The 72,089-nt window shown below is 33.8% G+C and overlaps 1 long non-coding RNA gene, 1 other non-coding gene and 1 pseudogene across 2 annotated transcripts; 2 read left to right on the top strand and 1 right to left on the bottom strand.

The window, feature by feature from the left end:
- Positions 1-7,459: 7,459 nt before the first annotated feature.
- LOC128284568 (small nucleolar RNA R71) lies at positions 7,460-7,565 on the top strand. The gene has a single exon (XR_008274992.1). It is a non-coding gene; the product is annotated as a small nucleolar RNA R71 (small nucleolar RNA).
- Positions 7,566-25,989: 18,424 nt separating this feature from the next.
- Positions 25,990-28,146, top strand: LOC128283704 (uncharacterized). The gene is made up of 2 exons (XR_008274113.1): positions 25,990-26,148; positions 27,997-28,146. It is a non-coding gene; the product is annotated as an uncharacterized LOC128283704 (long non-coding RNA).
- An 8,612-nt stretch (positions 28,147-36,758) lies between these two features.
- Positions 36,759-59,099, bottom strand: LOC128283909 (protein argonaute 4B-like; annotated as a pseudogene).
- Between the last annotated feature and the right edge of the window lie 12,990 nt (positions 59,100-72,089).

Below are 72,089 nucleotides of genomic sequence, written 5' to 3'. Positions count from 1 at the left end.
TCATTGATGTTGCATGTATTTTAAAATGGGTCTATGGGCCATACTGTTATCTGAATAAGGGGCTAAGGCCCAATTTATTGTAATCTGAAAAGGGCTTAGGCCCAGTAACCACTGTTATCTGAATGGGCTTAGGCCCAATGGGCTTGAGCTGACTTGGGCTTGGAATGGGTTTTCATTACACACTGAGTTTCCAAACTCACCCCTTCTTTAACCTTGCAGGTGGGCCTTGATGTGGGTGTCTTGGAGCCGGAGGGGATTCAGAGTGGCCTTGGTGAACGCTTTTGGGTTTGAAACAGAGATTGGTTTTCTTAAGTTATTTTTATTTACTATTTAATTTTTGGGTTGTAATAAGGCCATTTTAACTATATTTTCTTCTTTGATTTTCTGGGATTATTTTATTTTTAATAACTGAAAATCGGTGGATAATAATTCAAATGGGCTAGACTTAGGGCGCATTTTCAAATGATACTTGTTTTTAAAATAACACGATATCGTGAATATTCAATTTATCAAAGATAACCACTCAAAGAAATTTCAATACGTTATAACCAAGTGTAGCAATGGTTGTGGGCATGTCTAGGATTGGATCCAATTGAAGAGCTTGGTATTTAAGCAGCCTTCATGGCTCACGTCCTCTGTTACAGATACCTACCTGGTGCCCAGCTTCCATTCACCTGGTTAGCTTAACAAAAGTCGGCTTTTAAAACACTTAAAAGGGAACATGGGTTTTTAACTTCAATGTGGCACGTCGAATTCGGCCATAATGTCTGGGTCGGGTTTGGGGTACTGCATTTAGTGGTATCAGAGCCAGTTTACAACAACTCGGCTGTGGATCGGGTCCAAAAAGGGTTTTTAAAACTTTATGCCAAAAAGAGTATTTTTGGAAAAACCTGACTTTTGAAAATAAATTTTCTGTTTAAAGGAGATAACCTCCGAACTTGTTTTTTTTGAATCAAATGTTTGAAAAATGGATTTCAAAAAGCCTAAATCTTTTGAGTTTATCTGAAAACTGATGAGGTGGCACACTGAATCCCCGGCACCAAGGCTGTAAGTACCTTTCTGTTTTACATACTGAACTCTACTGTAGTTAGTACTAAGCCTTAGCGATAGTACTATAGATGATGTAGCATAAAGGCTACAAAACTGAGACTGTAGGGTAAACTAAGCCCTAGGGAAACTGAGTCAGTAGCTAAATTGCGACTGTGCGAGAACAAACTCTGAAACTTATCTGTACATAAGATATTCTGTAATAAATAGTGGAAACAGTAAACTAACTGCATAAAATTCATAATCAGATAAATTGATATGAGTATGAGAGCTACTCGGGGAAGAGGCCATGGTCGAGGCTGAGGTAGTACTCAAGCTGGATCTTCGTCTTCTGAACACATACCCGCTGGAGTAGCACGACCACCACCGGTGGATGAGAATGGACCGTATGATCGGGCCGCGGGGGATGACGCTCAGTCCCAGGCCATGTTAAGAGTTTTGGAAAGGGTGGCCAGAGCTAATATCGGACCCATGAATAGGGGGTCCATTTCTGAGTGACTTTGGGCCAACAGAGCGGAAGTCTTTAGGGGTATATCTGAAGTAGCCCCAAATGTGGCTGAGTACTGGCTGGAAGCCACGGAGCGGATTATGGATGACCTGGATTGCTCAGTGGAGCAAAAGTTAAAAGGGGCGGTGTCCTTACTGCGGGACGAGGCATATCAGTGGTGGATCACTGTGAAAGAGGGTACTCCAGCTGAGAGGGTAACTTGGGAGTTGTTTAAGCAGTCCTTCAAGGTGAAGTATGTCGGAGCTAGCTATGTAGATGCACGAAGAAAGGAATTCCTGAACCTAACCCAGGGTAGTAAGATCGTTACTGAATATGAGGCAGAGTTTCTGCGATTGAGCCGGTATGCTAGTGGCATTGTCTCTACCGAATACGAGCGAAGTGTTCGCTTTGAGGATGGCCTCAGGGATGAGCTAAGGGTGCTCATAGCTCCGCAGAGAGAGCGCGATTTTGCTGCGCTGGTAGAAAAGGCTAAGATAGCCAAAAAAGTGAAGCAAGCCGAATCGAAACTGGTTCAGAAGAGATGCTAGACCAGCTGGTGCTGCAAACCAGAATGTTAAGAGAGCTAGGATGGAGGAACCAGTTCGAGCGGTTCCGGTGAACACAGTTAGACCACAAGCTTATGGAGATTGTGGTAGAATGCATCTAGGGGAAAGTTGGAAACGTTCTGGGGCTTGTCTTCATTGTGGATCAAAGGAACATAAGATCAGGGATTGTCCTAGGAGGCCAGCTCAGGCTCAAGTGGTTAAACAAAGAGCTGTGCAACCCGTCCAACCAGCGCGAGGTGAACCACCGCCACTGAGAGGTCGTGGCCAAGGTCGCGGTGGCAATGGCCATGGACGTGAGGCACCTGGCAGGGGTACTGTTAACATTGAGGCTCATCAGCCAGCTTTGGTATATCTTTGCTTGCGTCATCACGCAGGAGGGTGACCTTTTGATGTCATAAGCTGATGCGTTTTAATTTCGACGTACCTATCTTTGCTCGATAGATGTAGGGTCAACTCATTCATATGTTACATGTGATATTTCTGGGGCATTGAGTGTTCACTTTGAGGAGACTGTGTGTGGGGTAACTGTGATAAGTCCGTTAGGCCACTTAGTTAAAGTAGAGAAACTCTTTAGGGAGGTGCCTTTAGAGACTCAAGGTAGGATTTTCTATGGAGACTTAATGGAGTTACCGTTCAGAGAATTCGATTTGATCTTAGGGATGGATTGGTTGACCAAGCATAGGGCAACGCTGGATTGTGCAGCTAAGAGGATGGTGTTAAAGACTATTGAGAATGAGGAGGTAATGATTATTAGGGAATGAAGAGATTACTTGTCCAATGTGGTATCGACTTTAAGGGCTGAGAAACTGATGCGTAAGGGATGCGAGGCGTACTTGGCTTTTGTAAATCAAGTTGAAACTGGGGATCTGACTGTGGATACCGTCAGGACTATTAGGAAATTTCGAGATATTTTCCCAGAGGAGCTTCCTAGATTGCCTTCAAATCGGGAAGTAGAGTTTGGAATCGATTTGTTGCCTAGAACAGCTCCAGTATGCATTGCACCCTATAGAATGGCACCGAAGGAGTTAGTGGAATTGAAAGCTCAAATCTAAGAGTTGTTAGATAGAGGCTTCATTAGACCTAGTGTGTCTCCATGGGGAGCACCGGTCCTATTTGTGAAGAAAAAGGATGGGACAATGCGCATGTACATCGATTATCGCCAGTTGAACAAATTGACGATAAAGAACAAATACCCACTACCAAGGATTGATGATTTATTTGACCAACTTAGAGGAGCTTCGGTATTTTCCAAGATTGACCTTCGATCTGGATACCATCAGTTAAGGGTAAAGGAAGTGGATATTCATAAGACAGCATTCAGGACTCGATATGGTCATTACGAGTTCCTGGTTATGCCATTTGGGTTGACAAACGCACCTGCCGCTTTCATGGATATAATGAATCGAGTGTTCCAACCTTACTTGGACCGATTCGTGGTAGTTTTCATCGATGATATTCTGGTATACTAGAAAACCAAGGAGAAACATGAGGAGCATCTACGTATTGTGCTACAAGTGCTGAGAGAGAAGCAACTGTATGCAAAGTTTAGTAAGTGTGAATTTTGGTTGCGAGAAGTGGCTTTTCTAGGTCATGTGGTTTCTGCTGAAGGAATTAGGGTGGATCCTCAGAAAATTGAGGCAGTTCTGGGTTGGAAACCACCAAAGTCGGTATCGAAAATTTAGAGTTTTCTGGGTTTGGCAGGCTATTACCGAAGGTTCGTAGAAGGATTTTCTCTGATTGCTGCACCATTAACGAAACTGTTAAGGAAAGGGGTAGCATTTGTCGGACCGAGAATCAACAAAAGCTTTTGACCACTTGAAAAGGTATTGGTGAAGCGCCAGTGTTGATTCAACCGAGTCAGGAAGGACTTCATCAGATATCTGACGATCGTCGCATGTGGGTTAGGATGTGTCTTGATGCAAGAGGGTAAGGTGGTCGCTATGCTTCATGACGACTTAAGCCTCATGAAGCGAACTACCCTACGCACGATTTAGAGCTAGCAGCAGCGATCTTCGCGTTGAAAATCTGGAGACATTACTTATATGGAGAAAAGTGTATCATATACACGGACCATAAGAGCCTAAAGTATCTGTTAACTCAGAAGGAGTTAAACCTTAGGCAACGAAGATGGGTAGAGTTGCTTAAGGATTACGACTGTTCGATTGAGTACCACCCAGGTAAGGCTAACGTGGTGGCTGACGCGTTAAGTCGAAGGATTGTTTCTGATTTGAGAGCCTTGTCTCACGTTTGAGTCTGTTTGACGATGGAAGTCTGTTAGTAGAATTGCAAGTGAGGCCTACTTGGACTGAGCAGATTAAAGAAAAATAGTTGAAGGATGATTAGTTGGTTCTTCAGTTTCAGCAAGTTGAGAAGGGTGAGAATGTGGATTTTGGATTGAATACTGAAGGAGTTTTATGCTTCCGAGGAAGAATTTGTGTTCCGAAGGACTCTGACTTGAGACAGTCAATATTGAAGGAAGCTCATGGGGGACTTTGTGCCATGCATCCTGGAGGGAATAAGTTGTATCGCGACTTGCGAGAAGCTATCTTGATGGCTCTGGCTTAAGCGAGAAGTAACGGAATTGTGGGGAAATGTCGACATGCCATCAAGTGAAAGTCGAGCATCAATTTCTTCGGATTATCGCAACCGGTGCAAATTCCATTGTGGAAGTGGGAGAGAGTCACTATGGACTTTGTGAGTGGGCTACCTTTGACACCCACCAAGAAGGATTCTGTGTGGGTAGTGGTGGATAGGTTAACAAAATCTGCCCATTTCATACCGGTTCATACTGATTACTCCTTGCAAAAGTTGGCTAGGTTGTATGTGGTAGAGATAGTGCGACTGCATGGAGTGCCAGTTTTGATTATTTTCGACTGAGACCCTAGGTTTACATCTCGGTTCTGGAAGAAGTTGCAGGAAGCATTGGGTACACGTTTGGATTTCAAGATCGCCTTTCACCCACGCACGGATGGACGGTCGGAGAGGGTTATTCAGATTTTGGAGGATACGTTAAGGGGTTGTATCATCGATTTTTGTGGGAGTTGGGAGGACTACTTGCCATTAGCGGAGTTTGTATACAATAACAGCTACCAAACAAGTATTCAGATGGCTCCATATGAGGCACTTTATGGGCAGAGATGTCGTACGCCTACGTGTTGACAGAGTTGGGTGAAAGACAAGTGCTTGGACCGGAGTTGGTGGCAGATACTGAAAGTAAGGTTAAGTTGATAAGAGATCGACTAAATGAGGCATCTGATAGATAGAAGTCGTATGCAGATCTAAAGCGTAAAGAGATAGAGTTCGCTGTTGGGGATATGGTTTTCTTAAAGGTTTCACCTTGGAAGAAGATCTTGAGATTCGACAAGAAAGGCAAATTGAGTCCGCGGTTTATAGGGCCTTATATGGTTCTTAAGCGGGTAAGGCCAGTAGTGTATCAGTTAGAGTTACCACCAGAGTTGGGCAGAATCCATGACGTCTTTCATGTGTCCATGTTAAGACGATATCGAGCGGATCCCTCACATGTGGTGCCAGTGGAGGAGATTGAAGTAAGGACTGATTTGACCTTTGAGGAAGAGCCCATACAAATTTTAGATCGAGAGGTTAAAGTTCTAAGAAGGAAGTCGGTTCCATTGGTAAAAGTACTATGGCGTAATCATGGAAGGGAAGAAGCTACTTGGGAATTAGAAGAGATGATGCGTCAACAATACCCTCAACTATTTGGATCAGGTAAATTTTGAGGCTGAAATTTCTTTAAGGGGGGTAGAGTTGTAACGCCCCAATTTTCGAAAATTCTGTGAATGTTAGAAAATTTTAAATTTTGGTGTTCTGTCTGCTTGGCATAGATTTAATCAGGTTAGTGGGGCCCAAGTTTAAGTTAAAATCTGGTAATTTTAGTTAATGTTAATTCCATAGAAAAAGGGGTTCTGGTTAGCTGGGCTTTAAGGTATTAATTGGGTAAAATAAAACACAAGGAAGCCCGTGGTAAGTTGGCTTGTGGCGTCACTTGGGGCCTTGAGAGGTGGCGTGTGGATGACCAAGGGGAACTAAGGCTCGAGTTGCAAGGTAAGCAAATTAGTGATATTAATTTTTATGTACAGAAAAGGTAAGTAATGGAACCAAAGTGAAAGACTGTCGGGAGGAGTTTAAATCGCTCAAGGGATTGAGTAAGGAGGGGATAAGGGAGAGGATTTAGAAGCTGATTGGGGAGAGTAGTGATGGCTGAATGGTGGACTCTTGAGGAGCAACAGTTGGCCGGCCAACGGTTTCTTTCGCGGGGCAAAATTCGGCTAGGTTAAGTGCCAGTATAATTCGGCATTAGGGGGAAAGTTGTGTCGTTTGCTAACCATTCTCCTCTTCTTTATTTTTCTCCTCTCCTCTTCAACTTTTTCTTTTTCTTCCCAAGTGGGCTTGCATATGTTCATTGATGTTGCATGTATTTTGAAATGGGTCTATGGGCCATACTGTTATCTGAATAAGGGGCTAAGGCCCAGTTTATTGTAATCTGAAAAGGGCTTAGGCCTAGTAACCACTGTTATCTGAATGGGCTTAGGCCCAATAGGCTTGAGCTGACTTGGGCTTGGAATGGGTTTTCATTACACACTGAGTTTCCAAACTCACCCCTTCTTTAACCTTGCAGGTGGGCCTTGATGTGGGTGTCTTGGAGTCGGAGGGGATTCAGAGTGGCCTTGGTAAATGCTTTTGGGTTTGAAACAGAGATTGGTTTTCTTAAGTTATTTTTATTTACTATTTAATTTTTGGGTTGTAATAAGGCCATTTTAACTATATTTTCTTCTTTGATTTTCTCGGATTATTTTATTTTTAATAACTTAAAATCGGTGGATAATAATTCAATTGGGCTAGACTTAGGGCGCATTTTCAAACGATACTTGTTTTTAAAATAACACGATATCGTGAATATTCAATTTATCAAAGATAACCACTCAAAGAAATTTCAATACGTTATAACCAAGTGTAGCAATGGTTGTGGGCATGTCTAAGATTGGATCCAATTGAAGAGCTTGGTATTTAAGCAGCCTTCATGGCTCACCTCCTCTGTTACGGATACCTACCTGGTGCCCAGCTTCCATTCACCTAGTTAGCTTAACAAAAGTCAGCTTTTAAAACACTTAAAAGGGGACATGGGTTTTTAACTTCAATGTGGCACGTCGGATTCGGCCATAACGTCTGGGCCGAGTTTGGGGTGCTACTCTCATAAGCATCTTCAGGTGTTTTACTATTGATGGTTCCACCAGCAGCTGCGTCAACCATCTGTCGAGTTGAAGGATTCAGGCCATTATGAAAGGTTTGAACCTGTAACCAGAGTGGTAACCCATGGTAAGGGCATCGTCTCAAGAGATCCTTGTATGGTAAGGGCATCGACTCAAGAGATCCTTGTATCTCTTCCATGCACCGTAGAGTGTCTCTAAATCCATCTACACAAAAGAAGAGATATCATTACATAATTTAGTCGTTTTAGCCGGAAAAAAATATTTTAATAAAAACTTTTCAGTCATTTGTTCCCAAGTAGTGATTGACCCTCGTAGTAACGAGTTCAACCACTGTTTATCCTTGTTCCTCAATGAAAAGGGAAACAACCAAAGACGTATGGCATCATCAGAAATGCCATTGATTTTAAATGTATCGCAGAATTTCAGGAAATTTGCTAAATGAGCATTTGGATCTTCATCCTGCAAACCATCAAACTGAACAAACTGTTGTATCATTTGAATTGTGTTAGGTTTCAGTTCAAAATTATTTGCAGCTACAACAGGTCTAACTATGCTCGATTTAGTTCCCATTAAATAAGGTTTAGCATAATTATAAATAGTGCGTGTGAGCAGGATTCTGATTTACTAGATTAACAATAATTGCAAGAGGTATTAGGTTTTCCTAATTTTCAGCTATCTCCTCGAAGGTGGTTGAAGTATCGTCCTCCTGCTCGTCCTCTGTGTATCTTAAGCTTCGCCTTATTTCTCTTTGGTTTCTGCGAACTGTGCGTTCAATCTCACTATCAAAAAGTAATGGTCCTGACGGGTTTCTTCTAGTCATAAACTATAAGAACCTGTCAAAAAAAGGGAAGAACAAGAATTAGTAATAAAAATTTAAATTACAGTAAAAGTAAATGGCTAAAGTAATAAAAATCGAGTGTTCATAATATCTTAATTCCCTGAAAACGGCGCCAAAAACTTGATACGTGATATTCGTGACAGGTTTTATATATTTATAATGAATCATTTTTGAAACTAACTATTATCACGATGAAGGCAACTGTACCTATCGAACAGTAGTATAGCTTTAGCAAGACCGGATTATCGAACCCAAAGGAACAAAAAGTACTTGTATTAACTTTCTTTTTATTATCTAGCCTAAAGAATAAAAGGGTTTTGTTTATCTAACTAATTACTTAAACAAAGAAATCATGGAAAAGAAGTTTTGGGATAATACTTTTTGGAAAACTCGATTGATTAAGACAATACCTAAGGAAAAATCCACCTAGACTTCACTCGTTATTTGACTCTGAATCAGATGATTTATTCATTCAACTTATTCCATAGAGATCCCTAAGTTATGTTATCATCTCTCTTGAGACTAATAACGTCTAACTCTAGATTGAATAATTGAAATATCTTTCTAATTAACGCCCTAGGGTTGCATTAACTCGATCTATGGGTCCCCTTATTAGGTTTCACCCTAATCCGACAAAATCTTGTTCCCCTATCTCTAGGCGCGCAACCAACTCGCTTAATTATGACAAATTTACTCTTAGGCAGGGTCTATTCCTCCTCTGAATAAGAGCTTGACTTGAATCAATATCCTGGATATCAAAACAAGAATTAAGAACACGTAATTAAGAACAAGTCAAATATTTATCATACAATTCAGATAATAATAACAAGATCTGTCTTAGGTTTCATTCCCCTTAGGTAGTTAGGGGTTTTAGTTCATACTAATGAAAGAAAACATCTCAGAAGAATAAAAATAACAAAACATAATAAAACCCAAAACTCCTGAGAGAATTTAGACGGAGATCTTTAGTTTTGATGGTGAATCAGGCTTCTGAGATGGATCAATCAGCTTTCCTTGAGCAATTCCTTGCTTCCTCCTGTGCGTCCCCCTATTCTCCTCTTGTAGGGTGTATTTATAGGCTTTGGAATGCCTAAAAGCCCTCAAAAGTGGCATTTTCTGAATAGGACTCTGCTTGGGCTCGACAGTGACACACCCGTGTTCAATTACTTCAGGCCGTGGTCAAGCCTGTTAAATAGGCACGGGCGTATGGTCTACCTGTGTGAGTTGTGCTTCGGTTCTACCAAATTGACACGACCATGTGGTCTGCCCGTGTGAGGAAGTCCAAGCCGTTTTGATTTCGTAAGTTGGCCCATTTTCTCTGTTTTTGGCCCATTTCTCGTTCCTTTCACTCACCTATGCTCCCCTAAGTATAAAGCATGAAATTAAGGCATTAGGAGCATCGAATTCACCAAATCTAAGGAAAAACTATCCATAAACTGTACTAAGCATGGGATAGAAATATATATAAATTACGGTTTATTAGCGGATCATACTTTCCCCATTGCAAATTTTCTATGTTACCTTCAAATATGAACAATTGACTCTATATTATTTTTTGTGTGGTTGTTTAGGACATAGAGACCCTTTCTGTCCACTACGTCTTAACCAAGGGGGAAGGGTTGGAATTGCACTAGGATTTGTCTTTCCATGTGCAACCTAGGAGGATTGCTACGACAAACAACATTTGGCTACGAGATAGAGGGAGTAAGTTGGTTTTGGGAAATACTTTACGAGGAAGATAGAGGATGACATCTTGGCATAATATCAATCTTATTCTCGAGGTCAATTTAAAAGGTTTGTTAGACAAAATTGACCTTTTGAAAAAGGCAACACGAGTAGGGTAGATATGTTCAATATAAAGCATGATGATGAAGCTTCCCTACCTGTAACTCTGGATGGAAAGAAAAGGCCTTATTTTGATACTATAAACTCTATTATTTTTGTGGGTACAGATTTGCTAGAGATCAATGATGAGCTTGTTGAAGCTCCAATTCAAAAAATATTGGTGGCTTCTTCTAGACAAGTTGACCAGAGACCATGAAGATTCTATATTGTAATGTCTTTAGTTTGGGGAACCTACGAGAAATTTGTAGACTTCATCACGTGTTGGGAGTCTATCATCTCCAACTTATCTTCTTTATAGAGGAAAAGCTTTTTGACGAATGGAAATGGTTCGAAGTGATATGGATATAATGGTATTGATGTTACAACGAATGGTTTGCAAAGTGGATTATGTTCAGGATGGAATTATGGTTATTTGGTTCAACTACTAAGGTTCTCACTGAATAGTCCATTTGGATAAATGAGATTCGATAGATACAGGGTTCCCAAATTGGTTGTGGTCCTGCATATGTTGCGGACACACCATAGCTCAAAAGAGCGTCCGTTATTAGCTCTTATAACCATCTCGTTATTAGTCCTCTCGAGCTTCACATTATATGGTTCTTGTGAGCTTCCTCTTAATAGCTCTTCGGAACATCCCGATCGGTTGTGATCTTACATGTGTTGTGGATACATTGCAGACCTTATAAGCATCCGAGATATGGCTCTTCGAAGCTTCTCGATTAAAGGATCTTTGTGAGCTTCCTGATTAATGGCTCTCTAGAGTAACCCGATATGACTCACTTGAACTTCTCGATATATGGCTATCTGGAGCTTCCGTTAATGGCTCTTCGAAGCTACCCGTTATTAGCTTGCATAAGCTTTTCGACTATGGCTCTTATGAGCTTTCTGTTATATAGCCTGGATAAGCTTCCCATTACATGAGTCACACGAGCTTCCTGTTAAATGGCACAAAAGAGGGCATCCTGATTATGTGCTCAAATGAGCACCCCCAAATATGAATTGACGGATTTTGCATGTGTATTACCCTTTTATCCATCGATATATTAAAGGATTCAACGGGTAAAGTTTCGATATGAAATGATATGAATTCAAGATGAATTACTATGAGAAAACTTGAAGTAGAAAGATATGATATGACATGTACATGTTCATGGACACTTGAAGTAATAAATACATGAATGTGGAAATTGAATATTAATAAGCTCATTCATGTTCTCGGTATTTATGTGATTACTTGACTAATATGCTTGATGAGGATATGTGCTAGGCAATTGGCCAAAGTGGTTTGAGCATGTTTATCTACTTACCTTAAATGTAAATTTAATTGGGAAGTTAAATTCCTATTATACGAACTTACTAAGCATTAAATGCTTACTCGATTTAATTCCTCTATTTTATAGTACTTGGAGGCTCGTAATGGTTGGAAGTTGGTCAGAGCTACATCACACTATCTCTCGGACTCTTCGGCATAAATATAGCAAACTAATTTTGGTTATAATGACATGTATAGACTAAATATGACTAATAATGGCAATGTAAATGTTTGGTTATAACTAGCCATTAGAATAACTTGTGGTTGACATATTTTGATGAGTTTATATATAGTCTTAACGTGTTTGATGGGTCTTAAAATGGATAAATGATGGAAATTATATAGATATGTTGATAAATAGGTTATGATGATATGAATGGTGAAATATATATATGTGTTATGTGATCAATTAGGTAAAATAAAAGAATAGACATATTAGGAATATTAACATGAATTGAACTTGAATTTGGCTTGATTTGAATGGTTGGTAATGCTTTTGAATGATAAAGTGTGAATGTAGGTGCAAGACAAATTGGTTGAGGAATAAGGCTTGGAAATGGGAATATTTTGTCCACACGGGTAAAGACACGGGCATGTGTCTCAGTAGTGTATGATACAAGACCTAGCACATGGGCATGTGTTTGGCCAGTGTGTCCCTGCATCTTTAAAATTCAAAATAGAATGTTGAAGATTTTTCACATGGCTTGGCATATGAGTATGTGGCTTGGCTGTGTGACCCCTGCACCTACACACGGCCTAGCACACTAGCGTATGACTTGGCCATGTCACCCATGTCAGAGAGTTACACGGTGTACTGACATGAACTAAGACACGACTGTGTACCCTATTTCAAATGCCCACACAGCCTAAGACACGGGCGTGTCTCTTGGCCATGTGAGCCACACAACTGACGGTATGTGTCCCCTACATCTTGGAAATTTTTGGGATTTTTGAAAATTCTCTAACTACCTAGTTTAGTCTTGACTTGTTTCTAATACATATTTTGGGCCTCAATGACTCATACAAGAAACAATATGGTTTGTTTATGATTGATTTTTGATATGAATGTAAAGTAATATGAAATGTCTGTATTTGATTTGTAAATTTCGGTAATACTCTGTAACCCTATTTCGATGACTGATATGGGTAGGGGTGTTATAGGGATCTTGATCCACTAGAGAAATCTAACACATGAAATTTGTTGAAAACCCTTAGGACTTTGTATCTTTTTCCTTGGTTAGTTTGCGGTGATTTTAATGACAACCTGTATTCCTTCGGAAAGCAATGTAGACTTCCAAAGAATGAGGGGATAATGGAATGTTTCAAAGGGTGTTAGAGGCTTGACAACTTCATGATATTTGATACTTGGGTGTATGGGTCATATGGGAGAGGGAAATATTTCTGAAACATATATTCATGAACATCTTGATCGTAAAGTCACCTTTTTAGATCGGATACTTATTTTCTTGAATTTATCCTTACAATATATGTCTCATTCTTTCTTTGACCATTTTTCTTTTCTCTTACAAACAAATCAGGGGGACATAGAAAGAAAATAGGACAATTCACTTTGAATCCTGGTGGTGCTTGGAAGATTTTTGTGAGTCAAAAATTAAGCACTTGTAGGATTCAAGTACGAGAGACATTTCGAATAAACTTTTTAACCTCAACGAGGGATTGCAACATTGGGTAGGGTTTATTAAATAAAAAGGTCAACAATCGAGAAGAAACTTTAGGGAAGACTCGAGCACTTGAAAGGTCAAGAAAGATCTGATGCAATACTGATGGAATTACTAGATGTTCCCTTGCTCATTAATATGTAGATTGAGAAGGAGGAGAGGTATTGGGAACAACGGTGAGGGCACACTAGTTGAAGTTGGGAGATAGGAATACTTCCTTTTTCTCATAACTTTGCTTCTCAAAGATGATGTACTAACAAAATATGTGGTTTACACTAGAAGAATGGTAGTTTGGCCCCTTGGACTTTAATGAGATGGATCGTATTGTAAAAGAGTATTCTTGGGTCTTTTTTCTACATGGGGAGTAGTTAATGTTGGTCACATTTTGTCTAGAGTGGAGAGATGCATGATTGATGATATGAATAATGTGTTGATGGACGAATATGAGGAAGAGGAATTAGTGACGGCCATGAAAGTGATGGGTCAGACAAAGGCTTTGGGAGCAAATGGTTTCCTAGCATTGTTCTACCAGAAATTCTGGTATATTATTAGCAAGGATGTGGGTGTGTTTTGTCTAGAAATCCTCAACAATGGTAAATCTTTGACTAGGCTTAACAACACTTATATAGAGCTCATTCTGAAGGTGGTGTGCCATACAAATATCACTAACTTTCGACCTTTAAGTCTTTGCAAGGTGTTGTATAAGATAATTGCTAAGACGATTGCAAATCGACTTCGAAATATTCTCGATCTCTGTATTGATAAGGCACAATGTGCATTCATTCTCAGGAGGTTAATCACCAACAATATTCTTTTGTCCTATGAAGTCTTGCATATGTTTAAACAAAAGTGAATAGAGAGCAAATGATATTGGCTTTGAAGTTGGACATGAACAAATCTTACGATTGCGTGGAATGGTATTTATTAGAACAAATAATGTTATAGATAGAGTTTTCGCGAACATGGGTATATCCTGTAAGGTAGTGTATAACATCAATTTTCTATTCCATCATTCTTAATGGTGAAATGGGGACTTGTTTCAACCCATCTAGAGGATTGCAATAGGGGACCCTTTGAGCCTTTATCTATTTTTTTGTGCGGTAAAGGGCTCTTGGCCGTATTAAAGTTGGCTCGATTGAATAGGTCACGGGTGGATGTGAAGGTCTGTCAACATAATCCACAAATATTTCATTTGATGTTCGCAGATGATTGTATTTTATTTTAGGAGGCATCACAAAGGGGTCTGCGGGTTCTTTAGGACATTCTTATCGAATATGAACGCTGCTCGGGACAATGTGTCAACCTTGACAAATCAACGAAATTTTCCAATACTAATGTCTTGGAGGATACTAGAACAATGGTTTCCTAGTTGCTTAATGTTCGATGAATGACGGATATGGAAAGATACTTAGGTCTTTCGAACATAGTTAGTTGTGCAAAGAAATTTTCATTTCCAGAGTTGAATGCTTGGAAGCAATAAAAGATTAGCAGTTGGAGTGTTTGAAATCTATCGCATGGAGGTAGGAAAGTGTTCATTAAAGTAGTGCTCCAAGCTATTCCAACATATTCTATGCCTTGTTTTTTATTACTGAAATCCTTGTGTTTGGAAATGGAGAACATTATTAGAAAGTTCTGGTAGTAGAAGAGCCATGATAAGCATGGCATCCATTGGTGTGAATAACGACATTTGTGCACACTTAAGGAGGAATAGGGCATGGGTTTAGAAGTTTTTCAGAGTTTAATTTGGCATTATTAGCGAAGTAGGGATGACGACTAATTTGCAATCCTCACTTTTTACTCTCGAGAACATTAAAAGCCATCTTTCATGAAAGGTTAGAGAATATGTCGTCATACACATGGAAAAGTATATGGGCAGCACGGGCCTCCTCCACATGGGGATTTTTTGGTGGATCGGCATAGAAACATCGGTCTCAGTTTGGGAGGATGCTTGGGTACTTGGGGGAACAAATTTTCTTATCAATACAGCTATCGATTACACGAGAACAAATTTTCGTCTTTGATTTAATTGGCTCAAGTACAAAATTATAGAAATTAGATTTGATAAGAAATACCTTCAGTGAATTTGATGTTGTGAGGATCCAGGGAATTCCTCTAGCATGTTTCCCTCATGCTAATAACTTAGTTTGGAGGGGTGAGGCTTCGAAAGAGTACTTTGTAAGAGGTGCCTCCAAAATTCTTTTACATGATTTACAAACACCTATAACCATTATTACTTAAACTATATACACTGCCTTTTACAAAAACTCATGGCTTCTGGATATTCTTTCTAAGGTCAAGATCCTCAATTGGAGGAATTTTCTTAATTATCTTCTTACATACTCTACTTTACTATATAGACGATTAATATGTTCTACTTTATGCCACATGTATGGCGGTGCGGTGGAAACACTGAAGCATGTCTTTCGTGATTGCCAGATTACATTAGATACTTAGGCGGTGTTGCAATTATATTGGCCTCGATCTTCTTTTATGATTTCCTATTGCAACTTTAATACAGACTTATTTTAGAGAGTTAGAAGGGTCAAGCGAGATTACTTGTATCAGTTTGAGTGTCATCCCATTGGACACCGCCAAAGTGCTATTGATCACATGAGGAATAGATTTCTATTTTTGCAGGCTTCTAAGAGGGAATCAACAACTTGTCTGATTGGTAGAGTTCTGCTTTTGCAATAGATTTGACAAAATCAGATTGAAAGAATATGGTAGGGCCTAGCTGACAATCACAATCGAAAGGACAATGTGAAAAACAACACCACAATGACATATGGTGTTGCGAGAAGTCTTGTACCAGTGGCTTATAGTTTTAGATGCTTTAAACATATCAACATGATATATCGTAATTTGATATGTCAAATTAGGTTCCCTATTACACTTAATGAGCTTATTCTTAAGTAATTTAAGTGTCTTTGAAATGATTTTGTCAATTTTTAGTTTTGTTGTTAATAAATCATTTTTATTAATTTAATCCATTTTTTATACCCAAATTGGTCAATCGTTCATGGGAAACTTAACAAGTCGGTTGGGTATTGTAGGGAGTCGGCGATGATCCGAACATAAAGAAAACATCACCTAGTAAGGGGGTATCATGATATTGAAGCATGAAAGTCGTGATACCTCTAATAATGCTAAAATAAGGAGAACAAAGGTTATCTATAGTGGTATCGTGATGCTAGACCATGGATATTGCATATCAAGACCCCCAAAACTCCTAATCTCAAGACTATTATGGGTATCGCTATACTCAAGCTTGATAAGTGAAAAAATTGTAACACCCCAAACTCCGCCTAGACGTTATGACCGAATGGAGATGTTATGAAAAAAGTTAAAAATCAGTCTTTTCCTTTAAAAACATCATACCTCTTTGTTGTAAAGAATATGTCGTTATACTTATTAATGAAAACCATCGATTTTATACTCTTTCAAATAAAATAATAATTTGAAGCGGAAGTTTTATAGTCGTTATATTTTGAAAACCAAGTTTAATTTCTTGAAAGCGTTTGATCACATAAAATAGTTGTTTTTGTAAATTATTTTTCTAGCATCGCAAGAAGTCTCAAATCAAATCCAAATCCAAAAATAAAATCCTAAAGTCCAGAAAGTCCCAAAATTACAAAACTCTAAAAATCAAAAATTAAATAAACTTTTAAAGTAAATGAAATTTACGGATAAGTAGTCAACGAGCCTCCGTCGCATCGACCCGCCTAAGTCTGAAGGTTACCTAAACAAAACAGATAGAAAGAAAGTGAGTTTTAAAAACTTAGTGTGTAAATCTACAGAAACATAAATTTAGGTTTTATCGCATAACAGAACAGATACAGACATAAATCCTTAACAGAATCAGATTATCAACAGAATCATACAGATATAACCCCATCCTCTACACACCAACTCCGACCATCCCAACACACCACGTGGGGTATAAAACACCCAACCAGCCCTACACAACACATAATGTCTATACGACACTTTTCAAAATAATCACAGCCGTGCTAAAGTATATTAGCGAAATATCATCTCACGGAATACTTCCTCCACACATCACATATCCCATCTCATAACCAAATACAGATAGTAATAATAGATATCAGAATTAATACATCTCACATGCTCATAAAACAAATATTACACATGCCTAAGCATGACAGAACATATCGTACATACCATGCTCATAATACTCATAAAAGCATTATTTAAGTTATTTCTAGTCTAACAGAGTAACAAGTTTCATGCTTTAAGGCTTATACCATACATATCGACCCTACGAAAGGCCCTCAGTCGATCAAAATGATGTGTATGATCCTAGGGAAAAATTCTAAAATTTGGGCTTGCATGCCGTGTGGCTTACCCGTATGGCCCATACAGGCTAGCTAATGGCCCACACACTCGTGTCTTCCACGACCTACCACACGGCTAGGCATACACCTATGTGGCGTCAACAAGCTAAATTTTTGGCTTTTGTCGATCGATGCTTTTTCGTATTTTCATTACACACCTGGTTCGTTTTTATGTAAAAATAATCCCAATACCTCCCAAACCTAGAAAAATAGTATCCCAACAACTATTTAGCAAACGGTTTATGATTCGACAACAATAACCCAAACAACACACATGAACTTACCGATAATGAAAACAACTACTATCACGGATTAGGCTATTGGAGTGAAATCCACTGCTTCACATTCTTTTCCTATGCAACACACTCACAAAAACTAAACTCCTTAACCACAACACCAATACGCTAATTCAAAATGAAAGAAATCCAAACCAAACGAACTTATGGACTTTACCATGACGAACAAGGAACAACTGGAACACCGAACCCCAACTATTAGAAAGATTGATTTGTTGAACAGAATAGAGAGAAAACAAAATAAAAAGTTGCAGAGAAAAGAAGGGAAAATAACATCAGAAAAACAAAAAGGGGGATTTTTGGGAAAAAAGTAAATTTAAAAATTAATTCAAAATAAAATACAACCCCATTAACTACCAAATCCCACCAAAACTGACCACTAACCTCATTCAACTACCATAGACTTTCAATCCCACTGAACTTCTACTATACAACCGGCACACAATCACAGAAGCAAAAATAACATCTTTCGCTCACATGGGGTTTGAACACAAAACCCTAAAGCTAGCTAACACCTTACCACTTGAACCAGCAAGCTCATTCTAATATGAGTTGACCAAAAATATAACATAAGCCACCCAAAAGGGATAAGGATATGATAAAGAAAAATAGAATTTCCAAAAGTGAGACTTGACCATTGAAGCAGATACTTAATTATGACAAAATTCATAAAAATAAAGTTAAATAAATCAGGGTGTTACAAAAACTACAGGGGAAATTTTGTGTCCAAACAAACTTATGTCTTCTTTTTACTTAATGGAAAAATAGTCAATGTCAGACTAAATGTTAGTAAGCTATAAATGCAACTTTATAAGCCTTTCATTCCAAGTTTTTGGTAACTGAATAGTTTCTTCAGTGTTGATAGTTTTTAGATTAGGTTTTCTTTCTCTTTTCTTTTTCTTTTTTTTTTTAGTTTAGGTTTTCTTTGTTTCTTTTTAAGTTAGATCTTAGTGTGATAATTTTCTTTCTTCCTTATTGTTAAAGATTTTGTAAACAATGATGCACAACCCTCAGGATTCAATAGGTCTTCATCAAGTGAATGATCATTTTCTTAAACCATTTGCTTTCATTTTATGCTTACAATATGTTTGATAAAATGTTTGTTTGGAATTTAAGTTTGAGTATGTGCTAAATTTTTAAATGATTGATTGTTTGGTTGTTTGTTAGCTTAAGTTGATGTCTATTCTTGATTGATTGGTTGTTCGATTATATTGAAATGCTTAATACATTAGAATTGGCGCCTTTAGTGAAAAACTAGATAAACGAGACTAAGATGAAAGTTTATCCTTAGATAGTTCAATATAATTGTGTCGAATAGTGAGACTAAGAGGTAATCGATATGCCTAGGTGAGACCGAGAGGTAACCTTAGGTGGTATCTTTAAATCTAGGATGAGACGAAAGGAGATTCCTAACTAAGAGTGACAACCAATATAATCAATATAAGTTCATTAGTTTAATTAGCATTTAACTAATCAATTGAGCATCGTTTAATCATTTACATTATCAAAAACATTAGGAAGAAAGTTTAGCTTAGTTGGTTTAATTAATAGTTTAATTTTAGTTTATAAAAATATTTATTTGGACTTGCACTAACAATTTTCGACTCGATTTGATTAATAATTTCTTAACTTGTAATTAACTTGATAAATACATTTACCCACTTGGCAATCCTTTGGGTTCGAACATTGGGATACTCGAGTGTCCCATTGACACTATAAATATTACAACTGACACCATCCACTTGCAGTTAAAATCGCTTTTCAAAATAGTTTTCCAAGTTTGTTTGTTTTAACGAGCAGACTCCTGGACAGCCATAGCATGTGACACGTCTGTATGCTGGAGAGTGAATGTTAAATTTTTTGTTTGTGAACAAAAACTTTGTTTAGGGCTATTTTATTTTTTACGGTTCTAGTTTCCTAACTGTCTTTCTTGGGACTTTCTTTACTAAGTTAATAACATATGTTTTCATTTAAAAAAAATAATGGTTTTTATATTTTGAAACCCTCTAACATTTACAATGATTTTTTTTAAAAAAATTACTGTTCGATAAACCTTTTTTGTTTCTAGGACAAGTTGGATAATTTTATGTAATAGTTTTTAGTTTTTTATTTTAATCATGTAATAGGTCCATGTTGGACTTGGGTTTTGGGCTGGTTGTAAGTGCCCATCTTGTTGTTGTCCATCTTTGGGTCATCAAGTCCATTATGTGACCGAATTCATTGTTGGATTATGTAGCCCATGAATACCATATGCAATATGGAGCAGCCCATGGAGACTATATGCAACTGCAAGTCGCCACTTGAATTACTTAGCCATTAAGTCTATAAGTTCGAATCATTAGAAAGGCACACTTGTTTAATCCTTTTTTTAGTTATTTAATAGTAGTATTTTACTTATTTTGTCGTCCTTTTGTCTTTTATTTAAAGCATTGGGCATTTGTTTCTTTATGGGGCCTGTGTTTTTTTTTTCTTGTTTGGTGGAGTCTGTTTTGGATAGTTGTTTTAGTAAATGGCATTACCTAATTAATTATAATCATTATGTAATTAGTTAATTAGTTACAATTTCAGTTAGCTAGTCATAATTGGGTTATATATTCATTCTTGTAAGCTTCATTTATTGATGAATAGCTTTTAGTAAATTCCTTTTTTCAAGAGAGCATATTGGCATTGGTAGGAATGGTTAAAATATCAAGTTTGCAAAACATGCCTTTGATGTTGGGATTTAACTTTGTGAAGTTCTATTTAAATTGAACCTTTTGTAGAGGCAGTTTTAATCCCTTTTGTTGTTTTGTTTTTATTTCTTTGGAGGTGTAAAGTTTTAGTTTTGGTCATTTGATATTATTGTGCAAATATGGGATGTGATATGGATTTTTGTTGGGAATAATACTTTTCATTATTAAAGGTGGTTGTTGATCTGAAAAGTGTGTATGGTGGTATTCTAGGATACGATTTGATGATTCTTTATGTCGCACCGCCCTTTCTTTAGAATATGAAGTTTGTGGCATTTAGGAACTTTCTTTTGGTTTATTCGAGTTTGATTGTTTGGGTTCATTGTTCATCCTGAATTTTCATGTCATATTGGTTTTGTGTGGTGGTTTTAGTGGTTGACCGGTGATGGTTTAGCATCTTCATTTACAGAATGATGACCTTGGATGATTCTTGATATAATGTTTGGTTGAGTTTTATGTCTTTTTGTGGTTTCTTCTTGAGTGGTGGATTTAGTATTATCAATCCTATTGCAAAACAAATATTTAGATATGTGTAAAGCATAACATACTCAAGGTTTTATATTGTTGAAACATATGAAACCTTTCCAAAGAAACACTTAAGTTTGATACAGAAGGTTGTGTTCTATTCTTTGAATCAATCTTTGCATAACGTTTTAGAATCTTATCTATGCATGAAGCTTGTGATAAGGTTATCATTTTGTTTTTTTCAATCTTTAACCATAACATAATTAATTTCACTAATTCATTCATGCAAAACTGTTGCGTTAGCTATAGTTTAATCGATGATATGTCCTTACATCATTTTCAATGAGTAAAATATCATTGACATATAGAACAAAAAAAGCCACTTTTTCATCATTTATTTTTTAATAAACACAAAGTTCATTAGTGTTTTGCTCAAACCCAAAGGTTGCTGTTGCTATTGCTTGATCAAACCTTTGATTTCATGAGCAAAATGTTTGTTTAAGTCATGGATGGGTGTTAAAAGCTTGCAAACTTGATGCTATTATCTTTTAGCTATATAACTAGTGGGTTACACCATATAGAGCCGCCACAATGGACAATAGAATGCAGATAAATTTAAGCATTGCTACTAGCGAGACGATTTCCTCATAATCGATGCATTCCTTTTGCGTATTGTCTTATAGGTTTCAATCTTTCCTTTAACATTCATTTTTTTCTTGTACATCCATTTACACTCTATGTTGAAAAAATTCGTTAAAAAAATGATTTTAATAGTTACAGTTGAAGCTTAAAATTTTTCAAAACTGTGTCATTTTGTGATATTTATAGAAATAATCCTTTACCAAAAATGTCTTTGCTTTGTGCGAGATGGATTTAAAACAATTTTGGCTTTCAACCAAACGACCTTATCCACTATTCTCGTTCCCTGAATTGTGTAGAGTGTAGGCTTGAGCAATTTGAATCAGACACGCACAAAAAAGAAGCAATGCAATTAATTTCAGTAGGAATGTAATTTCCCTAAATAGAAATAAAAAAATATTGTAATTACCAGAAAATATAATTTATTCTTAGATAAAATAATTCCACTATTTTCTTCTAGAGTAACAGTGTATGGAAACTTATTCTTTTAAGTCAATCGATTTTATCTATTTATAAGGAGAGATACAAGAATCTTGATTGAATAAACATTTGCAAAATAATAATATTTAAATAGAAAACACACTCCTACTTTACCTAGAGTAGGGGTGGGTGACACACCCTACTAAATATTACTAGGGTTACCTCCTCTCTCTTCTTTATGAGGAGAATTTAGGTCTCTCATGTATTAAGTCCAATTATCTATGTTTCCTAAACTTTTGACCCAATATTTTATAATTGAACTCAACTCAAAACTTGGTTTCTATTTCTCAATGAGTTAATTACTTTAACTAAATTAACTTTTGACTTAAATAATTGTTCCAACTCAATTCTAATTCTGTTAAAGTCATAACAACTTTATTGTAAAAGGATCTATGATGAAATATATTTAATTTTTATTCAAAATCTATAATGACTAATTAATTTAATTCCATTTCAAACTTCGATTATTTAATTATAAATAATTAAACAATAATTCGAAAAAATTTAAATTAATGCTTAAATAATTTTTATACTTAGCAAGAAAGCGAAAAACGCATTCATTTATGAATGCGAACCATTTATCTTACTTCATCATTTTCATTCATTTCTATCCATTTGGTTTTACATGCAATTAATTTTTTGTTTCAACAAGCTAGTGAGGGGGACCGATTGCACATATATAATTAGGGCTCAAATAATTTATAATTAAGTTTTAGCTTTCACCTATTTATTATAAATTTATTTAGTCACGAAGTCATTCCACTATAATATCGTGATTGAGATTTTCCTAATTATATATCATTTCAAAAGCTACTTACTAAGTGTTTGTCCAATGAGTTGTGGCCACATTTACTTTTCTTCTATCATATAATGCAAATGAGAGAATATTATTTACCCTTTAATTGGACTATGATTTCCACTATTTGAATGATGCTATATACTACAGAAGTCGCATACCAAACGTACCAACATTCGATTCCTTATATATTTGAACTTAGACTTTGACTTACACTAAAGTATACGAATCACACATATATTGTTCATCATCTACTCAAAATTAAGGTATGTTACACTATGAGCGTCACAAGGGAATCCGTTGAATGTAGAAATTAAATATATTTTCTCATAGATTTTTACGGTAAAGTTGTCATGATTTTAACAAAATTAGAATTGGGTTAAAAAATTATTTGATTGAAAAATTAATTAATTTAATTTAATTTAATAAATAATGTCTATTTTGAAAAATAGAAAAATATGTATTTGGTTGGATTAAATTATAAAGTATTGAGTTAAAAATTTAGGAAACACATATAATTGGACCCAATACAAAAGAGGCATGAATCCCCATCATAATGCATATGAGGGCAAGCACACCCTATTAGCCCCCCTCTCTTATTTCAACTAGGAGATTGTTTTTCTATTAAAGAGACATTAAAATGCTTCTACTAATTCAACTAGCATTTAACTTCCTTTCCCTATAAATAGATAGAATCGATATAGCTAAAAATACAATAAGTTATATACAATTTTGAGATAATGCTATTCTGTTAGAAAGTAGTGAAAATTTATTTTTTAGAATAAATTCTATTTGCTGATAATAACAAATTTACCAATTTCTATTAGAAAAAATTTACTTTCCCACTGAAAGTAAAGTAAATAAATTTTGGTTCTGTGTTTGATTCGAAAGTGTTTGAGCCCACACTCGAAGTAGTTCGTGGTACGAAAATAGTGGAGAAGACCGTTTGGTTGAAAGCCGGGAGTGATAAAGATCCGTCTAGTCCAAAACACAAGTACAATTTTAAGAAAAGTTTATTTCTATAAATACACTACAGGAAAATAGGGGTTTTGCGGTGTTTTTAGTGGCATTTTATCAAAAAATGCTGCAAAAATTGTAAAACACAGAGCAATAGCGGTGTTTTTGGTATAGAGCATTAGCGGCGCTTCTAGTAAAACGCCGCTAAAACCCATAGCATTAGCGGCGCTTCTGGTAAAACACCGCTAAAAACCAGAGCATTAGCGGCGCTTTTTGTGAAACGCCGCTAAAAACCAGAGCATTATTTATATTAAATTAAATATAATTTATGTTTAATTGAATATTTATTTTTTGGGTATATGACTAATTGTTTTTAATTTATATATTAAATAATTTCTTATATAATCGTAAAAGAGATAATATTAATTTTAAAATATTGAATTAATTATCATTATAGTTTAGAGTTTATGATTTAGGGTATATGGCTTAAGGTTTAAGGTTTAAGAGTTACTATTTTAAGGTTTATGGATTATGGGTTTAGGGGTTATGGTTTATAGTTTATGGTTCAAGGGTTGGGGTTTATGGTTCAAAGAGTTAGGGGTTTAGGCCTAAATCCCCAAAATCATTCATCTTCTATTTATTAAAAAATAATAAATTTTATACTGATATAAGTGATTAATCTCAAAGTTTTTAATATAAATTGTATTGCGATGTAAGTTTAACTTTAAGGTTTCGATGTTAGCTTCTATAGTTATGTCAAAGTTTAGGGTTTAAGGATTTATGTCATATAGTTTAGGGTTTAAAGTTTACTTGAGATTTGTTAAATGATGAAATTTTATACAATCAATTAATATTTTTATATTTAAAATATTTAATCTACACCATTTGATATATTTAAATATTTAAATATTAGATTTGAAAAAACATTGATAAAAAATTAACATATTGATATGGATAGGTAACTATCTATTTTGGATAGGACCAAATTATAACAAATAAAAATGAAATACCAAAATTAAAATCGTTCCACGTCGAACATCCGCAAAACAGTTAATTATATTTTAGTTAGGAAGAAATATCTCTAATGAGATAGAGATTAGATCGAAAAAGAATAATATAAAATCATGATTAACGTCTCAATCTTTAATAAAAATTTGATATGTGAGAGATTGATTGCTTATATTAGATAATTCTAACTTAATAATTAATTACAGTCATTTAATAAAAATTTTAGTCTTTTTTATAAAAATACAATTTATAAAAATAGTAATAATAAATATTTTATAAAATAATTTGACTAATAATTTTCACCAGACAAAACAAGGGATTTTAAGCCAAATAAATAAAATGATTTTTTGTGACATTTTTTTGAAAAACACCGCAAAAGATAAGCAATAGTAGTGTTTTTCATAAAAACACCGCAAAAAATCATTTTACTTCAAACAAAACTACGCCGTTTTACTCTACTAAAAACCTATTTTGTTTCTCCTAAACCATAACCCCGAAATCCCTTATTAATTTTATCCCCAAATTTTACCCATTGGAACCTCTAAAATTTCCCCCTAAAATCTCCCTCTAAAATCGGTATCCCCAAAACATATCTAATTTTTCCCCCAAATCAAAATCCTTCCACCATTTCTGTGTTGCCATACTGATCCGTAATCCTCAGCATCTCTCTCACTGCATTTCTTGCTTCTCTAAATCTCCATCTCTAAATCTCCTTCTTTAAATCTCCTTCTCTAAATCTCCATCCCTTTGATTTTCGCCGAAATCTAGTAAGTCTAAGTTCAAATCTGTTTTAGAAATGTAACGCCCCAATTTTCGGGAATCCTGTGAATGTTGGCATAGGTTTAATTATGTTAGTGGGCCTCTAGAAGGCCCAAGCTTAAGATAGAACCCGACAATTTTAGTTAATTTTTGTTCCGTAAGAAAAAGGGGGTGAAATTATGAAATAGGACCTATGTGAAAATGTTTGAAAATGCTATAGGCTAAATTGAAGTGGCCAAATAAATAGGAGTGCAAAATAGGAGGATTTGCATGACAAACCTCCCATTTTACATGAAGTGGCCAGCCATCATGTTGTTGTAGACAAAATGTGCACTTGATATCCATAATTTATGGTACAAATTGATACAAATTGATAATAGGTTAGGTAAATATTCCATGATAATAGGTTAGGTAAATGTTCCATGATAATGGGTTAGGTAAATGGTCCATGATAATGGGTTAGGTAAATGTTTCATGATAAGAATTTCATGTCTTTTGTATTAAAGAATTAAATGGATGAAATATGAAGTTTTATTAAAAGAAAAAGGGGTGAAAAGAACAAAGTTTTGTCCATCTTTGTTCATCATAGCTGAAAGTTAGAGAAGAGAAAGGAGAGGAGAAAGCTCTTGAGTATTCGGTCATTAGGAGGAGGAAAATTGAAGGTAAGTTCTTGGTACCTTGTTTCTATTTTGAGGTTCATGAGTTCTTCTTGATTCTACCTTAACTCTTGAAGTATATTTTGATTTTTGGTTGTGTTGTGAGCATTTGGTCATGAATTAAAATGAAGGAAATGGTTGTTGTTTCATGTTCTTTTGATGAAAAATGGAAGATAGGTGAAGTTGAGCCAAACAAATGAGCATGCATGTGCCTTAGATGCTAAGGGGAAAAATCGGCTAACATGTTGTGCTTTAAAATGATGAAATGGAGAATATACTTAAGTAAACTTATAGATATGTGATGATTGATTGGTGATATACATGTTTAAATAACATGCATGCAAGTTATGTGTGAAAAAGTGATTTGGTAATAAATCTGCTTGGGACAGCAGCAGTAACGTGACTTTGGAAAATCACCATAAATTGTGAGAGATGAGTTAGAAGGTGAATAAATTATGTAATTAAATCTTAATGAGTCTAGTTTCAAATTAAATAAATGATAACATATTTCGAATTCTGTACAATGAGAAATTTGATTCGTAATGAAGAGTGGTCAGATTAGTCAAACAGTGAAACATGGGAAACTTTAAGAAAAATCTGGTATTGATTGGCCAAACCAAAAATTCTGAAAATTTTATGGATATAAGATATATGAGTCTATTTTCAGGGAAAATTAACGGCACTTGATTTGGATTTTCGTAGCTCGAGTTATAAATGATTTAGTGACTGTTGCTCAGGAAGACAGCTTGCAGTGAAATTATGATTATGTGGTAAACATTGACAAAAATTTGTTAATGAGTTGCTTATTGATTTCTTATAAGCTTACTATGATCTGTAGGTGTGGTTGGCCGAATATTGTAAGGGGTTAATACGTAGTTTGTATTTGAATAGTTAGATTAACGTGTTAGTAAACCAATTGTAGGCGGTTAGTGTGTGGATCTCGTCAACATATCGTCAGCAAGCAGTGTGTAACTAACACCCTCTTTCTTAGTCTGGATCGGCAAAAGTCGAAAAGCCGAAATGCCGAAAACCAATATTTTGTAGATTTGCGAGTGTGCGAATGCTCGTGAGGTAAATCAATTAATGTTTTTGGTAAATTGCAAAATTTGGATTGCAAAGTGCATGATTTCTGTGCCCTCGATATTTTTAGGCTTAATGGGCCAAAATTGGAATGATGGGCCAAGCAGCCCAATTCAGTAAGAACCCTCGGTAGTGATTACATTAGTACGTGAAAGGTAGGAATATGCATGAAAAACCCTAAAATAGATAAATTACTGAAATATCTTTAAAAGTGGAAAATTTACGTTTACCCTTAGGAGATAAATTACCGAAATACCCCTAGGGTTAAATTGACCTAAATGCAAGTTTGATTGTTGTTATTTCTTGCATGCCATGTTGTTATTATCGATGCATGGGATTGGGATATTGACGGAGGAAGTCTGAAAGTGGCTTGTCCACGTCTTGGAGGCTTTGCCTCAATTCTATTGATAAGCGAGCAAACAAGGTCAAGAATCGTGGGAGTGTTGAAATTTGGGTGGGTTGAGCTATCCCCACATGGAGTGTATGGATGATACAGGTGGTGTGTAGTGGTTGGTGGGTTGAGTAGTCTCCCCAAATGGGCTTACATATGTTATTGATGTTGCATGTATTTTGAAATGGGCCTATGGGCCATACTGTTATCTGAATAAGGGGCTAAGGCCCAGTTTATTGTAATCTGAAAAGGGTTCTGGCCTAGTACCACTGCTACCTGAATGGGCTTAGTCCCAATGGGCTTGAGCTGACTTGGGCTTTGAATGGGTTTTCCTTACACACTGAGTTTCCCCAAACTCACCATTTTTATTTTCATCCACGCAGGAAATCCCCAACCATAGTGGGCTTGGAGCTGTGAGGGAATTCGGAGTGGCCACCCGTTCTGAAAGTTTGGTTTTCTTCTGGTGAACTGGATATCCTTTTATTTACGTTTGAAGTTTTGGGTTTTTTAAATGTAATAAAGCCGCTTAATTATTTTTAATGGTTTTAATATGTATTACTAAGATAGGTATTACTTATTTTAACTGTTGAAATTGGATAGCTTTAGGCGCGTTTTCAAAAACAACAATTGATTTCAAAATAATACGACAACAAGCAAAGCTTCCATAATGAAAGTATTTTCCAAAATTAATCACTTTTCCTAAAATGACTTAATCAAAATCGGTTTCCTAGAAATATCCATGACATTAAGGTGTGGCAATGGCGGTATGCATGTCTAGGATTGGATCCGAAGGAGCTTGGTATAGCGATCCGATGGACTCACCACCTCTTTCCGGTTTCCTACCTAGTGCATGACTTCCATTCACTTTAACCTATAATGAAATTATCTTTTAAAACACTATGTAAGTTTTTTTTGGATCAACAATATAAAATATTTTGAACGCTTCGATGTAGCATGTCGGATCCGGTCATAACGTCTAGGCCGAGTTTGGGGTGCTACAAGAAACTTCTATTATTTGTATCTGTTTTAAAAATGCATTTCCTGCATTTTTTGTATCTGTTTTAGAAACTTCTATTTTTTGATCGGCAATGGGAAAGAAAGGGAGTGGATGGTTCTCGACGGTGAAGAAAGTTTTCAAATCATCTCGCAAAAACTTTCCAGACAAAAAAGTAACGTATTTTTCATTGGTTTTTAGATTTTTTTTGTTGCCTTTTGATGTTTGTTTAGCAGGTTGATTTGATTGCCTTTTGATGTTTGTTTAGCAGGTTTTTAGATTTCCTCTTCTTCTTCTTTTTTAATTAAGGAAACCAAATTAAAGAATCAAAAAGTTGATAATGTATCCTTGGGTTGGCAATGGTAATTAATAAATGACGTAATCTGTACTTGAAAAGTTGTAATCTTTGCTTTGCTTTGATTCACCAGAACATATCGACTGGAATCATGAATTAAATGTTAGAATATTTTACTTTTTTAAGCGAGATTGATGTGAAGTTTTCATTTTTTCTTCATTGAAATTTATGATTCAAGTGGATGAAAAAAAATGAAATGCCGAAAGTCAGTGAAGTTTGAAGGGTAGACGAAATTATTGTCATATATTCCTATGGATACTGCATATTGAACTTAAATATTCAGATTAAATGCTAGTCGTGCTAACTTATTCCCTTGCTGGAACAGTAAAGATATTGCCTGTTGTCAGAAAACAACATTCGTTGCTTTGTACACTACTTCTATGTAATGCAGCTGCAATGGAGGTATATGTTCAATGGTATGATCTGTTTCTAGTATTCACGAATGTTAGTTGATATTTTATAAACTTTTTGTTACCTTTATCGGGCACTTCCCATTTTCCTTGATAGCTTGGTTCTTGCTTAGGGTGCTATCCCGATAATGATGACCTTGATTCTTCTATTTGGTGAGGTTAGACCACCTTACATGGTTTGAATTGAAAGTGCCCTTGAATTTGGCGCAAGTAACAATCCTTGTTGAAACGCTGAACATGATGTGATATGTTTAACTTTTGTGTGTGATACTCAGATACCATTTGCTATAGTTTTGGTTGAGCAACTTTTGCCACTTAGTTTTCCAACCATTCTGGCTTAAGAGTTGCTCTTGGAAAATGGAAGTACATGTAACTGCGGTAAAAAGGAAGCAAGCTCTATGCATGCTCTAATTGCTATTTAATTGTATGTGCAGATAATACCACAATCTGTTTGTTCTAGATATGGTTTGGCAATTGGTGCGACAGTGGCTCCATTTGTTCAAGTTCTTACAGTTCAAACAGAGGGCGCTGAGTATCTGGGAGAACTGTCACATTGGAGCCTACTCTGGGAAATCATGTAAGTTACTTTTTATTTCCCAATTATCCATCATTGTGCTTGTTTAGTGTACAGTGAATTGTCAACTATTATATGTATAATTGGTCACTCAATTATGAGAATAATAAATTATGGTCTTTACTAATGGGAAACATATTTTAAATTTTTTTAAGCTTGTTAATAATGCATTTATTCAGGGAAATTCATTTCCATTTGATGAGAGTGATGTGAGATGTTTGCCTCTAGAATTTCATTTGTCAAATACACTTGTTAATGCACTGCAAAGTTGTTTAGTAATGCAGTGTTAACTAAAATGCATCATCAAAGTAGTTGTTTATTAATAGAAACTCATTTCTATTTGATAAGAGTGCTGTATGATATGTGGGATGCTCATCTATAGAATTTCATTTATCTAAAAAAATGCCGCAAAAAAACGCCGCAAACTCATTTCAACTTGTACAATACCATTATAACAGCCATGAACTGGAATTACATGTGATATTAGTAACTTGTACTAGCCCTTAAGGCTTCGACTTTACTTAAAACAGGAATTACATGTGATCTTTGGCAATTTTGCCCAGTAGAATTAAGCTAATTTTATGATTCTATCTTTAATTAATGTAGGACTGAGCAATGCTTCCTTTACAGGTCAGTTTCTTGTTTCTTTGTCATGGATGGATGTATTTATTGGAATATGGGACCAAGTAACTTAAAACAAAGAAATTTTACATTTGTTTTTCTATGCCTTTTAGATAACCTCTAATTTTAGCATGACAACAACCCTCTCTGCTGGGTTTTTTCACCATTGTTGCTGCTATCGCTTTCATTTAGGTGTCAACTTTATTTTAACAGATGTTATACCTTATATCATTAGGTGTCAACTTTATTTTAACAGATGTTATGCCTTATATGATGCTATATGAGACAAATATATTCCATAGTTTTTCTTATCCTTCTGTTTTTGTGCCGTTATACTCTCTAATCACATGATTTCCCTAAGCCAACCCCGTCAATAATGATTGATTGCTGATGTCTAGTAGTGTAATCTTTTATTTTCTTTGACATGTTGAAAATGTAGGAGGATGGGTTGCTTCACGCTGCTATGCGGGACTCCAAATTATGTTGCTCGGAGGTTTTCACTCATGAACCCGAAAATAATTAGGTGTATTCTTTGCAACTTCTCTTTCTTTTTTTTTTTTTTTGCCTTTTCATTCGGTATCGATATTTTTATTTTCGGTGCTCAAAGATAAAGGTTATGATGGTACACCATCGATATTTGGTCTTCTTGAGTTATTCTCTTTGTTCTCATGGTGGTTATTTGCCTTTTGATGAGCCAAGCCTTATAGGCTTGTATAAGAAAGTAAGTACCCTCTAGATTTGGCCATCTTTTTAGATGAGAACTTCATTAAAATTGTTTGTACCTTGATAAATTTCAGATCTGGGAGGCTTCTTTCATTTGTCCATCATGGTTTTCATCTGGTGCTAGGAATTTGATTAGCGTATTCTTGATCCAAACCCTCTTACCGTAAGTTTCAAAAATTTATGATTACATGCAATCTTTGATCACGATATAAGCTTTAGCGCGTGCATTTTGGTTGAAATTGCATGTTCTTTTTGGCGCGTTTAACTATTCTTGAAATTCTACAAGATGAATGGTTCAAGAAAGGGTACAAGCCACCAAAATTTGAGCAAGATGTGGATGTAAATCTTGATGATAATATCTTATATTTTACATGGTTATGATTTAAGTCCTTATTTTATTGATATCTTTATATTTTAATCTAATTTTTATTATTTATTTTGGTTTTGATTCTAAATTTTTATTTTATTTTAATATTTTTAGTTAAAATTTTAATAAAAATTTAATTTGATAATGAATTTTAATAGAATATTTATATCATGGATATTATTCTTCTCAATATTTTGATAATTTTAATTTTCATGACCTTTATAATATCTTAAAATAATTATTTTTTTAAATTTAATGACCTTTAGCGGCGTTTGTGGGAAAAGCGCCGCTAAAGGTCAAGACCTTTAGCGGCATTTTTTTAAATAATAGAGGCTAATTGTTTTATTGGCGCCAAAAAAACGCCACTAAAAGTCTATTTTCTTGTAGTGATATCACAAATTGGTTCAATTTTTAAAATTTTATTTTTTTACTATACAATAAAATTATTTTTGAACCGATTTTTTCCAACAGTCTCAACACAATTAATTAGGATAGTATTTCATTCTCTATAAAATATCCCAAAATTCATCCTATAAATATTCCCTACCACGATGGAATTGAAGTGTTTTAATGGATAAACCAACTAAAAGTCCTAGTTATAAACTAATACAAACTAATAATTTAATTTATAATTATTGTTTTATTAATTTTTAAAATATGCTTAATTTAATTAAGTTGGAACCAAATCAAATTATTTATTTTGATTATTATGGGTTGATGTCATTTGATTTAATTATAATCAATTTTTAAATGGATGACTTTTATTAAAACTAACATGTGATAAATGACATATATATTGCATTAATTGAAAAAAAAGGAAAATCCTTTTGAAAAAAAAAGATTCTACCCAGATTTCATCCAAAACTTTTCTTATGAATTTAAGCAATTTAGTCAATTCAAGAGAAAGAATTGTATGAAACAGTGACGCCACGTTATCTGTATCCCTTTCCAATAGACGAGAAAGGATTGTATGAAACAGTGACGCCACGTCATTTGTATCACTTTCCAATAGTTTTATGTCACATCAGTATTCTTATCCTGAATTTTAGGATTTTATCCTGAAAAAAATCAAATCCAAATTAAAATACTGAAATTCAAGATAAAATCTTAAAATTCAGGATAAGAATACCAATGTGGCATAAAACTATTGGAAAGGGATACAGATGACGTGGCGTCACTGTTTCATACAATCATTTCTCGTCAATCCATTTACATTTTTTAACAACAATTAAAAAATTAATATAAATTTATAAAATTAATGTTTTTGTTACACCATATACTTGGTCAATGGTTTTTCTTAAAGGTGTTAAGGTTTGAGATGATTTTGGTAAGGTTTCTCATAAAAAAAAAAATTAGGTACTAGTTGAAAAAGAAGGTATAGTTTAAGGTGCAATTTGTCAATTAAGAAAAAAACCGTTTTTTTTAAAAGCATAATAATAAATTTAGCCCCCAACATTTATATTTTCTGTCAATTTGGCTCTTATTTATTTTTTAACTAAATTTGATACTTAACCTTTCAAAAAAGAGTCAAATTACTTTTTTAACGGAAATAATAACTAAAATATTAATTTTTTAATATTGTCGGCATGATAACTCGCATGACGGATCATGTACCATGCTAGCATAACATCATTTGTCTTATATGTCACGTCAATAAATAATTTAAAAATTATAAAATTAAAAAATCAAAATCAAAATTAAAATTAAAATATAAAAAGTTCATAAAAATTAGTATGGAGTACATGTGAATTGTCATATAGGTTGTCGTGTTTAAAATTTTAATATTTTAGTTAGTATTCTTGTTAAAAATTTATTTCGACTCTTTTTTAAAAGATTGGTGATCAAATTTAACTGTTTTTAAAAATTCAAGGGCCAAATTTAATAAAAATTATAAGTATGAAATTAACGTCAATTTTGACATAACATCTTTTTAAATGGACCATTTATTAAATTCATTAGAAAAGAGGGTAGATCTTTTTGGCAAAAAAAAAAAAAAGGTGGAAGATCTCTACCTAAATTTCATCCAAAACTTTTCTTATGGATTTAAGTAATTTAAGTCAAATTGCATATTTGTTTTTGTTATTTCTAAACAAAAAAAAGGTATAAATGGTGACAAGCTTCTAGTTATAAACTAATACAATTATTGTTTTATTAAATTAATTTTTAAAAATATGCTTAATTTAATTAAGTTGGAACCAATTGAAATTATTTATCTTGATGATTATGGGTTGATGTCATTTTATGTTTGATTTAATTTTAACTGTAAATTCTTTCTTTCCATTTAACTAAACATGATTAAGCTTGGTTAATTTAATTAATTATGGTTATTACTTTAATTAATTTTAATTTTATTTTTAATTATAATTAACCAAACTTAATGGATAATATCATTACACTCCACTATCTATCATTTCAATTTGATTAATTAATTATTTTAGCTCTTTGGATAATTTTTATTTAAGTCTTCATGTATTTTTTAAATTAAAATTTAATAGCAATTAAACTTTTACAATTTAATATCGAGCTTTAATTAACTATTTTCTCAGTTAAATTACTTAACCATATTTTAATATATTTTCATATTATATTAATCTTTATATTTTATTCTTACGAACTCGATTTACAAAAATTCGAAATCATATTTTTCAATATCACTTAAAATAAGATCGTTACTATCGTTCACATCAACTCTTATGGGAATGGTGTTGTTTTCTTCTTCACCGACTTCAACAAGGTCCTTTGTTTCCTTTTATTTGTTATAGTCACCAAGGACTTCGACAAACCATCCAATGAGATTTTCACTTAAGGTGACTATGGGCTATAATATTCCAAAAGATGTTGATGTCGCATTGTATGGATGTGAATCATAATCAAAACTGGATTCGGGTGATGTTGATGTTGATGTTGCATTGTATGAATTGTAGAATATCCTACTGAACTGGGAGATGTGATGTTTTCATACTTCAAAAGATGAACTGCAGCTTTGATTTTTCTACCCATTTTAACTTCATTTTCTCTAATATTTCTGAACATTGTGTCCTTGGAATATTGGGACTCTAAAACTAAACTAATATAAATTTAATTGTGCTCATTTATATCAACAATGGCGGATCTTGAAATTTATTTTTGCAGGCTATAATTAAATTATATATTTTTACAATGATAAAAATATCATTTCATCATTTTAATAGTCTATATTTTTATAATTTTTTAAAAAATTAAATCAAATTTTTATCGTTTTTGAGGTACCAAAGTATAATTTTACCATTACTAATTTAAAATTTTACAAATTATAAAGGGTTTATATTAAAATTTTACTATTTTTGCTAGCCCCCTCCTTGGTCTCCACTACTCTCCGCCACTACATCCGATCTCCACTACTCTCCGCCACTGTATGTGAATAATATCAAATTAATAAAAGAGTTTTCGTCGCTAAATGACTATCTTCTTGTGTGAGAGTACATGATATTTTTCTCCCCCATAACTTTTTCCCATCTGATAAAACTAAGAAATATGGAATTGACCATAAATGGAAGCCTCCGCCAAAGGGATGCCTTAATATCAATATCAAATTAGCAAGTATTGGCAATATTTTGCATGATGACTGTGGGGCTGTGTTACTTGTTTTCTCTAAACTTGTCTCATCCAATAGTGCAACTGAAACTGAAATCCTTCCTATTAAGGAGGCAACCCTCATTTTTAAGGCATTAAAGTGGGTTTCCTTTATGAGACTCATAACCAAAAGTGATTGCCTAAGTAGCTGTCGATTGGATTAACAACCCAACAAAAATCCTGTTGTGGCTTTCGAAGTATTGCTCAGCCGTGTTTGGCCTTTGTATACGTACACTAGCAGAGCCAAAAATTTTATTTTAAGAGGCAAAATTAAATTATATATTTTTATAATAATAAAAATATAAATTTATCATTTTAATAGTCTATATATTTATAAAATTTAAAGAGTTAAATCGAAAATTTATTATTTTTAGAAGCCAAGGTATAATTTTACTATTATTAATTTAAAATTTTATAAATTATAAAAACTCTAAATTAAAATTTCACTATTTTAGGGGGTCATGGCCCCTGGATCTCAACTAGACTTTACCACTAAAAACATTGAAGATGGGTCATAAGATACTTTCCCAAGGAAGTCAATTTTGAATAGCGGTGTAGAAAATGAGAATTTGTTCATTCAAACCTCTTTAAAATAAAATTTTAAATTAGTAAATATAATATTTTGTTTTGACTCCAAAATGATAAGAAATTAATTTAATCTTTTAAAACTTATAAAGGTATGGAATATTAAAATGTTGAATTATAAAAGTATATAATTTATTTTTAATCCCTAAAGAGATTTTTTTGCCTTTCCCCTTTATTTTAAAGATGGTAAATTGAAAAAAATGTGCAATTAACCATAATGAGTTATTCACAGTTTTTTACTAAAGATGCAAGGAGCTCCTTTTTTTCCTTGAGTTTTGCTTCATGGTACTAAGGCAATGATTTTTGGTTTTTACTGTTCCTTATGTTCCGGTATATTGTTGTAATGTTAGTGATTGTCTACCCATTTTGGCTTTTATTAATAAATCCTATTCTTTAAAAAAAAATCATAAATATTAAAAAAAATATTAATTTATAATAATGAAAAATTTTATTAAATTCAAAGTTCGTTGTAATGCTAAATAGAACGGAAACAAGATGCGAGAACAAGTAAGACAACAAAAGAAAAAAACAATAAAAGCAATTTTTGTTTACGTAGTTCAAACACAATGGTTTTACATCTTGGAGCCTTACTCAGCATCAAATAAGACAACCATAACAATCTGTCTCTATTAGTTAAAGCTTATAACCACTTATAACCCCTTTATAAGCTAAGTCCATGCGGTTCATATAAAGAACAATATCACAATCAACTTACATTAATGCTAATTGATATTTTTTAAACCGGACCGGTGATCAAATTGACTAGACCATTAATTCATCGGTATGACCGGTCTAATCGATCTAATTTAAAAATTATTAAAAAATTTAAAATAAAAATCCAATTCAACCACATTCCATTATTTAGTTTTTTTTTTGGTGAACAAGAAAACATAACGAAATTAAATTACAAGGAAAAACCGAGAGGTGTAAAGAGCCCCTCTTTATCTGACTTAAGAAAATCTAGCACTTCATCTGGAGGAGAGTCATAAAGGCGTAGGTCCTCCTCGCTTACAAAAGCCAATTTAGCAATGTAGTCGGCATAGTAATTATTCTCCCTCGGAATATGTTTTAAAAACCACTGATTTTCTTGGGATAGAATCTGATGTATTCTTCTAATCAAAGCAGAGGTAGAACCTTCCGAACAACATTCCTGAATAGCTTTGACAGCCTGCCATATCAATAGAAAATTCAAAGCAAATTACAACAACAATATTACATATAGTCAATATTCAGTGAAACTCAAAAACTGTCTCATTCATGTCGTCGTCTATTCTACCCTCCCTTCTTCATTTAGTTTTGGGTGTGGGTTTCATTGTACCCGCCTTGTCAAAGTAGATTATTTTGAAACCCAGAAATCTATATTGCAATAGCAATAGTAAATTCAAAGCAAATTACTGCAACAACAATATGGAATATTGTCAAAGTTTGGCAAGAATCATGTGCGCCAATTTGATATCAAATTCTAAAGAATTGTGGGAGCTACAAAATATGACCACTAATCATTGAGCTATTAAAAAAAAAAAAGAGAAAAGGGAAGCCTTGTTTATCATGTGTTTGATGCAGCGACAATTCAGGGGGATAGATGGGTCCTCGTAAAGGTTCAGATCTTATAGCTGAGCTGCTGAAATTGTCAGGCTTGGGGGCGGAAGGAGATTTACGGTGTGGGGTTATTTTTTTACTGTTAATATAATTATTTTTAATTAAAATTATTATAAAATTACAAAATCACTGAAAATAATGTACGGGTGCTAATGTAGCATGATACAATTGATCAACCGATTTTCTTAACGCTCTTATGATTTGAGATGATTTGAGTAATGGAGAATTAATTTAAATACCATTTTTATAAAAAAAAGTTTAGTCAATTGAAAAAAGAGGTATAGATTAGGGTGCAATTTGTCAATTAAGAAGAAAAATCAAATTTTTATCATTATTTTTTAAGGTATAATGATAAATTTAACTCTTAACATTTACATTTTCTGTCAATTTGACCATTATTTTTTGGCTAAATTTGACTCTTAACCTTTTAAAAACGAGTCAAATCATTTTTTTTAATGAAAATGATGACTAAAATATTAATTTTGTTTGTTGTTGGCGTGACAACTTGCGTGATAGCTCATGTGCACATCATACTAACATAATATCATTTATCTTATATGTCACGTCAACTGAAATACCCCAAACTGGGCTTAGACGTCATGATCGAATCTAGAGAAGTTACATCAACTTGTGTGAAAAACTAAAATCTAGCTTAGAAATTGTGTGATATGAAAACTTAATTTAGCTAAGCTCATACGAGTTTCAGGAAATTCTCAAGTTTGAAAACACCTATTACACAACATGATCTCTTAAACATTTACTTATAAAAATAGCAAAAACTTCCAGAGTTTATAAGTTTTGAAAATTGAATTCCAATTTTTCAAATTATTATGATTTTGCAGTTTTACGTTTAAGAACACCCAAAACTAACAAACAAATCAAAAACCCAAAAATAAAACCAAATCCAAAAACCTAGTCCAAAAATCAAAAGTCCAAAAATCTTAATTAAAATAATTCAAACCATCTTATGGGGACAACCAATCTGATCTCCCACACATCATCCGGTCCTAAACTTACTGGTTACTTGAGGATAACAAACAAAGAGTGAGCTTTACAAGTTCAGTGTGTAACACATCCCAAGAAACAAATCAGATATACATAAATAAACAAATATAGATTCAAACATATTCTCACATACAAATTTAAATGTATTTTCATAATCAGATACATATGCGTATTTAGATTCAGATACAAATGCAGACACAGATTCAAATACAAATGCAGTCACAGATCCTACCCCCATCCGCTACACACTAACTCTGTCCAACCAATCGCACCAATTAAGACTGCAAGAGACTATCAATCCAATCACACCAGGTCATGGTGATATGCCACTCATAAAGGTGCAACTGAACTGCCAGAAAGATATTGCGATTTAACTGCCAAAATTGCTAAATACTGCCAAAATACATTTCCTCCGTCACATATCAAACCCATCCCGATGTACATCCATAAATAAACTAATATATATATTCCATAAATGAATATCATGCATACTTTCATACGTAATTATGCTTTCGGAGTTATTAGAACACAAATCGTACATATATTTTTTTATATACCTTACCTGTATCACATACAAACACAAATCAATAGATGTCATATTTCAAGTCTTATTTAACCCAAATGGATCCCACGAAAGGTCTAATTATGAATTTTGGAGTCAAATGGGTCTAAGTGAAAATTTCCAAACAATGGGCTACACAACTTATCTGATCTGCCTGTGTGATTCGACACGCTCATGTGTCCTACACATCTTACCTGATTTGCTCGTGTAATCACACATGCCTGTATGCCTCACACGGGTTTCCTAATTTACCCATGCAATCGAACACGCCCGTGTACACCCACACGGCCTAATATATGGCCAACAATACGGCCCTGTGACGACCAATAGTTTCAAATTTTCCTTGCATTTTTCCAAATTTTTTGGGTGTTTTTTTGGTGGTTTCGAGTTAGAAACACACAATTGATTTGGTATCAATGAAGATTTATGAAGGAGCAATCCAGTAACCTAAATTGACAATCTACAAGAATCAATCAAATCAATTTTTACAACACCTGATTGCACAAATTGGTGTAACATCATCCAACAAACTTATTTACAAAACAAAACAACCCTTAAAACGATAAAATTACTCACCCTTGAACGAAACAACTTAAAAAAAGAATTTAATTGCCCGGAGGATTAATCGTCTCACGATATTCTCTTAATCTCCACAAAGAACACAAACTAATCATTAAAAGCCCTTCCTACTCAAAGAGCTTAATAAACACAGGTTAAACTATTGCAAAAAAACCAGGTTTGGAAAATGCATCGGAAAATACATTTAGGGAAAAACTAGAGTTTTAAAAAAATTTTCCAAAACAAGATCTTGGTTGTGATATATAAAGTAATAAAAACTTAATCAAAATTGTACCTTTTCAATTCGTCTAGGATAAACGCTTCAACCAACTAGTCTTCTTCGCTATCCTTAAGCTCACGTCTGCCGAGTGTGGGCTCGCTTCTAATAAAAAAAATTCACAAAAAATACCAGCGGGGTAATTTCATAATTTCTCTAAGATTTTAGGAAAATTTGTAAATTAGAAAAACATATCTAGAATTTTTTTGAAATAATCTCTTTAGAAATTTTCTCTCTACAACTTTCTCTTGAATTCAACTGTATGTAAAATAATGGCCCAAGACTCTCTTTATATAAGGAGAGTTTAGAGAGTTCAATTATGATTAAACTTCATCACTTTAACATCAAATCTTATTAAAATAATAGAATGTTTATCTTGAATATAAACATTAAATTAAATTTAGTATTAAAGTAATCACTTTAATATTAAATTAATAAAATAATATTAAGACAAGTATTAAATTTAATTTAATATTAAACTATTAAACTATTATTATTTTTAGAATAGTTAATTTGAAATCAAATTCTCTAGTAGAGTCCCAGTAGGAGTGTAAATTTTCTACTGTTCAACCACTGAAGACCAATTATCGTTGGCCACGGGACGCTGCCATCGCAGCCACCGGCACTGCTGTGTCCAGTGATGCAAGTGCGACACCCTTATAACACCTTGAGTCGGTTTGCCTACTGTTAGTTCAATTCGAGTCAGTGACAGCCTGATTAGTCCGATCTAGCCACCGGTTGGACCGTCGACCCAATTTCACATACCAGGCCTAGTTTAACCAGTTTTTGGGTCATAATCTTGGTTTTTCAGCAACCGAACCTAATTTACGATTTTAGGTCCAATTTTCAAGTTCAATTGCGCCGATTGTTTGACTTGAAAATTAATTTCCAAAAGTATCATAATAATTTTTATTAATTTGATTAATTTAATTATGCTTGATTAAAATTAATTTTTCCAAAAATCACTTAGACTTTCCAAATTTTCAAGAAAATTCTTTAATCAAATTCTCTAGTTAAACAATTCTCACGATCACCTAATTTAATTCAACATTGAATAAATCGATTCAATTAAATTATTTCCGAAGTCGTATAATTTTCTTCTGATTCAAATGCAGTCCAATCGAACTTTTGATAAGCTAGCAAAAGGACCAATTAGACATATATAATTAGGCTCTAGTAATTGCAACTATTTCTAAAAGCATCATTCCAATAATTCGCAATTACATAATCATGTAGTCAGTCCACAAGAAGTACCACGATTCAAAACTCCTTATGGTATACTCTTTCCAAAAGCAATTTATCCAATTGTTTTGTCTAATGACCTCGTCATGTGTGTGTTACCCTCATATGATATCCTTAGTTCCTTTGAGTTAAATTCGTTCACTCAATACAATCCTATTTTATCTCATGGTCACCATTGTATCTTCTTAATGATTAATATGATTACTATCAACAAATGACTATAATAAATTGCTCATTCGAGAACAAGTAACCCGTGGCAACATTCCATATTTATCAATCCACATAATGCCAATGAGAGTATAAGCCTATGCCATACACAAGTCATGTACCCAACATACCGGCTATGGACTCGATCATCTTTAGAGCAGAAGCCTCCACTTATATGAAAGCACCTGAGTTGCATAAGCATGGTCAGTGACTAACTCAGGATTTAGGTAAACACCATGAACGTCACAAGTAAATTAATTCACAGATGAATTCAGAATTAATTCATCTTAGGTCCAGTCCAATGTATCATTTTATTAATGAATACATCTATGTCTCTACTCGTAGAGTCAATTGCTCCGATAGTCAGGACTAACCATCTGCCCAATTGGAATTGTAGACAGCATAATAATCCTTCTTAATATTTGAATCAAATGCTCACCTTGGTTCTTTTACGGGATTACGGATTTATTTAGATTATTTACTAAAGTAAATTTTTTTTCTCGCAATGTAAACATTCTTACAATGTCGCTTATCTTCAGTTTGAACCTAGACAATCAATGAGCTAATATTTGCTTGTCATAATTTCATTATGCATGCAAAATATAAAAGAAAGAAATAAAAAATAGATAATAGTGAAATGTGAAATTAACTTTATTTATTTATTCATCATTTAAATAAATAGAAAATAGTTACATGTTTACTACAATATGGGCACATTTCCCAACAATTTTCCACTTGCCCTAGTGAATTAAATATGTCATGTTTCGCATTCCCATATCATCAATGTGTTTGATAAAACTTCTAGTTACATGAGTCTTAGTAAATGAATCCATATGGTTATCTTTAGAAGCTACTTTCATCATATCTACAATTCATTCAGCTATTGCCTCTCGTATCAAGTGATACTTCGAATCAATGTGTTCGTCCTCTTGTGACTTCTCATTTCCTTGGTATTACCTATTTCAGCTATTACCACAATATAGTATTATAGTTTTTTCCATACCAAGAATAACTTCAAGATCAATTAAGAACTTTTGAAGCCATATTACTTCTTTCATTGCCTTAGAAGTAGCAACATACTCGGCCTCCATAGTAGAGTCAGCAGTGCGAGTTTGTTTTACACTTCTCCATACTATGGCTCCACAGTCTAGAACGAATAAATTTCTCGACGTCGATTTTCTTGAATCTTTACAGGTTTGGAATTCTAAGTCTGTGTATCCGAAAATAGTAAGGTTCTACCCAGAACACACAAGCATATAATTCCTGGTTCTTTTAAGATACTTTAGTATATGTTTTACAGACTGTTAATGCTTGAGACCTAGATTTATCTGATATCAACTAACCATTCCTATTGAGAAACAAATATCTGGATGTGTGCAAAGCATCACATACATAAGGCTTCCAACTACCGAAGCATATGGAACCTTACTCATATGCTCTATTTCTTCCGCTGTCTTAGGACAGTCATTTAAAGAAAGATGAAAACCTAATGAATCTGGTTGAATGCCTGGCTTTGCATCAGTCGTTGTAAAATGTTCCAGTACCTTATTGATGTATGAAGCATGAGATAGAGCTATTGTTTTATTATTTAGATCCCTAAGGATTCGAATTCTGAGAATATAACTAGCTTCACCCAAGTCTTTTATGCCAAAATGTTAACTTTACCACAGTTTAACTGATAACAATTCTCCTACGTCATTTTCGATATATAGAATATCATCGACATACAAAATGAGGAAGACTATCTTTTTGTCTTTTATACGCTTATAAATACAAGGTCCATCAGTGTTTTGCTCAAATCAAAAAGTCTTTATTTGATTAAATATTTTATTCCATGAGCAGGATGCCTGTTTAAGTCCATAAATGGACTTAGCAGTTTGCAAACTTTTTCTCCTTTCCTTTGACAACATAGCCAGTGGGTTAAGCCATGTAAATGGTCTCATCAAGATAGCACTTAAAATTATTGTCTTGACATCCATTTGTCAAATCTCATAATCAAGAACATCAATAATAGATAAGAGTATGTGGATAGACTTGAGCATGGCCACCGGAGAGAAACTCTCATCATAATCATGTCTTTTTTCTGTGTGTAGCCTTTCCCTACAAGTCTAGCTTTGTGTGTTTCCACTTTTTCTTCTACATTTCTCTTCTTCTTGTAGATCCACTTACACCCTATCGGTTTAATCTCAACCGGTAAGTCTACAAGTTCCCACAACATATTGGTTTTCATAGAATCCATCTCGACATCCATGTCCTATTTCTAGATCTTGGAATTGATGTCTTGCATAGCCTCTTTGTAAGTGAGTGAAATATCATCATGATTGGCTTTCATATTATAAATACTACCATCATATATAAAAAAGTCTAATTTCTTAGAAACTCTCTCACTATGAAGGATTCCCCTATGTTGTTGATCGTTTGTAGGTCTTTCTACAACTTTATTGAGAATTGAACTCGATGATTATTCTACCACTCTCAAAAGTTCCTCAAGTACCAATTTACTTCGAAGTTTAAATTCATCCATATAGCTTTTCTCAAGGAAAGTAGCATGAGTAGAAACTTTAATCGTATTATCTTTTGGATTGTAGAATAACCCTCCCTTTGTTCCTTTTGGATATCATACAAATATGCACAATTCTGTCCATGCATCCAACTTTTTTGCATCCTTATCTAGAACATGAGCTAGACAACCCCATATTCTAAAGTGATCTAGAGTGGGTTTCTTTCCATGCCACAATTTATAAGGTCTCTTACAAGCAGACTTGGTTGGCACATCATTCAGAGTATAGCAAACCATTTGTATCGCATATCCCCAAATGGAAGTAAGAAATTGTGAATAGCTTAACATTGAATGAACCATGTCAAGCAAGGTTCTATTCCTTCTCTCAGCTACGCCATTCTACTGTGGAATGCTTGGTGTAGTCAATTGGGATAAAGTCCTATTCTCTATGAGGTATCTTAAGAACTCTTTGGACAAGTATTCCCCACCTCAATCAAATCGAAGATTCTTTATAGATAAACCTAATTAATTTTCCACTTCCTCACGAAACTCTTACAATTTATCAATGGTTTCACTTTTTTGGTGCATTTGATACACATATCCATATCAAGAATAGTCGTGGATAAAAGTCACTTAATAATTATAACTTCCTTGGGCACTAATGCTTATGGGACCACATACATCAGTTTGCACAATTTCTAAAGGTTGGTTGGCGCTGGTACCTTTTTCATTAAAAGAACTCTTAGTCATTTTACCTTCCAAGTAAGATTCACATTGTGGAAAACTAACTTCCTTACACATACTTAAGAGACAATCTTTCATGAGTCTAGTGATTCTTTCTTGGTTAATATGACCAAGTCTTAAATGCCATGTGTACCCCTCATTAGAGTGAGAAGGTTTAAGCTGTTTATTCACTATTTCAATTTGAAGTATCAAGTAGTTATTAGGTTTGATAAATTAGAGATTGTTTTACATCCATCCATTATAGATTAAAGAACAATTTTGTTGAATTGCAATCCTTTTATTGAATGTCACGGTATAACTGTCATAAAATAAACATGCTACAAAAATTAAATTCCTCTTAAAATGAGGTACATAAGACACGTTTTTTTAAAACAATCATCCTAAAATTATCAATGTGTAAAATAACTTCTCCCACTGCTTCGAATGAAACATATCTCCCATCTCCGGTCTACAACGAGAGGCTTCTGTCATGCAGACTTTTTGTTTTGCTAAACCCCTGTAAAGAAACACAAACATGGTTAGTTGTTTAAGAATTAAAAACCCAATTGTCAATTGATTCTTCCATTAAGCAAGCTTCAACTGCAAAGAGTTCCATACTTTTTCCTTTTTCGGCTAGGTAATCAAAATACTAATTACAGTTTGATCTGAAATACCTTTTCTTGTTTCAGAAGAAACATTTGATCTTTTTAGGATCTTTTGACTTCTTAGCCTTCTTCCTATCCACATGAGGTGGAATTGAAGACTTAGTCGATTTCTTCTTTCTCTTAGCTTTTTGCTTCCCTTTAGAGGGCAAAAGGCCCACAGCTAAATTTATTTCAAGTTTCTCCTGAACCGACTTACCATCATTCAGCATCAACTCATAGGATCGTAATTTCTTCATAAGCTAAGTTAAGGTAAATGCCTTATTCCCCAAGTTGTAAGCAACCCTAAAACCAGCAAACTCCTTAGTTAATGATTTGAACAATATTTCAATCTGAGTGTTCACTTCTAGTTCAACCCCATTGTTATCTGCATCTGCAAAGAATCTCATAATCTTAAGCATATGTTCTTTGACCGGAGTGCCAATTTTTTATTAAGAATTCATCAAATTTGTAATAGCGGATTGTTGATCAATGCGACTTGGCCTCTGAGAAAATCCTCCAAAATTTTCATGATCTCTTTGGCAGTACGAAAATTCTCATGTTACTTTTGCAACACACTACTCATGCTCACTAACATATAACATTGAGTAATCGAGTCAGAATCTCTCCAGCGATTTCTCGCTTTGGGCTGAGCTTTAGGAGGGTACGTTTTGTCAAGAACAAATTTGTGTTTCTCACAGTGGAGAACTATTAGCAAGTTTCGTTTCCATTCTCGAAAGTTATCCCCATTTAATTTATTCTCAGTAAGAATGCTAATAAGAGGAGTAGGAGACATATTTGAACTTTAAAAAATAAAGATTCACTAATTACTATCTTTATATTAAACAATTTTTTTTATTTCAACAACATATAAAAATTGCAGTACAATGCATGCGTCATGTATTAAAACCTATTTTTTTGTTTCTAAAACCATTCTCACGGATCCCATGATTAACTAGAAAGAACATGGGTTACATCCAATCAGTTTGTGAATTTTAATTTTCCAGACTCTACACGAAATAACGACCGTTTAACATTTGGCCATCATTTCTAGTTTAAATATAGTTTTTTGGGAAACTGTTTAATAAGATGATATTTAGTGTGTAACCATTGAATCAACAACCTTGTCCCATTTCGCACTATCTGGTGCTAAAAAGATGTATAAAATTCATGTACTATAGGAACAGCTGTATTCTCGATAGGAGTAACATATTTCCTTACAGTGATTCATAGAGGGTTCAAACTCTCGTTCCTGAACCAATGGTCAACCCTTCGACTCAAGATAATATTTCTCAATATTTAAATGGTGAAACTATACAAGGTCAAAAACATGTGGTGTTTATTGAGCATGGGCTTTCTTGTTCTTTCTAGGAGGCGTGTTTCTAACAAAAATATGAATAGTAATCAATAAAATAGTAAAAAAAAAGAAGTTTGAGAATACTTGAACCTCAACTTTTGTTGCACTTGTTTGCACTTCTTCCTTGTTTTGTTGATGAGAACTTCCTCCAATGTAGCCTATTGAATTGGTAATGAAGGATTGAGTTTTAGGAATTAAGGGTTTAAAGAGAAAAAGGGTTTTGAAGGGTATAGGTTTTGGAGGAGTTAGAATGTTAAAACTAGATTAGGTTTAGATAAATTGTTGTTTTGATGTTTAAAAGGGATATTTTTAGGGTTAAAAATTGGGCATGATTGTGTTTGTTCTGTCGGGTTGCGTGAATGGGTCGACTTGACCCTACAAAAATTTGTAGTGATGTTCGACACTAGGGTTCTGTGTCGCGACATCCTTAGCAGACTATTCATGTAGCGACACCGGGGTTCGACGTCACAACACACCCTGCAATTTTGAAATTCTAAGAGAGCGTTTTCTATGTCGCGATACAGGGTAGTGATGTCATGACATTGGGTTGATTTTTGAACTTCTTCACTATTGTCCACAATGTTGCGACACAGAAGTGTCTGTCTCGGCGTTGACTTTGTTTCCAAAATTTCCAATCTTCAGAATGCTTCAAGTGTTTGTTAGACCTATCTTTGACCTACTTGTAAAGTACTAATGAATTGGTTAGTAAAATATACAATATGTACAGTTAGTAAGAACCTTACATAAGGATGTTAGGTCTTGCTGCCAGACTCATCTGTCAGTTCAGTCATTATACATTGATGGACTCTCTGTAATTTGTTTCTATCTGTATTAGTCCAACATCCATCATGCCATTCTAATCATCTGTGGCTGTCTCTTTTCCTGAATTTACCTTTCCAGCCTACTTTAACAGCCAACAACTATTTCCAAGTCATAATTATTAACTATTTGCAAAGCCACATAACCATGCAACCACTTTAGTCTTTGCTTAGCATACGTGCTTCGTAAGGGAGCCAAAAAGTATGGTTCATATTTGTTGCTTATTATGTCTCTTCTCATCTCATCACTCCAAAATAATTTTCCAGGTGTACTTGAGGCGATGATTGGCACAAAGGGTGGCAAAGAGATTAACAAGGGATTTTACACTAAGTCTCTTAGATTCCAGTTCTGCAGAATTTTAAATTCATCCAGTTGAAATCTTTTAAGTTCCTTCATTTGTTTGCAGATAGCTTTCTTGCATGGATTTTGCAATGACTTAGCATTCCACGCTACTTGTAGCTCAAGGCCTATGCTTATTAGTTGTCCAGCTTGATCAAGTCTTGCTATATTATCATAGGTCCTATCTATGTATATTTTTTCAATTCTATTTAGCATCTGAAAAATTCCAAGGCCGTCAAATCCCTGAGGTGCTTGGTTTAGGACTAAGGTTAAGCAAAGGATAGTCAATTTAGGTTCATTTACTAGAACTACTAGAATCTCTTTATTTTGCTCTAGGGATTCCTGAATCGACATACACTCTTCTACCAGATCAACCATTACTATTGTTTCTATTGATTGGTTTGTGTTATACTGCTTTTGTATTTTAGCCTTATAGACAAAACCCAAATTTTTAGGAAAATGAGTTCCATGGTGATTTGATTTTGCGATTCGCTAACCATTTCCTCTACTAGCTCTATATCTTATTTTTTGGCAATTGCGTTTAATTTATCAGCATGTTCTTCTGTCTACTGAGATAGATAATAGTCTGGGATTTCTCTATTTTCACAAGTATCAATAGCGATATTCTCTTCTTTGCTCAATTTCAAACTTAGCACCTTTTGGTACCTTTCTGATGGCATATCATCTTGGGGAAAAACTGAAGTTTCTCCTCAGAGTTGACTTAATTCAAGCATTAGTAATCGTTGATTATCCTGGATCTCTCAATCTTCATAGACTACTTATTCGTACCCAAATTTGGGTTAATTCCCACCTTGATGACTTCCCGGGATTGTCAGGCCCAAGGTTTATTTCACATTCATCCTTTCTCAAACAATTGATTCATTGAGTAACCCTTCAAAACAATTAACAAATCATACTTCCACTCACTAATCCCCCATAGAAGGATTAGTTCCTCATGGCTTTCATAAATAATATGGAATAGATGGGAGAATTAATCATAATGAATGAACTGAAGTAAAGAGTTTAAGAAAAGCCTGATTGATATTAATAATAACTGCGAATCCATAGAAGTTGATCTCCTTCACAATTCAAATCTCTTGAAGTAAAACAAAGATAAATAAACTAAAATTTAAAAAATCTAATAAAGCAATAAAACAAAACTAAATCTGAAGAACTAATCTAAGATCATGGAGTGATCTTCATAACATGTGTCGAATGAGCCTATTTATAGCCTTCAAGTTGTCGTCGTCCTTAACCCTCGGTTAGTTGATGTTCTCGAGCTTTAAGTTTGATTATGCCAACCAAAACACCTTGCTTCATGTTTAATTTTCGTCCAAAGCCGATGTCGTGACACACCAGGACCTATGTCGTGACAGATATAACACTTTATACCCGGCCTAGTCACCAAGCCCAAATACAGGTTGCCACTCTAACGTCTTATGTCATACACAACAAGTGAAAGCTCATTCTAAACAAAACGTTTTTCATATTATCATTCGTATAGGTTTTAAGTCCATTATACTTCTTAGTTATCAATTTGCATTCTAACCATACATCAAATAGTCTTATAATAATAAAACATGCATAAGCTCCATTTAACCAAATCTCAAAACACGTAGTTATTGATTCTGCCACTAAGGTATCAATATTTTATTTAAATGGTATCGATACCACCAGGAAAAATGATACCAAACTTGTATTCTGTTTCTCGATTAAAAAACCCAAAGTCTCAAAAATTATAGATACTTGTCATGAAATATAGATATTTTAACCCCGAGTATCGATACTCGATCAAAGGTATAGGTACAATTCTCTGCTTATACTCCCTACATGTTTCAAAACATAGAGGTATCGATTTTAAAACCCGATTATTGATACCTCTACCCCATACCTAAAAAATGCAACATATATGAGCAATTAATTCATTCCAATTTAGTTCCTAAACATCTTACATCAATTATTTTGACAAATAACCGTTCAATGGCCTAATTAACAGTTCAATATTGTAAAATCATGTTTGAGCAAGTAACGTCAATGCATTCTCATGTTTTTGAACTCAAGCATAATAATAACATGTAATCCTTATAAACCAAACAAAAAACGAGCAATATGTTTAGAAGTTAACATGGCTTTAAACAAGTCTACCACATTGCCTTTTTTCCCAAAATGTAAATAAATATAGAACACCTACGAAATAACAAATAAACTTGCTTGGATCGCTTCTCGGAAACCACACCGCTCAGACCAGCACTCAACTAATCTGCAAGGGTTTAAAAGGAGTGGGTGAGCTTAATAAGCTCAGTGAATGCTCAAAATAACCAAAATGCAAACAATTCATCAAGCATCAACAAAACAACCATGTAACATAACCTTAACAATTCCAACTCTGGTGTCATATTATTCTTACTCGTGCATTATTACTAGTTCTTTTACAAGGTAAACGTATTCACTTTTAAGCATATATCACATTACACATATAATTACATAATGTTTAAACACATAACGCAATACTCATATAATCACATAACGTTTAAGCATATATCGCAATACTAAAAACCGTGTTTATAGATAAATTGAATAATGATCACATGTCATATAAACATATATCACAATACACATATATTCATAATTTCAGATAATTTGGCACTTGAGCTATGAAACCTAAAAGTGAGCTCTATCATTACTCATCGGATACACAGATCTCCAACACACCAAATATAGACTCATAGAGTCAAACAAGTCCCAAAAGTTAAGCATAAAGCTAACACTCTACTTATTTCCCCTCACATGTCCCGTTGAATAGAGCTTAGCTCACATTCCCTTACCCCTCCAACATGTCCCAGGGCCTCAATGCCCAAAATCACTGTACATATAGGTGAGTACTCACAATCCTATGGCATGCCAACTATATCTAACGGTTTCAAGATCATAATGCCAAAATATCTAAAACAAATACATATCACTTACTGATTATTCGTGCACTATCACTGTATATTTGAATTTTTAGCGAAACAGTGTCAGTGACATTTAACATATACATACATGTACACATTTGCACTTTTACAACAATGATAATAACCACATATCACATGTTTTGGCATCTCATCTCAATTCACATATTCACATTCACATAAGCACATTGTTCACAAGATAGCATAGGTATGAGAAAGCTTACACTCGAAATTTAGAGTAAACGTTTAGCCTACAATTAAATTCTTAAATAAAACATTGAATCATGTCCACGAGTAATTATTTTAAACACTAACAAATTACGCTTTCACCAAAAAGCCGAAAGCTCAAACTAGCTTTTCCTTGCCTTTATCTCTACTAGTAGAAGTTCTTATTGTCGAAACCATTTTTAAATCGAGTTTTAGGAAAATGGGAATCGACTTTAAAAAAACGAAAACTGGAGTCGCCACCAATCTTTTTAGGTGTGATTGGATCATCTTATAAAATATTTTGTTTTAAAACATTAATTTTGGTCTACGAAAGTCGAGAAAATAGATCCGGGAGTCGGTTATGTACGAGGAAAGGTTAGCACCCTCGTAACACCCAAAAAATTGGTACCTAATTGATTATCAAGTGTCTTTAATGTCGGAAATTTAAAAAATTTTAAGATGCAGCCCTCTTTTAATATTTTTGATTTTGAAAATTAGGGTTCACTTGTATCAAATGAATCAAAATATTACATCCAATAAGTTAGGACACAATATTTTTAAAAAATTGACACTAAGTTAGCCTTTTTGGAAATCTATATCTCGAAACAACAAAACGCCATATCCAGTAAGTTAGGACACAACGCCTTGAAATTCCGAGATAGTTGCTTGCACTTTAAAAAAAAAACCTTAAAAACTTAGAAGGGTGCTTGACTATTCGAACTCAACGAGAAAAGTTGCAACCCAATAAGTTAGGGCACTACCTTTCTCGAAGTTTCCAAACATCAAGCATTGCCTTTTATTTTTTAAAAAGAAAAACCTTGGAATATTATTTTAAATGACGTTTTAGGATGACATATTAATGCATCATGAAGCATAGATGTACAAAATATTCTAACATTTCCATGCAAACATAAATAATATCATTAAGACAAAACTAAATAACATGAACATACATTTAATAAAAAATCATACTAGGGTAAATATAAGATAAAAAAAATGAGTAAACTAAAAGAAAAACATAATACATGCAAAAATTATACAACAATATATATCATAAAATAGCACATAAAAGAAATAATTAAACATAGCATATAAAATATGAAACTATACACAAATAAGATAAATGACATACACTAAAAAAATGAATAAATAGAACATTTACAAATTATAAAAATATAATGCAATAGTTCAAAATACATGAAATGATAATATAATATATATACATGCATAGAAAATATATATTTGAAAATAAACTATATAAAAGGTTAAATATTATAATATATAAAATACATAATCAAATGTATAAAAGATAGGAATAAATATACATATTTGAAAAATGAAGAAATTAAAATAAAAAAAAGTTGAAAAACAAAGATAGACGAAGAATAAAATAAGAACAAACCACAGAGAGTAAGAACGCAAAAGGGAGAGAAATTTGAATGAATGCTTTCAAGAATTCTTATTGCTTCCCAAAACTCAAGTGATTCACAATGAAGGGAGAGGCCTCTATTTGAGCCTCCCCAAATCCAACGGTACAGATCAATTACATCAACGGTTAAGATTAAAGGATATCTACAAATTAAATCTCTAAGATTATAAGATCATATCTTCAACATTGCATATCATATCTAAGATTGCATATCATATCTAAGATTGTATCATATCTAAGATTGTATATCATATCTAAGATTACATATCCCTAAAGATTATATTTCCATATGAGTCAAGCTTATAGATGGACCTTAAATCTTTTCAAGTAATGGCCCATTCCGATTGGGCCAAATTATATGTTTGTAATTTTGTACTGGACTTGGACTTTGTTTTTTTTTTATTTTTTGGGGGTTTATTATTTTAAATACTGAAATGGGCCGGGCAAAATTGAGTGTCTACAGCTGTCCCTCTTTGCTAATTGTTGTGTAACAGGAATAGAGGAAAGACTATAAAAGGACCAATTTTGCCTGGGCTCACCGAGCCTTGAGTTCTTGATCCTTGATCTTCTTTAAATGGCCTCTTAACGGCTTCAATCTGCTTCACTGCAACTCAGGAAGGCGATATCTGATATCTTTGATCTGCTCCCCGTCTCTGTAGTTGATCTGCTCCCCGTCTAATATAGAGACGCCAAATCTGTTATCTTCGATCTGCTCCCCGTCTAATATAGAGACGCCAAATTTGCTTCTTCAATCTGCTCCTTGCAAACTCATGAATGTCATGTTGATATCTTCGATCTGCTCTCTGTCGAACACAGAAATGCCAAATGTGCTTCTTCCATTTGTTCCCTGACAATACAGAGATGCCAAATCATCTTAGATTTGCTTTAACATAAGCACGTGAAAGCCAAATCAGCTATGTCTTCGATTTGCTCCTTGTAAGCACAAGGATGCCAAACCATCTTGGATCTACTTCAGTATAAACATTGAAGGTTGGATCTGCTATGTGTCTACCCTGTGTCGAAGTGGAGATGCCAGACTTCAATTTGTTCTCTGACAATACAGAGATGCCAAATCATCTTAGATTTACTTCAACGTAAGCATGTGAAAGCCAAATCAGCTATGTCTTCGATTTGCTCCTTGTAAGCACATGGATGCCAAACCATCTTGGATCTACTTCAGTATAAACATCTGAAGGTTGGATCTGCTATGTGTCTGCCCTCCATCGAAGTGGAGATGCCAAACTTCGATTTGTTCTCTGACAATACAGAGATGCCAAATCATCTTAGATTTGTTTCAACGTAAGCACGTGAAAGCCAAATCAGCTATGTCTTCGATTTGCTCCTTGTAAGCACAAGGATGCCAAACCATCTTGGATCTACTTCAGTGTAAACATCTGAAGGTTGGATCTGCTATGTGTCTGCCCTCCGTTGAAGTGGAGATGCCAGACTTCGATTTGTTCTTTGACAATACAGAGATGCCAAATCATCTTAGGTTTGCTTCAACGTAAACACGTGAAAGCCAAATCAGCTATGTCTTCGATCTGCTCTCCGCCAATACAGAGATGCCAAATCTGGTATCTTCGATCTACTCTCTGACAATACAAAGATGCCAAATCTGCTATCTTTAACTTGTTTCCTATAAACACAGGGATGCCATGTTGAAATCCTTGATCTACTTCGCTGTAAGCACAGAAGTGTCAGATTTGTTATCTTCGATCTGTTCCCTATAAACACAGGGATGCCAAATCTGCTATCTTCAACTTGTTCCCTATAAAGACAGGATGCCATGATGAAATCCTCGATCTGTTTCACTGTAAGCATAGGAGTGTCAGATCTGTTATCTTTGATCTATTCCCTATAAACACAGGGATGCCAAATCTGCTAACTTCAACTTGTTCCCTATAAATACAGGGATGCCATGCTGAAATCTTCGATCTGCTTCACTGTAAGCACAGGAATGTCAGATCTGCTATCTTTGATCTCTTCCCTATAAACATAGGGATGCCAAATCTGCTATCTTCAACTTGTTCCCTATAAACACAGGGATGCCATGCTGAAATCTTCGATCTACTTCACTGTAAGCACAGGAATGTCAGATCTGCTATCTTCGATCTGTTCCATATAAACACAAGGATGCCAAATCTTGTTTCTTTGATCTACATTATCCCATAAAAGACATAACCTGTAGAATGCGTATGAGTTCATTCCTAATAATTAGGATGCTATGATCGAAGTGAGTCAAATTCTCCTAATTAAACATGTTATAATGCAAAATGTTATGAAAATGATTCCTATTTCGGATGTCATCACTAATTCCCTTATCGAAGTTTTATCCTTACTTCTCTCAAAGTATCATTCCTGCTCAGCCTATAGGCTTGTATCATTCTTCAAATGCTACGACCCATTGAGAATATCTGTAAGATGATCTTTTCTTAAGATCAATATTGCTTAAAACGTTCAACCACCTTTTAGACTGAAGAAGAAAATCTCTCGAGTATCTCCAACCTATACATATGAGAATTCTTTAAACAATTGTCTTGTTTCAGTTTCTTGTATTATCTAGAAATTTCCAGAGTAATATGCAAAACTTCGTTTGTGAAGATATTTTAGTTCATCTATCATTATTTCAATGCAACATGCTTTATGAATAATGGGAGACAAATAAATTGATCCTGAGGATAATTAGATTTGAATAAATTTGACAGAAATACAAAGGAAATTAATCTGAAAGCCTATCTTTGAGAAGAATAAGAATCTAAAGATAGCAAACAGGACAAAAGTTAGATGCCCTAGATATTGCCGCTTGAGCGTTTATATGCCAGCTCCATGAAGACTTTCTTGAGTTCAACATGTGTTTAAAAGACCCAAAGTACTTTGTCGATGCCCCGATATGCAACGCGCCTCACTCTTCGTTGAATCAAATATAGCAAGATTACCGTGTGACTTTCCAAATTTGAGCTGCCCTTTTAGGTTTTCAACTCAAAACCCCTTTGGTCTCAAGGCGCCCTTTGCGGGTTTTCACCTTGGCCTCTCCATTTTTTTTCTCTTTTTTTCTTTTTCTTTTTCTTTTTTTCTTTTCTTTTTTTTGCTTTTTTTTAAATAGAAGTCCCAAAGTGCCCTTTGCGGGTTTTCACCTTGGCTTCCCTTCTCCTTCAGACAAAGTACCCCTTGACCGAGTCCGAATTCATTGGATCAGATAAATTCTTCCTATCCATTTCTTGTCAAAATCAGTGCACCTCTAGAGAAAGCCCTCTTTGTAACATATGACCCTTCCCAATTCGGCATCCTTTTGCATGGAAAGGATCTCTTCAGCACAAGGTTTCCTTTATGAAATTCTTTTGGACGAACCTTCTTTGTCATAAGTCTGTGTCATCCATTCTTGGTACATTTGCTTAGGATGAATACTTTCAAGTTAAGTTTACTAGAGGTATTCAATTCTTGACTCCATCAAATCTTGGAGGAAAAATTTTGATTCATAAACCCATGAGAAAGGGATTGCCCCAACAGCAGTCCTGGCTGTTGTTTGTCAAACCCTACAAAAAGATTGTTTAATGATTCTCAGCAGACAAGAATGAAGTTGCTGACTTTATCCTTCAACCTGGAAAGCTGAGGTATTGAGATTACTCCCGGAGCATACATCCCACCATGACTCGATGATGTTTTTGAAGCATTCCTAATCTTCATAAATTGCCCCCAACTGTGAAGCTGCCAAATAAGCATAGCAAATAGGAGCCACAACAAATATGGCTGTGGTGCTCCTTTGATACATATAGGATAGAGAATGAATAAACTCTTGCAGATCATCAGCCAAAAACCCAGCCTGGTCTAAGAGAACATAATAGTCGGTTTGCCTCGTGATTCCAATCATTCCAGCATGGGTACCAAGGTAAAAATCATTGTTCTTTGGATAGCATACTTTGTTGTCAATGACAGTACCATGTAACACATTGTCAGGAGATCCCTGTTGAAAAAACTTGGTATGATGGTTTTTCGTACAACAATAACCACAATCTTTAGGGTTCCACTTCTCGTCAAGGAACTTGCAAGCCTCAATAACTTGATCAAAACTTGATTGAATTGAGACTCGCTAACCCCATCCCTGAAAATAATGATTTGATCAGGTTTCCTCTTCCCTGAACTTGTATAGAAGTCTAAAAGAGCTTCCTTCATGATACCGTCATCCACTTTGTCAGAAACTGGTTTTGAAGAAAGAATCTATCATTTTAAGCTTCAGAGACTGTGTATGGCCTAATGCCCTATAGCTGGAAATCAATAGCCACCGCCTAGAGCTAACCATAGCAGCTATTGATGGCACATCAGACTGCTCAAAAAAGCCAAACAATACACCCATTCCAAGGATGATAATTGGAACCTTTGAAACAACTAGAATTGAAGGTGTTTTCCCCAGCGTAAGCATAGAGAGTAGGCGGTAGTTTCTTATGCCAATTTTTACTAGTCTCGGTCATCTTCTGTAATTTGTTTTTTTTCTTCTTTTTCTTTTCTTTTGGTAACTTTTGTTGTACTGTGGTATGGCATATTATCTTTGAAAAGACTGCAAACTTTTGGCATTGTGCAGTTATATATAATCTTTTTTCTTTTTTTTTTAAATGGATGACTTTTGACTTTGAAATATTGGCATATGAAGTTATCTCCCTCTCTTAATGGAGTAGTTGACATCCACAAAGATGAGTCATTGTTAGCTTAAAACTTTTGACGAGCTCAGGCCCATAACATACATGCCCTATAAGTCTTGACTCCTTTAAATTTGGCATCCATTGTACAACTGATGCCATCCCTTTCCATGGTGGACCAACAGTGCCCCAAAACCTCATGTTTATCCTGGCAATTGCAAATCCTCCTGTATGCGTCTTTGGACCACATTTTTGAATTCCCATAATAGTTTCAACATGGTCTTGTTTTGTCTCCTCAGCTAATTCCAATTTCACAATCTTTCCTTCCTCTAAGACTATATGTCCTACCACCACCTCATGGGGTAAAAAAACCATTTTCAAAAAATTCAGAAACAAGTCACAATTTCTGTCACCTTCAAAGTACTGAGATTCCTCTAAACACATATCGCACTCAAAAGGAACTCTGAATCTGTAGTATCGTTGCCCGCGTCATTGATATCTAGGGATCTATGATAGGCACACAAAAGAATATACAAGGAATAAATGAATTCAAGAATGACTATTTACATGAAATGAAAATTTATAAAGAATGTCAAAGGTCAAAAGAATCAAAATGAGAGAATATTTACCCAGATAAATAATAAAAGTATGTTTTATTGAAAATAAAAATGTCTGAACATGAGCCCACTTCTCAAAAGAAATCTCATTACTCCTAGGCTTTAGAGCAACAAGAGTGTTATGAATATTACTCCGTAAAATTCCTAAAGATTACAAGAAGTTCTTCTACAGTCCAATTGTTTAAAGAACTTCCCAGTTTGTAAGGGCGAATGCCCTCAAGGTTTCTTTGTTCAGTCCCTTTCTCATGTATGACATTGATGGGATGATTTTCATATCCAAACACCCTCTTCTTCGGGTAAGTTATCCCTCCTGACACAAAAGTCGGGGATATGTAAGGGAACGTCGTTAATTCCCATTCAACTTCTTTTTCACTCAGCTGTGACCCTCTTCTCTCTCTCTTTTTCTTTCTCTTTTTAATAACTTTAACTAATTAGGGTCTTTTTATAATTTTGAATGCAAATGATGCAATGAAATGCTATAAGATGCAAATGCATGAATACAAAAGGTATCGATCTCGATTCAATCTCATTTAGAAAACTTTATTTAAAAAAAGAATATCTTTACATATAAATGGATTACAAATACGCTTTCGCCCTAGTGCCCAAAGTTTTAAAACAAACTCTTAGCCACAATCTGATTGTATCTCATATTAGTGCTCAATATGTCAGCCTGTACCGCCAATGCCTGTAAATAATTAGGTACCTCCTGAGTTTGAGCTACGACCTCACTTGTGGGGTAATCCGTGCAGTTAGGGACACCTCCTCCAATACCTATGAAATTGTTCTGATTATCCTGAGAGAGAAAATGGGGAACAAGCAGGCATCACTGTTCGGCAGTATGATGCCTTAACATGATATCCTATATCCTCAATGCTTCTTGAGAGTTTTCAGATTTCTGCTCCTACAGAGCATTCTTGTATGGGTATCCTCGTAGCATAGCTAATCTCTACTTTAAAGGTCTTTAAATGATATGGTCTTCTTTAATCTCATTGTTTTGCGTCCATTTTGACAGACCATCAGGGCTTGCATTTCCATTGTCTCTGATAAGTGCAACATAGTAAACTCATGCTTGTTGTTTAGTCCTATAATAAATAAACCTCTTACCATCATAGGCACAGTTCTTTCCATCCAACTCACCTTTGTAGGTCCATGCATTCTGTCAATCACTTTCCTTCCAACACTCTTACCATCGACCATCTTCATATGAAAGAGAAATGTTGTAATGGTGGAAATGTGCATCAGTACTCTTATATTCACCTTGAAATGATTGGTGAGTACATTACCTTCTTCCCTTTAGTTCCTGCAGCACGCCTTGCCATAGGGTATCGAACAATCTTCCTCGTATCCAATTCTGCTTTGATTGGAAACAACATTGAGACGCACCAGTGGCGAAAGAGGCAGGAATTCCAAGACTGCCCCTTTTCCCTCCTGCTCTTTCTATTTTAGCTCACTCCCTTTCCCCATGACGTTCATCAACTTCCTCACAAAAGTTGGAATACAGTCAGACCTTGAGTAAACTTTATCAACTTGAATCATAGGACAACGCCACAAAACTGAATATTCCTCCACCACGAGTACCATATCAGCGTAAAGCAACTGTATACAAGATTCCTATACTGAGTTATGGCCCGAAACAAATTCTCGTCTATTCTCAAGTCAAGCAAGTACTGCAAGTCCCCAAGGTTGTTGTAGAACAACTGCTTGGCTTTGCTACCCCATTGATCCCATATTTCCTTTAACTCATGTAGATTATCCTATGTAACGCTGATACAAATGTAGTCTGACAGCTCTGACACATATCCCATGGCTAGACTATTTTCCTTTACTAACTGAGTTTGCTCTGACCATATATGGACGTTAGAGTTGTCTTCCACTCTATCAAGAAGTACGTTCTTCATAATAAAACTCTCTAACTTAGAAACTGACCGAAAATCGATACCTTTTAAATGCAAAATGATATGCAACAAAAGAAAGAAAATAGTTAGTATCACATGATAACAATAAACTCAAAGATAACCTGCAAGAGTAATAATTACGGTATAATTCTATCTAGGTTGAGCTCTTATGGTTTTTCTATATGTGGTTTGTTTCTAAAGTTTGAGGTACCCGAACCAGCAGATTCCTCGATCCTCACCCATTATAGGCTCATTTTAATCGAGTTCAGTTCAAGGGAATACATTTCCCTATGGCTACACGGAGATGAAAATCTCACGAAACCATAGGTACGGATGTATCCCGAAAGTGATCTACTATCCTGCACGGAGGTGAAAACCTCACGAAGGCATAGCTTCTCACTCCCACTTAAGGGTGTGACCACAACGGTCATGCAAATGCAATGCGTATCAGGATATAGCAACACGTGCAATAATACAAACACATGTAATGCAAAGAGAATTAAATTTTAAAATTTTTAATTTCCGACATTAAGACAAGAGATAATCAATTACACGGCTTGACTCTCTTATTAGTCCCCAGTGGAGTCGCCAAGCTGTCGAAACCATTTTTAAATCTAGTTTTAGGAAAATGGGAATCGACTTTAAAAAAACGAAAACGGGAGTCGCCACCAATCTTTTTAGGTGTGATTGGATCACCTTATAAAATATTTTGTTTTAAAACATTAATTTTGGTCTACAAAAGTCGAGAAAACGGATTCGGGAGTCGGTTACGTATAAGGAAAGGTTAGCACCCTCGTAACGCCCAAAAAATTGGTACTTAATTGATTATCAAGTGTCTTTAATGTCAGAAATTTAAAAAATTTTAAGATGCAGTGCTCTTTTAATATTTTTTAAAAATTAGGGTTCACTTGTATCAAATGAATCTAAATATTACATCCAATAAGTTAGGACACAATATTTTTAAAATATTTGACACTAAGTTAGCCTTTTTGGAAATCTATATCTCGAAACAACAAAACGCCATATCCAGTAAGTTAGGACACAACGCCTTGACATTCCGAGACAGTTGCTTGCACTTTAAAAAAAACCTTAAAAACTTAGAAGGGTGCTTGTCTATTCGAACTCAACGAGAAAAGTTGCAACCCAATAAGTTAGGGCACTACCTTTCTCGAAGTTTCCAAACATCAAGCATTGCCTTTTATTTTTTTTAAAAAAAACCTTGGAATATTATTTTAAATGACGTTTTAGGATGACATATTAATGCATCATGAAGCATAGATGTACAAAATATTCTAACATTTCCATACAAACATAAATAATATAATTAAGACAAAACTAAATAACATGAACATACGTTTAATAAAAAAATTATACTAGGGTAAATATAAGATAAAAAACATGAATAAACTAAAAGAAAAACATAATACATGCAAAAATTATACAACAATATATATCATAAAATAGCACATAAAAGAAATAATTAAACATAGCATATAAAAAATGAAACTATACACAAATAAGATAAATGACATACACTAAAAAAATGAATAAATAGAACATTTACAAATTATAAAAATATAATGCAATAGTTCAAAATACATGAAATGATAATATAATATATATACATGCATAGAAAATATATATTTGAAAATAAACTATATAAAAGGTTAAATATTATAATATATAAAATAAATAATCAAATGTATAAAAGATAGGAATAAATATACATATTTGAAAAATGAAGAAATTAAAATAAAAAAGTTGAAAAACACAAAAGTCGAGAAAACGGATTCGGGAGTCAGTTACGTATAAGGAAAGGTTAGCACCCTCGTAACGCCCAAAAAATTGGTACTTAATTGATTATCAAGTGTCTTTAATGTCAGAAATTTAAAAAATTTTAAGATGCAGTCCTCTTTTAATATTTTTTATTTTAAAAATTAGGGTTCACTTGTATCAAATGAATCAAAAAATTACATCCAATAAGTTAGGACACAATATTTTTAAAATATTTGACACTAAGTTAGCCTTTTTGGAAATCTATATCTCGAAACAACAAAACGCCATATCCAGTAAGTTAGGACACAACGCCTTGAAATTCCGAGACAGTTGCTTGTACTTTAAAAAAAACCTTAAAAACTTAGAAGGGTGCTTGTCTATTCGAACTCAACGAGAAAGGTTGCAACCCAATAAGTTAGGGCACTACCTTTCTCGAAGTTTCCAAACATCAAGCATTGCCTTTTATTTTTTTTAAAAAAAACCTTGGAATATTATTTTAAATGACGTTTTAGGATGACATATTAATGCATCATGAAGCATAGATGTACAAAATATTCTAACATTTCCATACAAACATAAATAATATAATTAAGACAAAACTAAATAACATGAGCATACGTTTAATAAAAAAATCATACTAGGGTAAATATAAGATAAAAAAACATGAATAAACTAAAAGAAAAACATAATACATGCAAAAATTATACAACAATATATATCATAAAATAGCACATAAAAGAAATAATTAAACATAGCATATAAAAATGAAACTATACACAAATAAGATTAATGACATACACTAAAAAAATGAATAAATAGAACATTTACAAATTATAAAAATATAATGCAATAGTTCAAAATACATGAAATGATAATATAATATATATACATGCATAGAAAATATATATTTGAAAATAAACTATATAAAAGGTTAAATATTATAATATATAAAATACATAATCAAATGTATAAAAGATAGGAATAAATATACATATTTGAAAAATGAAGAAATTAAAATAAAAAAAAGTTGAAAAACAAAGATGGACGAAGGATAAAATAAGAACAAACCACAGAGAGTAAGAACGCAAAAGGGAGAGAAATTTGAATGAATGCTCTCAAGAATTCTTTTTGCTTCCCAAAACTCAAGTGATTTACAATGAAGGGAGAGGCCTCTATTTATAGTTGATCCTCCCCAAATCCAACGGTACAGATCAATTACATCAACGGTTAAGATTAAAGGATATCTACAAATTAAATCTCTTAGATTACAAGATCATATCTTCAAGATTGCATATCATATCTAAGATTGCATATCATATCTAAGATTACATATCCTTAAAGATTATATTTCCATATGAGTCAAGCTTATAGATGGACCTTAAATCTTTTCAAGTAATGGGCCATTTCGATTGGGCCAAATTATATGTTTGTAATTTTGTACTGGACTTGGACTTTGTTTTTATTTTTATTTTTTGGGGGTTTATTATTTTAAATACTGAAATGGGTCAGGCAAAATTGAGTGTCTACACTTATCGAATCCAAAACTTCAACACAACAATTCACACAATAGTGCATTCAATAATTAGCTAAAAACTCACCACAAGCAATAAAAAGCATAAGCCTAAGCTATGTTCCCATGTAACCGAAACCTTTAACATGGAAAACTTTAAATCCAAATATATTGGTCTATACTTAATATTTTTACCTAAAACCAATTTGGTTCATCTTATAATTCACCTATGACTAATTCTCAACCTTTAAACTACACAAAACTACTCAATTCATGATATCAACTTTTTCGACATGTTTTATGGCTATTTTCTGAAAATTCATTAAAACTCAAGAAATCTTTAACAAAACTTCAAAGTAAGTTTAGAAACATTCTAACCATGTTAAAACTAATTGAAAAACACTTTGAAACCACGCTTTTATCCATAAACCCAAAATTTACCATTAAAGACCCGATTTTTGACTTTTATTTAAAACATGTGTTTCAATGGCTACAAATTCAGTTTAAGGGACTAGATATCATTTAAAACTCATAGAAAGTCTAATGGTTACCTTCGATGGAAGAAAAATGAGCTTTGACGCAAATACGAAAAAACCCACGTTTAGAGAAGATGATGTAGATGATTAAATTTTCGAGTGATTTTCTTGGTTTTTATATAGGCTTATAACTTAAGAGATGATAGAAATCAAAAGGAATTAGGATTTGAAATTCAAAATTTATTGGAATAGAAAGAGAGAATCAATGGACGGTAAACACAAATTTTGGGTAGTTTTTCTGTGAAACAACTTGGTGAAGTGAGTTTAGTTAGCTTGGATTTTAAAATCTGGTCAAATTGCTTCATAAAAACTCTCAAATTTGATTCTATTACAAATCAGTCATATTTTCAAAATTAAAGGTATTTAAAACTCATTTTTAAAAAATTGATTTAATTTTATAAAAGCCATAATTAAAAACATTACCGGTATGTCATGTCACAAAATTTCAAACACTCTAAGGCTAAAATTCCTAAAACATCCTAAAACTCCTAGGCCCTATTTTGGGGTGTTACAACGGAGGTGGCAGTATACTCCTTATTGAGACATCTTTAGGGGTATGCCGCGACACTCTCAGTCTGTGTCGTGACATCGAAGGCAATTTCATACTTTCTCTATTTTGCTCTTTATGTTGCGACATCAGACTTGCCATGTTGTGACATAACGTCTAGTATCAGCCTAAAATGCCTTCTAATGGTTTTATGCACACTTACGAAGTACGTTAGCTTTCCCTTAGGCCTCATTTGGCCCTTAAGGTCAATGAATGACTCAATTCTCACATTTTAATATATATATATATATATATATATATATATATATGTAAAACCAAAAAAACTTAACTAAATTGTAACGAAAATGCTATGGCTGATCACATGCTATAGAAACTTTATAATATTCACATTCATTCACAAAAATCAATCAATCATAAAAAAAACAATTTTGATTCTCTACTATTTTTCTTTTAAAGGAAAAATCGAAGAAGTGAATGTGAACCATGCACCAGGTAGGGTCCCAAGAAAGGGAGGTGAGTCAAATTTGACCGTTTAAAAACCAAGCCTTTCCTATCCAGAGCCAATCCTAGACATGCATCTTCTTATTTCCATACTTCTCACAGTTATCGAATAACCTAAAGAAGTGAATGGAACAATACAACACATGTATTTTCTCATTACCACACTTCTTATTTTTTAAACGATCAACTGTGGATCATCTCATATATATATCAAAATTATAACATTAAAAAATATAAATATTATAAACAATTATAAAACAAATATATAATGAGATAGGTATTTAAAATAAAATTGTCAGCTAAGGTTTCCATGGTTTTATTTCTAGAAAATAAAATTACATAATTTTTCACAACAAGGCATTCCTTGGGTCTTCAACTACCATTGTGTATTTTCCTCGCCACGGACTCCTTTTGGAAAAATTACATTTAAGTCCTATATTCGTTTTTGGCTCACAAGAATTCTATGAATTTTTTAAAAATAGTTCTACGTGGAAATGATAGTCCACAACCTATTTCATAAGAACCACAACCTCGGCAATAAAAAATAATTATATAAAAAATATATAATATCGCATCCATTCCCATATATAACTCAAGACATGCATAAGATATAAAGAATGTCACTTTCTATGTAATCAAATCATTCAAGAAGAAGAGAAATTTATTTTGATTATCTGTTTATACTTATAGATAGAACACAACTTGACTCTAATACCAATTATTGGAAAAACGAGTTCGCAAAAATGCAGCGAAAAATAAATTTAGAGAAAAACTAGAGTTCTAAAAATTTTCCCAAAACAAGATTTTGGTTGTGATATCTAAAGTTATAAACACTTAATCAAAATTGTACTTTTTTATTCGTCTAGGATGAGTGCTTCGACTGCGTAGTCTTCTCTGCTATCCTCAAGCTCACGTTTGTCGAGTGTGGGTTTGTTTCGAATAAAAGTATTCACAAAATTACCAGTGGGGTAATTTTGCAATTTCTCTAAACTTTTGGGTCATGTTGTAAATAAAAAAAACTCTAGAAATTTTCTGAAATAATCTCTTCAGGGAATTTTTTCTTTACAATTTTCTCTTGAATTCAAGTGTGTGTAAAGTAACGACCCAAGACTATCTTTATATAGAGAGAGTTTAAAGAGTTCAACTATGATTAAAGTTATTAAAATAAATATTAAAATAATATTAGATAAATATTAGATTAAATTTAATATTAAATCTTATTAAATAATAGAATGTTTATCTACAACATAAACATTAAATTAAATTTAATATTTAGATAATCACTTTAATATTAAATTAAATATCGAGCCAAGGAGGAGCATTTATTTCTAAGTTTTGAAAATATTCATATTGTTTTCTATATTTTCGAGTTCTGGTTTAACTGTCTTCATTAATGTATTATTATTTTGTTGAGGATTGATACACAGTCCAATTAGCCATGGGTTAGGTGTGTCAAGGACAAAGTATCCCTATAGGAAATTATAATAATCTAGAGATCCTGATAGTAGAACCCCCTTGTAGGAAATAAGAAAACAAAGAATGTTTCCCTTCCTTAGAAGAACCAATTCTTCTGCAAGCTTTGTTTCCAATAAATCCCAAGAGTCCGACCAAACCTCAAACAACACTGTTAATGAACAAGAAGAACATTATGAAAATATTCCCCAAAGATTTGATAATTGGACTCTTCCAAGAGTTCCAACAAACCAAGTTTACAAGAAAACAACTTTTGAAAATTTAAATGCTTTTTACAGCTACATTATAAAAACAAAAGAAAGGAGTTTACCTATTCAAAAAGAATATGAAACAATTTAATTATTAGATAAAGTTGTAATTAATAAACTCAAAGAAAAAAAATACAAATATGTCCATTTTGGATTAGTCCAAGTTGGTGTCAAACCTCTTAATGTTGAAGCCACTAAAAATACCTCAATTTTAATTGTCTTAAGAGACCAAAGACACATCATGTTTAATGACTCATTATTAGGAACTATAGAAACAAGCTTATGTGCTGGCCCAATACATTTTAATTGTTATCCAAAATTTATGTTTTCTTTAGCTGACAAAAATATTTTACAATCTTTGACCCTCTAAATTCATACCTATAACTACAAAATGCTTCCTGGTTCGGAAGTATTAACTTTAGTTTATAGACTCCATTTCAAAGTTATGTATTTTATAGTTAATACTAAGGCTTTAATATATATATATATATATATATATATATAAAATATAAAAATAATATATAAATAGACAATATAATAATAGATGGAAACTAGAAGGTGCTACAGACTCTGTAACACCAACTCTAAAAAGAAACACTTCATTAAGTGAAATTTCCCAACACCAAGATGGCACAGTTGAATTAATATTCAATAGGCCACAAAGAATGGCTCCAAGACATTCTTTTGAAATGGGAAGTACCAGCATGGCTTTTAGGAGATTAAATCTAGAAGAAGAGTCAAATCCAGAAACACAAATCGCAGACTTTAGGAGAGCTAGAGCTTTGTCTCTTCTATCCCAACAACATTTAGAACCAATCTACAAGGAATAGATAATTCCTCAAATATAGCTCAACCTATCTATGCTAGACAGGAAGAGAGTCTCGAAAATTCACCTAATATGTCACCAACATATTCATCAATGACTAATAATGCACGACAAGGAGAAAATTCAGAAATATTTGTTCTAGAAAAAACTTTTGAGATAAATAAGGAGTGGTGTAGAAAATACTTCTGTTCCAACAAAAATAAGAAAAAAAGAGAAGATTCTTTAAGGATTATAATGATAAAAAAGAAAGCATTCTTCAAGAATCTTATGAATTTATGAATACCTATAAAATTCATATAAAATTCTTTGAATGGTTTGAAGAATATTATTCAATATATGTTAATACAATAAAACATAATACTAGATGGCAGATTAATAAAGGCGAAGCTGAATCCCAACATCCCCCTTTAATAGAGGTTCAATATCTTCACAAAAATACTAGAATAAAAGCAAATCCTTTAAGCATGAGAGCTGATGCAAGAGAACAAATCTTATCAAAAGATATTAAAATGATAGTAGAACAAAACAATTATACAAATATCAGTCTTCATACAATAAGAAAATTGTAATAGCCAAAATTTACCTAGGCTTGTAGGAATTAAATCAATAAATAAATAAAGTCCATTTATACAAGTCCATTTACAATAAACGGGCTTCAAAGCTTGATAAGCCCAGATACCTAAGACCTATACCACTACCTAGTTACAAATTAGCTCAATAACCTAGCAGACCCAACACCAATACCGGTAGCCCACATTTTTTAACCCATAAGTCCAACGTACCTAACTACCCAAAACCCGGTACCCAATACACCCTTAACCCAAACAACAGTGGTCCAACTGGCCCAAACCATTACACCAAGGCATGAAACCCTACGGTTTTTGCCTCTCTTTCCCCTCGCGCCGCAACAAGTTCTGGAAAGTTCGGGGAGCATCTGTCCAGCTCCCCAATCGAGGCCATCACTCAAGGCTCTGCCTCCGTAATCAGCGTCTCACCGACACCACCACCAGACTTTAGGCCCCCATCAACGCTAGCGACCCTTCCATCACTGGATTTCTCCCGAGATATCTGCAAAATGAAAAAACCACAACTAAAAACAGAGGCAAAATATAGAAAGAAATCAAAAGATTTCTTTCCTAGATTGTAAATCAATTACAAAGGGTTATAAAAACCCATATTTTTCTGATTTGTAACACACGATTTTTCCAGAGAGAAATATACACAGAGAATAAAAAACAGAAGATACAAATTCAAAGAAAAGGTTTTTTTTGGCGCACATATACTGAATAGGGCACCACAGTCGATTGAAATACATAAAGGTGATTTTTTTAAATCTATGTACATATAAATATATATGGTAAATAGTAAAAGAAAAGGGGGAATATATCTTTTTGATTCGCGACGGAAAAAGGAAACTTTCCAGTTTTCGACCGTCATACATGGCGGCGTTCACAGTGGCACGTGGGAGCGTGACTGCCTGAAAACGGAGGCTCAACGGAGCTCTGATGCTGGTCCCAGATCCTCATTCAGAGGATTTTCTTCTTTTTTTTTCTCTCAGAGCTAGGGCAAAATGATTTTTAGGCTAAGATTTGGCTTATATAGCCCTTATAATACGACGTCGTTTGGCTTAATTCAATAAGCATTTAAACGGCGTCGTTTCAAACGGAAGATCCACGTGTTGACCCGATTACCCGGGGAGGATCCGCACGTTTTTGGAGAATGGGCCAATTGCCCAATTGATCCTTCCTTTTTTTAATTTTTCAATTGCATTTTATTTTTATTTTAATTTGATCTTAATCTTTTATATTTGTTTTAATTTAATCCAAACAGCCTTTAAAATTCATTCCAGAGAACGTTATCGTTTTAGGATTAGGGTTTAATTACTCAATGAGTCCCTCTGTTTTAGCTTATGTTTTAATTAAGTCTAAATGTTTTTATTATTTTACGATTAACCTGGAATTTTCAATTCAATTTTTTAATATTAAAAAAGGATTTGTTTATCATATATATTTTATATATATTTTATTTTGTTATATTTGTATTTTACTATATGTTATATATATTTTCATTATATATATATATTATTTATTTTACTATATTTTATCTATTATATTATTATATATTTTAATTTTTATTATATATTTTTTATATATATTATTTATATCTATATTATATATTTTTAGTACATATTATTTTTATATATTATATATTATATTATTCATATTATTATATATTTTATTTATAAAGTTAGTAAATATTATGTATTTTCTATATGTATCAATTATCTTACTATATTTTTATATGAAATACCTATTAGATTATTATTATTTTATATATTCTTCTTATATTATATTATTTATTTTATTACATATATTTTATTACTATATAATTTATAATATTACATATTTTTATTTGTAAATTATATTATATTTTACTATATTTCTTTATTACCTTTATTTTATCCTAAAGCATATATTATTACTTATTAATTATATACATTTTTAAAGAATAACAACATCTAGTACACTATTTTTATTATATATTAAGTTATTATACATTATAATATAATCTGTATATGTATATATTTTTGAAAAAGGGGATTTCTTTTATTGTTCTCACATTGTTTAACACTTACTTTTATATTACATATACTAATTAGTTTGTTTATTTTAGATTCTCCTTTATTTTGATATTGTACAATGGGTTAAATTTCATATATCATTTTATTCTTGTTTTTTTATATTTACATAAAATGAGTTAATTATTATAATTTAGATATTTATTTGCATAAAATATTGTTATGTATGCATTATACAATTTATATTATTGAATTCATTATATTCTATGTTGTATTGTGTATGTAATGATACTATTTATGACCATGCATGAAATAATAGCATATTAGGTAATTTAGATCCTTATTCGTCACCTTTATTATATTTGCATGAAATGATAAAGCATATATATATTGTATCTAATTTCTTATAATATGTGAAACATATCATTACTTTTAAAACCACAAGTCATTAAAAGGAACTTTTAGAAAATGAACGAGGCAATGTTTTGGATGTTTAGAAATTTGAGAAATAGTGCCCTAACATGCTGGGTTCCAATTTCCCGTTTATCTAAATATCTAAAATATCCTTTTTAAGCAGGTTTTATAAATCATGAGATGATTTTTAGCTACGAAAGTTTAAAGGTATCTGTCCAATTATGCTGGATGTGATATTTATTATTCCTTCAAAGCGAATGAATCTCAATTCTCTTAATTTGAATTATTACAAAAATAAGGAAACCTCATTTTTTTTAAATATTCTCAAAATTCTGACATTGAGACAAAAATTATCTAATTTGGTACCAATTTTGGGCGTTACGAGGGTGCTAGTCCTTCCTCGAACGTAACCGACTCCCGAACCTGTTTTCTTACAATTTCGTAGATCAAAACGTTTTGTATAGTGATCCAATCACACTTTAAAAGATTGGTGGTGACTCTTGTTTTCATTTTTCAAAAGTCGATCCCCGTTTTTTCAAAAATCCCTTTTAAAAAAAATGGTTTCGACAGCTTGGCGACTCCACTGGGGACCTAAGAGAGTCAAGCTAAGAAATTGAGTATTTTTGTCTTAATGCCAGAAGTTTGGAATATTTAAATCTTTTACATGTGTTTGCTGCATATGTTTGTTACTTTATTGTTATACATTACATTTGCACGACCGTTGTGGTCATACCCTTAAATGGGAGTGAGAAGCTATGCTTTCGTAAGGTTTTCACCTTCGCATGAACTAGTGGATTGCTTCCGGGATACTCTACCTATGTCTTCATGAGATTTTCATCTCTGTATGGCCATAGGGAAAAGTGTCCCCCTGAACTGAACTTGGTCTATATGAGCCTATAGTGGGTGAGGACCGAGGAATCTGCTGGTTCAGGTACCTTTGCTTTAGAACTAAAACTCATATAGTGAACTTTTAAGTGCTTATCCTAGGGATAATAGTAATAACCTTTAGAAAATTGCCCTTATAAGGATTTGTTTATCATTTTCCTATATATATGATACTGACTTACTGTTTTTATTTTTTGTCATTGCATGCCATTTCGCATTTAAAGGCGACGATTCAAGGCTCGATTTCTAGATTAGAAAGTTTTGTAATGAGGAACGGATACCTTAATAAAGTGGAGGACAATGCTTCTGTCTGTACCTGGTCAGAAAAAAACCCAATTAGAGAAAGGAGATAGTGTAACCAAGGGGTATACGTCAGGGTTACGGGACTTCACTCGTGTTAATTCAATGCAGAATGAGTTGCATGAGCTGAGAAACATTTGGGCTCAGTGGGATGAAGATGCTAAGCAGCGTTTCTATCAGAGTTATGGAGACCTTCCATATTTGCTAGACGTCAAGGTAGATAGACACTTGTTTCAAGCTATGGTACAGTTCTGGAACCCTGCTTATAGTTGCTTTGCATTTGGTGATGTTGATCTTGTACCTACTTTAAAGGAGTATACGACTTTACTGCTTTGCTCAAGGATTCATGGTTACAAGGCTTATGTTAGGCCTGCTAGCCTCCTAACTTTTGCGAAGAAATTGGTGATGATTACTGGGATGAGTGAGTAGTGGGCTGCAGCTCGTGTGTAGCAGAAGGGTGATAGTAAGTGCATTCCGTGGGCCATTTTAAGGGATTTGATATTGACGCATCCAGATGTGAAGAAAAAGGTCGACGTCCTGGCTTTGAGCATTTATGGCATGGTGATCTTCCCGAAGGCGTTGAGGCACATAGATGAGTCGGTCGCAGATTTGTTTGATCGACTTAGTAAATAGAATACGCCTGTGCCTGCGATCCTAGCTGAGACGATAAGATCCTTGAGCGCATGTCGAAGAGCTGGTGAAGGAAGATTCATTAGATGTGCACAGTTGCTGTTAGTTTGGTTTCATAGTCATTTTTGGAAGCTCGATAGGGTTCCTTGCCGAGTTTTCTTTAAGGGTTATACTCCCTTAAAGGAAGCAGTGGATATACCTAGGAGAGATGACATTTCGGAAGAGAGATGGTTAGGCATTCTTTAGAATCTTTGAGAGGAAGATGTTATGTGGAGGGCTCCTTGGTTGGTTCCTAGTGAAGTCTTTTACCGATGCGGCAGTTTTGATTTGGTCCCTTTGCCAAGAATTTGGGGAGTTGTTGGATATACACCGTTGCTTGTTTTAAGGCAATATCGAGCGAGGCAGTTCATACCGGCTACACAAGGTCTAGCTCAGAGTGATTTCTCTTACAAAGGAGATCACTATAAGAAGAGGATGCGAGAGATTTCTGA

Source organism: Gossypium arboreum, chromosome 11, assembly GCF_025698485.1.
Source record: "Gossypium arboreum isolate Shixiya-1 chromosome 11, ASM2569848v2, whole genome shotgun sequence".
Lineage (NCBI taxonomy): Eukaryota > Viridiplantae > Streptophyta > Magnoliopsida > Malvales > Malvaceae > Gossypium > Gossypium arboreum.
This window is presented reverse-complemented; position numbering and strand designations above follow the sequence as displayed.